Genomic DNA, 72,089 nt, shown 5'->3' on the forward strand with positions numbered 1-72,089 from the left:
CTCTCACGATCCAACGAAAAAACCATTCGACTCCCTCACGACACAGTCCTCTGCAGCACACTAGCACCCTCAACAAGAAGAAAAGTTCGCAAGCTGCTATATTTAGCTTTCTAAATTACAAGTCAGTTACAATATATCGAGGCTATTTGACATTACTTTTATAGTTTACCAGTTTCAAGTACACAAAAAAGCGCACACTCGCTCATACGATCCTCTAAAGCCTAATCTGAATCGTGAACAACGTCTTTCTTGCTGCATTCCTATCCTGTCCTAGGTCCTATTTCCTATCTCACATCTGAAGCATATTTCTTATTGAAAAGACTTTGCATTCTCGAACCTTATGCCTTCCTTCCGTCGACATCTTCCAACTCCAGTACTCGTAAAACGCTTTTTAACATCAACTTTTATATCTCTATGGGGAACATAGTTGAACATGAGGGTGCTATCTTTATCATCTTGTATTTACTTTTAATCTTCTCACGTAAACTAATCTGTTTGTGTGCTCTTCTCTACGGAATATGTTCTGCAGATCTGCCTTCCCCCCACCCCCAACACACTCTTCATATACAGACGGTTCTACTGTTTTACCAATAACTGAAGTACCGTATCTTCGCCGTCGTGTTTATAAATAGCATTCATTATGGCAGCAACCGAACTAAGTAGAGCGGTGTTAGCAGCCATAATAACATCTCTAACATGTCTACATAAATCAAGTTATTTTGAATGCGTTTAGGAAGTACGCAAGATATCGAAAGTCTCGAAACGGCAGTTAGTGGCTAAATTATGAGCAGATTTAAACGAGAAGCGGGGCCTGGCCAGTTTCAACAATTACAAAAATGTCATCGTATTGAATTGAGTATTTTATTTGATAGTTTATGCCTTTGATGCAGATGAAGTATTCGAAGCTCTGTTATAGACTACAATTCATCTTTTTATGGAGATGATAGCAAACGAGAACGAGAGTACGTACTACAAACGAACTCATAAACGAGGTAAAGCATTAATGGCCCACATATAGTACAGGGAAAGATTCATGTAATGATGTAAGAAGTGTACGTAAGGGGGTTGAACCCTCGGAGTCCACAAATATCATATATTTCAATGATTCCCACTCCGTGAATACCATATTTTTCTTTTTATTTGACAAAATTGAAGATTAACCTTTTCAATCTTAGACCGGACCGTGTGTTTCTGTGCTACACCAAATTGTGTTGATCTGGCCGACATTGTTTCCGTCTATTAGTGAGGTTCTGGGTAGTAATCTACTTGCATTATTCGAATGATAAGGTCATTATAATAGTTATAGAAATTATAACGCAAACAACAATAATTGAGCAGGAAAAACGATCCGTAGGTGAGTGACAAAGTATGGCGGATGGGGAGCGATGCCCTTTAAATATATTTTTTCACTCTAAATAATCCTTATCGGTTTCCAGCTATCATAGCGCGTCGTTTTATTGCGTAGCAAAAATAACCAAATAATTATCTGTTTTGTTTGGACGGGAACCTAGGAGTTCTCCTCGTCTTCTAGAAAGTTTGCGCGTAGTGCCGAAGGCGTTACGTTTTGAGGAAAGAAAAACAAATAGAAACGAAGTACCCTCTGGAAAGATGCCCTACAACACCGAGTTCCTTCCCAATAGAATAATAGCGCACAACGAGAAAACGCAAAATTCAAATTACAAATAGAATGACCGTTACGAAATAAAAATAAGCGAGCATTTAGGAATGATATATAACAGTTGCTTTGACAAGACCATATTTGAACATAAGATTTGAAAGGATGGTCATTATTTTCATTAGTTTCCTTCTATTATGTTTTACAAATAAAGGATAAAACTTAATATATCTTAATATATTATCTGATCTACATGGAGTTACAAGGGTCATCGAAAACTTACGATGAAAAACATCTTCAGACAGATATTTCTCATATAAGTTACTAATTGCTCGTTTTTCATCTATTACTATTGTGCACACTGCTAACTGATATCCTCGTTGGTTGGAAATATTTAAATAATGATTAACAGCACACGGAAATCTTCAATGAAGATGAATACGTTAGAGTTTTCTCCCCAGAATAATTTGAACCTGTCTTCTTTACTAATGTCAACATACTAAACGTGTTTCTAGTGTTGTGTCATATTTTTTTTTAACCTAAAGTCGCTGCCTCTTTGAATATAAGCTTTTAGGGGCTTTGCTCTGCTATTACCTATCAGTGACCTGCTTGGGTTGCCGTCATCATACCATATGGATGCCCATCCAAATAGCCTTTGCCTCTTCCAGATGATATGATTGCTTTTTTTTCTTTTCAGCGCTCACGGTCGGCGTACTATACTGTTTTAGCCATAACTAACTACAAAAACCAGGCATGTACTTCAATTTTGCGTCAACTATCCGCACTTGCAGCCTGTCTTCGCTGGTCCGTTTGTGAGCGGAAGACCTTTTATTTCGTAATCTTCATTGCTGCGTTTTTGCATTGCCGTTCAAGCACTTTGTTCGTCATTCCCTATTTTTTTTCTTCTGTTTTCCCCCAGAGAATGATATCGACTTTGTTACCAAACTATTGTTTCAATAGTCCTTTTTCCGGACGTAGGTTCATCTCATGGAGCATCTTCTTGCTCTCTGATATAAGGCTTCGTTGTCGAAGTCCTTGAACACGATAGTTTCTATTACGTGTCGATGTTTCAGCCAGTTGTTTCATTGTTTTACTATCTTGTCTTTTCCCGCTTCTATCCACCAATTCGTCCTAGATCTCGCTTGAACATAACGAAGATCAACAGCGCTATGTTGTTTTATGCCATCGCAAACCCGCGTTTCTCCTCGGATAAAGAAACGATTTTTCTTCACAATCGAATAAACTCAACCAAAGTTGCGATAGATAAAAGCAGAAAAAACCTCGTAATTCGTAACTTGAATCTTCTAGGCAAATGGGCAGTCTGCAGAGCGTGCTGATCTGGGTTCTACTAGGCGTAGACAAACTCTGATCAATTCCGAATAGCATTGAAAATAGGTATAATTATTTTTTTCTGTCCACTTCCTCCAGATCATTTGCACGGAGGTCCTTAAAAGAATACCAAAGTAGAAGACGCGGCCTGTCGTTAAAAGAACACTTGAGAATCTTGGCCATGGTAAAATTTCAATTCACCAAACACCAGAATAGTTCATTTCCATTATAGTCGGTTTCCATGCAATGGATTTGCGCTTGCTGACGCTTTGGTCCTAAAGATGCCGCAATTCAGCGATGAATGCTTTGTACAACAGTGTCTCTTCGAGACTGATGACAGACCTAGAACGTATCAGAAATTCAGTATTGAATGAGCGGTAGATAGCATCGCTTCGTGCTGATATCGATTAATATCAGCGACTTATCTCATATATCTGTAAGGCGGCCAGTAAAAACTGGAACTATCGTATGTGATCTACACTTAATGGTTCCCAAAGTGGATTTAATGAATGCAGTGTCATGAGACCGAGGAATCAGGAAGATAAAAGGCAATGAAGTTAACTAAGGCCCAGCTGCTCCAAGAAAAACTAAGAGTCTCTAAAGCAGCGATCCGAAAAAAATAACATGTTGGAAAAAATCCGAAAAAGCAACAAATCATATAGCACTCTAATGACAACGAAAATGTCCTAGCAATTACTGGCATTACGCTTGTTAGAAAAACCTGTACAGAGAATGACGAGAAACTATACAGTTTGTCTGTTGCGAACTAAGCGTAAATCAGCTACACAGATGTGCCCTAGATATGCCTAGGATAAGGGCGACGGTGACCTTTTCATTCTAAAACAATTATATCCCATGTTTTCTGGGAAATTCTCTCATTAAGCTATGACCTGACCTTGTACAAACAAATATATTTGTACATTACACATATGATTTATTCAATACAGGTAGGGTAAGGGTTCGCATACAGCCGGTCCCACAATCAAATAAACAATTGTATAGGATTCTCGGTGATCATTTATGGTGTAGTTTTCTATATATTCAAAGAATGAATGTTTTTACAGACAACTATCGATGGCAGCATAAGTTTGCCGAGAGACCCAATACGATTTGTGTATATTTCAGATGGTCATATGGCTAGATGCGTTCAATGCCGCATTACGAACAGATTCTATCGTATATCCTCCACTTTTCCCCTGCCGATTCAGAATCAAATACTGCTCTGACAGGACGAAAAAATAAAAACATTCTCACTAGTGTACTGTTGTTGAAGGCGAAGGGGCTGGAGGTCTATCGATGATACGAAGAATGGATTGTATATGTTCATGGAAAACACATCCTTTCATAGAAAACACGGGTGGAGAAACCGCATTGTGCTAGCATACTGCTACGGGTAGTGTATGGAATCCAATGGCCGCTCAGGGGTTTGCTGCATTGGATTTTCTGTGTGTGAGGTCAATAATATGCGCTCATCGTACAGAAGAGTGCCTAGTATCGGTGCAGTGCTAATATTGTATTCGTAAGGATGGAAGAACGGCACGTGTTGGCCGTTAGTTCACGCACCGGGAATGCCATCGGAGATGTTGAGTTTCGAAATCTCGGCGAAAAGCCTCCGCCGATGGGCGGGTTTCGTGACCCCGATAGCGGTCAGATCCTCCGGTGTCATTCTCGAAATGGTCGGCATATCATATCCGGCGGCCACGAACAGGCCTAAACACTCCTCGGACTGAATGCTGCGTAGCCATGCACTCAGGATCTCCTGGTCCTGCAACAGCAAACAGAACAGAATAAATACCACATATGTTGGCGGCAAACATAGAGGCCATCAATACGATTAGTCTTTTCCAAATAGTAGCAACAGGCACTCAAGACTACCTAGAACCTTACTCTATTTGGCCTTGTCCTTATATCGTATCAAAGGATATTTTGTTGTTTACGGTAAAAGATGCAATGTTCACAGCTGCGTCACAGTCTAACCCGGTAACCTCGTCGAATCTATGTAACACGACAATATGCCCGGCTATATTCTAGAAATTTACTTACACAGTTGCTGCTCTGCGTTGCGAAACGGGCAGCATAGCCTTCAAAATAAATATATTCCTAAAGTATCATATCCTCGAAGGTGGAAGCATCTTTTGCAATTAAATTAGTGCTCTGCAAATGAAAATGAACATGTGAAGTTGAGTCATATCCAGCACTGACTGATTTACATAGTCCCGTTGAATTTATGTCCCAGTATATATATTTCTCGCCTATAAGTAACGGGAAGGTGGGAAGTAGCAAAGTGTCTATAACGTCAATAAGACAGAGTCGTTCCACTATATTTAGTTACACGCACACACATGCACGCATGCATACGTTAATTTACTTTACCAGGGTATGAACCGCAATAGGCATATTTAATCTTGTTTACTTGGTAGAACTCTTCCACTTCTTGCGCATCCATTCCTCATTTACCTCAATTTCTTGCGACTTCTGCGCCTTTTCTTCTATTGTAACAACTATACGCGCTGACTTTATCTGGCTAAATGTATGGGCCGTGTTCCCTTCGATCCGTAACCTCACCGTGAAGTTGAAGTCCGTTTTTCCCTTCACGTGACTCTATGTCAGTTACGGAAATGGCTTTAAGCCGCTGCAAATACAACATGGAGAGGCCATCTGCCATTTATATCTGCCCGAATAATCGGAGTTGCTTTCCAAGAAAAGAAGAGTCCAGTTCACCGTTGTTATCTCTCCTACGACTATTTTGTATCAGTGCTTATTTATCACGCAATACATTCACACGTGTGCCAATTGTCGCAATGTTGTATTTTACCATTGCCGCTCTACATGTCTCTATTACAGTGATGGTTGTAAAATACGCCATCGGATCTTGGCTGTCCTCCTTGCAACGATCAGCCAACTATCGAGAACACTCGTTGGAGAAAACAAAATCTCAAAAATTTATGTAAAAAAAATAACTGAGACATTACATAGTAGGAATTGCAAATCAAATGTTCAGGATATCACTTCGATCTACATTCGTGGATGCGGCGATATCGCGAGGTTTCCTACCATGAAAGCTGTAAATTTTAAATTCTATATTCTTCCTAAATAGTGTACCCACAGGGCGTCGTGGGCAGCATCTCGTATGCCTGTATGAGATCGCAGTGTAATTGGAAATACTTTCAGTGATAATTTGTTTCATATTTTCGACAAAAAAAAATTGGCTCAGGAGACTGCGGTAATAAAGGTGGGCTATAATAACAAATGTTACAAAGGGCGAAACAACTAAAAATGGACGATAACGACAGCGACTCTGTTGACGCTAAGAAGAGTCCATACACGCCGTTAGTCACTCATCTTGGTGACTTCAATTCTTCTCCATCCGCATAGCAATTCTCCTTTCTTACTTATCACCGTATCGTCAGATAGGAGGCAATCTTGCGGAGGCGTACAATAGTTTGCCTTTAGCGGGTTCTCTTGCGTTTTCGTCGTGCTTGTCACGAACCGACTTGCCCATGTAGACCGAATAACGTACGCTGGCCTGATCTAGTCTGGCAGAAATGGTGAAAGCTTAGATTAGTAAGAAATGTGCACAGATTTGGATAGCAGTGGGTATAAACAGAGACCGTTCAAAGCAATATCTGAGTCTCTTAGCTATGGTTCACTACTGGTATTAACGGAACAAAACCTACAACGAAGCTGGTGCGAAACATTGGTAGAATGACGACCCTAAGGAAGATAATACACGTTTTTAGTGAATGTTTCGTAGACTAATGTCTAAAACATCAATTTGTCAATAGCGAAGTACAAAGGTCAACAAATTTTGTCGAAACGATCGTACTGCTGTGTGTCGGTGCCGTTACTAAAGAACGTCTCAGAATCAACCCATTTCGTAGAAGGTATGTGCCTGTTTACGTGCCGATAGGATAAATACACGAACTATTGCAATACAAATGTACGCGCCCCATTAACACGACCATTTCACACAAGAACAAATGCTACATTCACATGCTGTTTACCGATTATCTATTTTTCCGACGAGTTGATCCGCCCACATCACAACGCGAGGAGTTTCTGCAAGACAGGTCCAGTTTGGCCTTTAAAACCAGAACTGGGCTACGAGAACACGTCTCACAGGTGCATTTGGGCCTCTACCGAAGTGCCTCGCACAACCATTTGCCTTGCTTGGCCTTCTAGTAGACATTTATGAATCAATTGAGATAGTATTACTGCAGCAGTCGTATAACAAGCTGCGAACTGTTGTCCTGTACAAGCGTGCCGTTCCAATGCGATGCAAGACGAGCAAGCGGGTATTCCTTACTACCTTATAGCTATCGGCCGAATAACCTTTCAGTGAATCGTCGAGCGGGGACGACGTGCCGGGCATACGGTTATCTCAACATAGGACGGACAGACCAACCGACTGGCAGACAGAGAGCCTCCGGAAGATTAACATCGCATCATTCACAAAAGCACTGGAAGAAACCAGCACCAGCAGCAGCCAAAAAGTTAGTCGCTGCCATTTACTGTGGCGTCCTTCAACGGGTCGTGTTTTGGGCTTCGTACGGGGCGTACTCTTGACTTCTTCGAACCTCATGAATCCCATTTAGTAATCGCAGCAGGACAAACAGCTTTCCTCTTGCTTTTCGCCTTGTTGCCAGTGGGTACATAGTAGTTACGTCGGGAGCAGATCGCGGAAAAGCGTATCGCGACAAGCGCCCATACATCGAACCGCATCAAAGGTATTCCGTAGCAGCGGAGACTTTACCACAGCTATAAGCTACATGAACTATTATGCTATAGTATAATGATAACGGTGCTGCAGAGGAGAAAGCGTAATGGAAAGGTGACTGCAGCACGTCAACGTAAAAGAAGTATGTGTTACCCACACTGCGACATGTTAAATGTGTAAGTGGGTTACGTTTTGTACATGCAATATCTGTGCTTCTCAAGCCTCACAGTGATTATTTTTTTGTACACACACGTATTTGCGTGTGTTTTACCTGTATAATAAATACTCGAACTATGGCCTGATTGATAACGGCCGAACACAAAACCGACAACGTCTTTACGCCTTCTCTTGGCCTGTTTTCACTTATCTCGCAAAACGACAGGATTCGTGGTGCATTTTTATGTGCCAACACAACCAGCGCTCCTTAAGTGTAGGATGCAATTTGGGGGGAAAACGTAGTTTGGTTGGCTTCTTAACCAAAGTCTTCCCATCTTTATTCCTACATCATTACATCATACACGGATACCAAACGGTGAATGACAGCTAGAAGCAGATGATGTGATGCTGCAAGACCTGGAAAGCAGAAGAAAGCGCCTTTGAATCTTAGTGCGAAAAAAGTTTTGTGATGAAAGACTCTTTCCATCGTTGGTCCGTTTTAATTAGGCCTGACTATTGTATACTTAATGTTGTTTATTCGTAACCCGCGAATCCTGCTGCTAAAATGCTATTGCTTCTGCTATTGTTATTGTTTTTTGGCCTGAAAACGTTTTTAATTCGTCTGTCTAACTGATATTGCTCTCGAGGAGAAACGTTGTACCAGTCGATGCAGCTGCTACTAGCATTTTTGCTAATCTCGCTATTATCGGGCGTCGGAATCACAGATCGGAACTGTGTTCTGACTTCCTCAATGGTGCCCGACCTCCAGAATACAATACGATCCGCTAAAACACTTTCACACAGAGTCCTCCCCAGTCTTTGATATTACAGTAAGCAAAAGGACGAGAGTGAGTTCTACTTTTTTTGTTGATGGGAAAAGAAAATCAAACATCGTGAGAAAGACGGGAGCTTCAATCACCGTCACTCGTTGTTGCGATGCGCGCACTCTTCGCTCAAGCGGCAATAGCGTCAGCACCATGGTCAGTATCAGCGACGTTGTAGTCCTTCACAGAACCAAACAGAGTCGAACTCGTCTGACCCATTTGTCTACCATTGGTCGCGTTCTGTTTATGCTAGCGCCTTACGAGTCAAACACTATCGTCGGCTGTAGCATGAGGAATAGTCGTAACTGTATATTGGATGTGGGTTGCCGTTAGTCAAAGCCGTTTGTGGGAAATGGAAGTTCCCCGAGTACGGAACTGTTGCCTCTACTTAGAGTGACCCCCCGGCTGGACCTGTGGGCCCACAGAAAGCCTATGGGGCAAGGAAGCAACGTGATCGCTGGCCGCTTCATTTGTTGACGTGCGTGAGGCGTTAGATCAAAAAACGATGAAGGGGTAGACAATGCCGGAGTCAACGGAGCAATACACGACACAACAGATTGCGACTACAGAGTTACAGTAAACCGGGCCTAGCAATCAAAACGTTTATGGTTAAGAAGAAAAATATTAACAACAATAATAAGCGAAACGCAAGGAATTTCCTTGTCACGCTGAATTGATGCGCGAGTGTGATTGTGTAGTTTAAGAGATGTCGGCGTTCTTCAGATTCTTCAAATTTACATAGTTGCTTCTGGTCCCCAGTTGAAAGAATGAGAACGGGACAGCATCATCTTCTAAGAGCGGTGCCTAAATGCCCGTAGTGAAGATCGCATCGTCGTGGCAGAAAAACAGCATACATGATGCAACATGATGTGTAGGTAAAAATATATAAAATATGAAGATGTTTTTATGATGCGATATATTATTGTTTTATCTGAAATAAAGAGATGCGATTCCTTCCCCAAAAGACTAAGCGTATGAAGTGGCGTAATTTTCAAAAGACTATTTTTGGCTTGTCTCCGTACCATTTTGAGCTATAAATTCGATAGCCTATTGGCGAGAAAGGTAGTCAGCCATTATAGTAATGACTTCTTTTCATCTCGACGTTAATACATAGCATTCGATTTCACCCCAGCCAAATAACCCCAGCAGCTTCCGCAATACCTGAACGTTGATTCGTCCCGCTTCGTACCTCTATGACATGCTCTACTCACGGAAACATATTTGCTGTTGTCATATTTACTATATATCCACATGTCCAGCTTATAGCGGCAGACCAGAGTACCGTAATAAGCAAATGAGGCTGCTTGGCTAATTTACTTTTTTTATGATAACAATGCAGCGACAGAGAAACTTTGCTCTAATAGGCGACAGATAAAACAAGCCTTTTACATACCATCGGTCTGTTCCAGCCGAAAATAGGCATTCGATTATTTTTGCTTTCTTAATTTTATCTCTTGCCTTCGTTCCTCGATACCCCTTCAGATAACCGACATTTCTGCTGTGGACCATTACGGTTACCGTTGTCACCCTGCCCGTATTTCAACATCGTAGCACAGTCACTCTCGTCATGCTTAAACGACGACGCTCTGCAATAGCAATAGCATAACTGGTCCAACTGAGTTGTTCGTAGAAGCGAAATGATGAAATGTTGACTTCGACTTCTATTCTACACGAAAATATCCTAATGCTCAGCACCGGTCTGCTTTTCCTGCTTATCTATGGCTACTGAGATTTGTGGGCCGAGCGGTGTTGGCTTTTTCTTCATACGCTAATTTTATGGTCATTCCAGTTCTTTGTGGCTTCGGTATTTTTTGGCTTTGTTGTTGTTGATTGCAAGGACATCTACCGGGAACTGGGGCAACCGCTGCCCATAGAGCCACTTAACTATTTCCACGTACCTTCTTTTCGTCGTGAAACCGTATGGTTCAGCAGAGGGCCTTGCCTACCTTGTCCAACTTTACCATATCTAATCGAAGCAAGCAATTCTTGTCAATGCAAGATAGCTGGTTACTGCGTCGTCTTGACTAGGTGCTACCCTTCTCTATTCTGTTTGCGGTCTGGTTGTTCCGGAACCTAGTTTATGCCACTGCGTTAGCAGAGCTGACGGTGTCGACAATAGGGAGCATCTTCTCTGAGCAGCGTGCTCGTGGTTTTTCGCGGTTCGCCACATCCGTCCGTTTCCTTCAAGGGCACAGTTTCGCAGCTCTGGTCATGGACAAATGACACTGGCAGCATCCAACACTGTCGACTATTATATTGTCTGTATGTGTGACTGAGCAGAGCATACCCGCTGGTTCTTATGGTAGGAAAGCCCCGAATTCCCCTAGTTGACAATTGTGCATCGCTACCCAGGCCCACGAATCCTACCCCTAGTATGAGTTCTACCTAATACATTTAATTCCATCTAATCTATGTGTATGCTAAAAGCAGTAGCACCACCGCAACCGCGCCTACAAGTGATCGTCTCTGACTCCCATCCTGTCCTCCTTTTGATGTTACTACCTCACTCGGACTATTTCGTTCCACTGGGCTCGTTTTATTTAGGTTTGACATAGAGAAGATAACGCACGCTGAATCATGGTTCGGCCGCTAACTTAATGCTGAATTTTGTGTTTTTAGGATTTTGGAAAAGGATGGGATAAATATAACGGAAACACCGATTGGCGTTCAGCCAACTTCCGAATTAGGGGGGTGAATGAGAGACGATATCGTCTACTATTACGACAGTCATCTTCTCTCGAGGAAGAAATAGAAAAACAAGGTATGCAAGCTGGATTCGTTTTCTCGTTCATCATTCTGTTTGGCCGGCTTCAGGAGTACGCGGCTGAAAACACCGCCTTCGTACAAGATAAAGTGATAATCATATTCTCCGTACGATTAGAGGTGAACAGTGGCAGCGAGCAACTCAATCATAACGCGTGTGTGTTTTATTTATGGTCGTCATTATCGGCCATTTTTTATGCATACTATATGATAAAAGTAAAGTAAACCACTTGGTAGCTAGTATACAGAACGATCTTTAATTAAAATAGGCATTAGGGTACGAAGCCACTTGGTCAGTTTCAACGAAATTAGTGTTCTCGTGGTCGTGCGCAGTCAACGTGATACGCTTGCGAGCTAGCGAAGTATGCATGTATTTTTAAATTTAAGTTTAATGATAGTTTCATGGTTATCTTATCATAGTATAGTATATAGCTAGATAGGAAAAACAACGTCAAAGAAGACAATCATCTGCTGTAGAGATACAACGATATTTAGGTTTAAATGAACTAACACCGTGTTTTCCTGACGTTTGATTTTACTTTTATACTGTTGTTAATTTCAACGAAGAGATTGCCACCAACGAAATCATTTCATGCTATGGATACTCTGGCTTCCGATACACGTAACAGGCCTTGCATTGCGCATATTCGAGCAATCGAGGATCCGGAAGACTACTGACTTTGGCCTGTAATGCCGCCTTCAATGCAAGCAGGTGTCTAGCTTTTGATGGTTTTCTCACCGCCCCTCGGACCGCCGAACCCCCCACCCGCATTTGATCTCACGAGTTTTCTGCTTCTCTGAAATACACTTGCATCTAGTCTCGTGGACGAGTAGCGAAGTAGAAGCAGCATAAGCCGAAGCACGCGTATCGTCCTACCACATGTTTGCATTACTATATTTACTACGAGCAATAGTAATGGTAACGAGAGCAGTTGCCTATAGTCGATATGGCAGCGGTTAATGTACCAGCCACAACTAATAATTCTAATAAAGTCAGCAGCAAAGCACGCATGACTGGAGACCAATAGGTTAGGCCAAAGCTGCCTCCTTTTCCATTGCCCAGACTATTCCACTTCTAGCCTTAGCTTTGTTCAGCAGCCGCTGTCTGGCCAGCTCTAAGCCGTAAAAAGTCCAGGCCGAATAAACAGAGAAACAGGCCAGCAACCAGGAGTACGGATGAGAGTTCATTAAGCTTGTGGGAACGTCGGCCACTACTGAAAGCTTTTCCGCACCTAGGGAGAGTTTGTGGTAGAGGCGTACAAGAACATTGGGGAAGTGCATATAGTTCTGAGCTTCAGAGGGAGGCAGTTACCTCCAGGACCCAAATAGGTTTGAATCACTTGAAGCATAGAACGCGGTTAAGGTCTCCTAGTGGTTGGCAGTCGCCCTGGGGCAGGCGTCATTGGCTTATGTATGCCTCGTTGCCTGTAACTCGCTCGACCATCAGTCGGTCACCTGTTTCGGTTTGAGGTCGCTAATTCTGCTGAAAATCTAAAACTGCCAATACGCTGCTGATAAATTAGTAACTTAAACTATTCGAGTCGATCGAACGCTGGGCTATTACAGTTTCAACAACAAAAATCAAAGGGTGTTCATGCTAGATGTTGCAACCATCGCGTCGTAGAATCGCCGACATAGATTGAAGGCATAACGCGGGCCACATTACTCCGCTAAAACGTTTCGCTATTCAATATTCATCAACTTATCTCTTTTGTTTGATTTTTATTTTCGTGGCGTTATGACAATAGAAAAGGCAAATACAAATAGACGCAGGGTCCTTCCTTCTTTTACTCCACTTCAGGCCGCTATTAGGAATCACCGGAAATGCCTGTAACGCTAGCGGCAAGAGTGTTTCCTTCCGTTCGATGCCAACACTGCCGGGGCTGCTTTCCTCTCCATTCCACCCTCTGATCTGCCTCCCGTTCAAGAACAACCTATCCACACCCATGCATCATCCTTTAGCCACCTAATTCTCGACCACCAACAACCGTGGCAGCCTAACTTAAGTGTTCTAACCACTCACTGCGTAGTTATAGTGAATCGCTGAATGCAGTAAACAGAAGTTTTTTTTTTGGGGGGGGGGGTCGACCGGTGGCTTCCACCATTGCGCCCTTTTTAAATTTAGTTTTCATTGAACTTTTGTAGTGCCTACTCTCTCTAGTAAACAGGTCTTCGGCTCCTCTGCCATAATGACAAAAAAAGTAGGTTTTTAATGAACCGTTCGTATTAACATCGGGATATTGGTTCATCAAGCACGACACACAAAGCTTCGTAGTTAGTCATTTTTAGGGTCATTGTCTACTGACCTTTTAGCCGATCGCTAGAGGTCTTTCACTAGTCAATGCTAGCTTATACCCCCTAACTTATACCATTGAACTTCAGACATTGGTATGGAAAGGGAGAACGAATCACAATAACCCTTCTTCTGCTCGGCTGCGATTTGTATCGGCATACACGGCTTGAGTTACTCGTGCCGGCTACTCATCGAGAGTTCATTTAACTTTAGTGGGCGAAAAAGTACAGCAAGTTTTGTATTGTTTTATCGATGTGTATGTACTGCATCGTGCATACTTGCTCCGCGACGTACTGCGGACTCGTACCGCATGGTACATCATATTATCGTACCTCATATATAGATCAATTTAGCTTCTCTATCTCATATATTGAATAGATTCTCCATTCACGCAGAATTGTTTGTATACATATATTCTAATGCATTTCGTTTATAAGAATCGATGATCTATTTGTAATAGCTTGATAAATGCGCAGATATAACGATGGTGCGAAGGACGTAGCATCGCCGCCAAGGTTCCTTATGTATCTCCGTATTACATGTTGACTGTCGTGTTTTTTCTATCACATGGTAAGTAAGTTTTTCACACTTGATAACGGGCTATATTAAACCAGTTACTGACAGCTCACTGGTCGAACCGTGAAAACCCAAGTTTATCTCACTTCGGCATTGAAACGTAAAATACACTCCGAGATAGATACATATGTTGCAAAGCAAATAGGTAGATGACCAAATCCTTAAAGACAATACTACTATTTAAGGCCTTATCGTAACAATTAGGTTCAGCTCTGCCCTCGTTTTTCTTTGACTTTTCTGTCTCAAGTATTTTTCATTTCAGATTTTTCCTGAGCTTTACAATAACAAAAAAAGCGATATTATTTATAATTATAATAATCCTGTCAAATTGACAGTTTGGGTGCAGCTTTGTAGCAGATAGGCGAAAATTGTCAAGGTGGTCCGGGAGTTTTTATAACCCAGGTCGTTAAATTCACTATCTCTCGTGTAAATCTAAAAAAACATTACTGGGCAAATTATTGCTCATGGAGTTTATAGTTTCTGCTAATCCCATTCATGTTGTTAATTAATGTTTGCGTTGTATATAGCATACGCCATTTTATTCGCCTTATGGGTACTTACGCTTGTTTTCGTTCTACAATACCTTATGTTTAGATACGTTGTTATGACCTGTCAAAAACCCACAAGAGCTAACGATAACTTCTTTAACTATGCCCACGTAAAAAGATACAGTTCAGTTTGTGATGTTCTTGTTTAATATAGCCCCATTTTTTTTTATACAGTTCCGCAGTTACACACATGACCGGCAAGAACCCGTAATAACAACCCTCGTTAATTGATTTCTGGCTATTACAGCCTTCTGACTTGATCAGGTTGGGGCAAATTGTAGTAAATACGCTATCGCTTTGCCCTTCCGCTCGCGCAAAGAGGGTACAATAGCAGATAGACGGGAGGGCCCTTTTTCTCCTAACAATTACGCGAAACCGTTAATCATCTAAACCCTGGCAAACAGTTTCAGACGCCACGTGCTAATTTCAACTTTCACATTTACGACTGTCATGAACTGCATGAAGCGAGTTTTCACGGCAAGCATGGGAGCCTAAAATTAGTGGGTACCTTTTTTTCTCTGAAAGACTCAAATGAAACTTAGCACATTAGTAGTAACTACTAACTAGGCTAAGTGTACTCAAGTGAGATCCAACTTGGACCTGCTTTCTATAAGCTGTGCACCTTCTCATGAGTTTTCGCATTCGTTCTGTATTTGCCAGGAGAACCGATCGCCCAGACGCCTTCGGGTGATCGGTTCCTTCGATATTTTTTGTTCTTCGGAGGAAATTTCGAGCAATCTTTCAATTAGAGCACCACTAGCAGACGATGTCCACTCTTTCCCGTCTCTAACTCAAGATTAGCGCATAACAGGTACTTAAATAACGGTGACTGATATTTACGAAAAGACCAACGTTATCTCTAGCGTGCACAAGCGTAAGCTCGATCTTGAACAAGATCAAGTTTACATATATATAGAAACGCATATGGGGATCAAGCTCCTAGTTTGACATTGATTATTGAACAGAGGTTGTCGATAATTTGTCGAAAAGTGATCAAAACAACGGCAACACGTAACGGTACGTACCGTCCTGTAACCAGGCACTAGGCAGGAGGAAAACGGAAACGATAATTGGCCAAGGTTTTTGAGTATAGAAAAGGTAACCATATCATAATGTGTTGCCATAAACAATTATTTTTTAAATGTTTAAACCAATTATGTTTATTTATGCGACACGCAAGACTTTCGGTTGAGTTGAAGCAGTCCTAATAGTAGTGGGTACGCCAGTCGTACGACGTTACATGTGCGATTCTCCTAATTTTTCCTTGTCATTGCGCCTCACTGTGTGTGATTTAGTGCAGACGCTTTGTGGCGGTCATGCCACAATTTTATTATACCAATATGAAGGAAAAATATCGAACTAAGTCCTGACAGATGTACACCGTTGTTGTGGATGTAGGTTTGTTATGTAGGATTGTTATCTATAGAGTTGATTAGCCTGGGATTTTGATAGCTATCGAGTTACCGGCCTGAGGTCTCGTTTGTCAACCGGTGAATTACAAGCGCTTAGCCGGATCAGTCTCGAAATTTTCGAAACTATGAAGTAAGGTTGTGGACCTAGAGCTCTATAATATCACAATGCTGAACGAAGAAAGATTACACAAGCAGACATGACTTACGGACGAAGTTGCAAAGTTTATTCTACCCAGCTGCCTAACTTGTAACTCATAGAGCAAGCAGAATCTAGGTTTAAGTGATTTTACACCTGCTTGTTTCTGTCTTTGTTCAATGAGGTTTTCTTATCCTTCTCCGCCTTCGACATCTACAGGCTTCCGATATCGCCACGCATTTTGACAAACAACTGGAATCGACACCCACGCTAGCAGCGATCGAAGTAACTGTAAGATCTGTGTCGTATTTAGCTCTGCTAGCAGCAAACGTCGGAGCTATTTCCGATGCCAGAATGTAACGAACCTTTAATGATGTCGATGTATGAGAGAACCAACAGCTGCTTCGTGTTGCCGTGTGATCCAACCCCAAGTCGGTCTGATTTGATTCGACGACTTCAGATTCGCTTTCAAGGCCATCTGATCGAAAACAGAGAAGAATGAGCAGGCCTGGATTTTCCCCAGTCTGCCTTGTGAGAAACCGAGGTCCAGTGCCCATGCGTTACACATCAGTGCACTGCTAACTGTGACCGTAGCCACGAGGCTATGGATGAATAGCGCGTAAGGAGGAACTATGATTTGGCACGAAACCAATACCGAGAACTACGTAGAAGTTGCGTAAAAGTAGAGGCATAAACAACAGCAATTGTCCGCAGCCGATCAAACGGCAACAGTGTATATGAAAGAAGGAAAAGCCTAAAGAAACAAGTCGAATGCTGAGAAGTGATAGAAAAACATTTTTCGATTAGATTACATTTTCCAAGGTAACATTTTCCAGGTTCCAGTCATCCTATACTCCATAACAGTCTCAGGATGAAAACAAAAATGGCTGCGGCTGTCATCCGAAGATTCACCTGTCAGTGAGGTTAAGGTTGGAAGTTGTTTGACAAGAATCAAGATGCTTGCCAACTAATTTTGATGTTTATGTTAATGAATTAGAATAGGATACGCGATAGAATGGCCACACAGTCGGTCTGTGAATTAGAAGTTAACAATACTTTATTGATAAATGTCCCGGCGTTTTGTCTCTTGCCTTGCAGACATTTGTCCGATAAAATAATTATAATGAAAAGAGACTCCTTTCTCAGCTAGATTATAGATAACGGTCTTTTATAAGCTTAAATGTAGTAAAATAAAAAGCCTGGTATTTTTCGACAGGTACACATGTATACTTACTATCCTCTAGCTTTCACCATCCATTTAATAGATATAATGAGCGGGTTTCCATAGAAGTAGCTTACCCAATGTTAGGGAAATTTTCAATAGCGTGTAGCCTCATTCGGCTCTTTTCCAGACATATATTGAACTAGACACATCAATAACGGAAGAAGTACTTCGAGAATGACTGCCGCAGACGTATCGACCACCTTTCATGTAGTATTATTCCTTGGATTTGGAACGTTACATTCAAAAGGTGTCTTAGTGTTTTTTTAGCAAACATGTTTACTTTTAACTCGTTTACATTACTAATCAGTTATAATTGTAATCACCATAAGTGGCGTGCCTTGTGTCCTGAATTGGAAACCGGTTCAGACCGCAGGTGCATACGTGATCTAGTAATCTAATCAACTCAATTTCGTGAACCGTATCTTTCGTTTATATCATGAGTAAAGCAACGCAACGCTCTTGCTATTTTTTCCGCTCTGATTTGCCAACGGTTCAAATCGGCCGCCCCGTCTGCTGCAGCCGCAATAGCGAAGGGAGATTGCTGGAATATGGTCGACACACAGTTGTGCGCGTAAACCGTATCAGTTAGTGAACAGCAGAATGATCGATAGCCAGAAAGCCCTATACCCTTTAAAAATGCGTAGCCCTTACTAATACTTGTTCCCGCTCTAGATCCGATAAAACCCGTTCGGTCCTGGGCGCTATGAACGACCCCAGAAGCGCAAGACCGAGCAGAAAAGGTTTTGTCAGGGACGAGATTTGAAATAAAAGAGCACCTTCCGATATCTGGATGCCAAAAGAGTATAGCCTCGGATAGGCGGATGCGACGTTAGTACGCTGACAAGTACACAAGTGGAAAAGGCGCGCAAGGTCTCTCGTACAATGCGGCTTTTCCTGTGGTTACTGCGACGGTGACTGTTTTTATTGCCTCGAATCTCTCTTTCTGCCTCGATTGGGCGGTTCAAATACATTGTGCGCACCGCCGTTACTACGACAGTGAAAACGAGACCCGAAACGAACGGACCTGCGAAAACGGATTTCTTCGAATCCAGCTCCAGATGTCAAAATTTCTATTTTGTTACGATCATCTAAAGAAGCTGCCATAAATATGACAATAGGGCTCAAAACGATTAGGGGGCGTTCAGAAAGCGGAAAGTGTACGAGCGGAAGACAGTCGTTTAGGCTAAACCTTTGACAAATATCAAAATGAGCAGGTCGCACATCCGCCATAAACCACCTAATGTATGCGATATAGTATAAAGCATCGTGGAGACTTAATTCTGCAACAGTTTGTTAGGTAAATTGCTGACTTCCTTCCAACAGAACTGATATGAATAATATTTGGATGAATACTTAACGAAAGCAATAGTTTTACTTGACCGGGATCACTAGTAGGAGATGCTCACGGCGTACCGTCATGATACAGTCTTCTACCGCGTGCTATCATACCCCGCTTCCAACTTACTTCCCCTTTTCTGTTTAAACTCGATATAGTATCGAGCTACAATTTACGAAACATGATGGAACTGCAAAGATATATTTTATCATAATTTTCATTGTGATACATACAATCAAATGACGTATCTCATCTTCTAGAATGTGGCAATAGAAATCCGTCCGTTAGCTGCTATAGTCAAACGCAAATACGACCTATCATACCGAATTTCGTTCAGGTTTAGCTGCTGTGTCCGGTGGTGTTTTTTTTTCTATATTTTTCTTTTTCAATTCACGCCGTAATGTAGTAAAGTACGCGTACGTTCGAATTACGACTTCAGAAAACGACCAGATTTTTCAACGGGGAAAATTTCTTATTGCTCACTGTGTATTTGTAAAACTATCCAGATCTTTTTTTTGCCTCATTTTAGGTTTACAAAGCAGCCACAATCATGCGCGCTCTAATATAGTTCGTATGAGCTTTTTTTAGTCTTTCATTGCGTAGCCTTATTCGGACTCACATTTAACCGCCGATACCACTTTAGAAACTAACACGCAATATCTTTCTTCGCTGCAGCTTTCGCTCGTCATTATATAAAACCTCGCTTTTGTCGCTTTACGTAGTAAACGCTTTCCCTAGCGAAGATAAAGTAATCCCGCATCTCTATCTCGCAGTTCACACGCCATATCACCTTGAGTATAGTATCCAGAGACGGCCTTCGACTCGATCCCCTCTGCGTTTACCCCATTCTCATAGCCTGTCCTGACCATTCTAAGCGTTGCTGTAGTATCAGCAACGGAATTAGGCCAAACGGAAGGCCCCGTGCTTGATCAGCCATCAGCACAGTGGTAATCAGACTGGCGTTAGCTGTGACTCTCATTTTTTGTTTGCCTGGAAAGCTTTCGCCCCGGGGCACGTGGCTGAAGACAAGGCTTCAAACTAATGTTTGAGCTGACGTCTGCTTGTGAGATCTGCACGGTTCATGTCATCTAGCACGAAGTCAAATCAGCCGTTCGATTTGGATTTTTCGTGCAGTTACAACTGCTACGTCGGTGCGTTATACAGTTAAATGATAATACCATCATTCGGCTGGCTGAAATACTTCCGCTGTCTAACGTCCCCTCTTAATGCCTTCACCTTTAGGCCCCCACAACCGGACCGCCCCTTGCTTGCAACAACCTTTAATTTGGTCTCACTATCCTCTTTCAAGGATGCCAAAGAGTTATTCTGGCCAACTGCGCCTGTCTCTTATTGCCCACGTTATTCCATCTTCTTGGATTGGTTTGGAATGTTTTGCTAGGTCGGAGGACAGGAGAGGGAGAGTAAAGTAAGGAGTAGGATGAGCTAGATGTCGCGTCGACGGCAGTGAACAACGCCCCAAAGCAGACCCCCAAATGCAAAAAAAACTGTTGTCCTACGAGCGCCTGTCCTTTATACGCCGTTCCCGAACGTATATACTATCTACAACGTGAACGTACATTGCTGGTTTCGCATTCAACAAAGCAGGGGCGTTCAGTTGTTGTTTTTGTCGTTCCAGTTTCATAATATGGCTGCGGGTAATAATAACGTGTCCTTATCGATTATATTTATACACACGTACACTTTTACGGGGTACGAGCAATTCTACAGAATTTTACCGAATAACATTATTGACGGACGAATATATATGCGGGTCCGTTCCCGATTATACCGTGCGTATAGTGAGAACGCCCTATTATAGCCTTGCGTGGAACTCATACTGGCAAGAATTTACAGCACACTACTTCCCATAAATTCCCTCTTAAATGGTCCGTGTATTGTATTTTCGTATGCACACGAGAATACTTCACTCTTGGTATATGCATGCAAGCATTCTAGGTTTCTCGTAAAGAAACCTTTTTGAGGTCTGCTTCCTTAAAAGCGTTACTTGCCTACCTTTCTGGTTAAAACCAATAGATTATCTTTTTTTCTCCATTGTGTGTTTATGTCGAAATAATAAGTGCTTCGTTAATTTCAAAGACACAGCTGTTCACTTGCATGTTTACAGTCAACCATTCCTATTTAACTTTCTCAAAGTTGCGTTTACTGTTCAAGTTCTAATTACTACATAATTTGGCTTTCGGCCTCTCAGACGAAAGTTCACCACATGGCATCCTTCTTTCTGTAGCTATAGCGGTGATGCTGATACATCTGGCAGTCGTTTTAAATCGGGAGTAAGCTACTGCTCTGAAACTGATATCTTGAGAAAGGCAACAGGAAAAGAAAAGAGGAGTATAAAAAGGGATCCATTCTGGTAGTAGGTCTGCGTGCACCATTATTGCTCACTCGGTGTGAGAACCCTAGCCAATGTTTTCCTGTTACGAAAAAAGTACTTTACAATCCGTCTCGAGGCAGCAAAGCCTTTGGGGTAAGCAATCCCAACCACAGACTTCTAGGTCCAGGACAGGCATAATCACTGTCGGACTGCGGATATAGCCTCGACTGAGTGAAGGAACTGACCAACTGGACTGGATCAGATAACTACGCGGCTATAGGAAAAAGCAGCAGGCTCGACCTAAAACTAGACTCGAAATATACCCATCAAGCGGGAACCGCAGTAGCTAGTAAGCCAGATAGCTAGCATCAGGCATTACGACGGATAAAAGCGATCCCCGTTACATTACTGGTAACACTTGAACGAGCTATACATGGGCTAAACATCAAAGGGCTCGAGTTATTCAAAAGACAATATTACTGTGTAAACGACCCGGTAGCTAATACATGATCTTCTGAGCTAAGAAGTGAAAAAGAAAAAAAATCTACTGTGAACTCACAATCAGCTTGTTTAGCTCGATTCTTTCCTTGAGCAAGCCTTGTGATCAACAACTTTCTATAGTGGCACTGCCCTTTAAATGGTCCAGATCTACAGTAATATACAGATAATATGCAAACAACAGTTGCGGGGGAAGAAGTAAGTTAGCTCTCTACTCTTCCCTATGCACTACTAAACAAAATATCCCAAAAAAACAAACTGAATAAAGTGGACTGGTGGTGAACGCAGCTTATTTTCTATTTTTTTCATTGTGACTCTCTTTGGACTTCTTTTCTAGTCTGAGCTTTTTGATCTATTTCGAGTCTCGATTGTCGCTTTTTGGCTTTTTCTATTCAAGCACTTTTCTGCTATTCGACGCCTGCGCCATGGCATTAAAAAACGGAGGGTTCAATTGTACCCCGCTATTGGTAATGCGACTATCAGCGAATGGCTACTGCTTACTTCAAAATATAGCCAACGAAGATGAAAAATGAAAAAAAACGAGCTGCAGGTATGAACGGAGCAGTTTTTTTTTGCTATATTTTGGTCCTTAGAGAAGGACCATGTTAAAGAAAGGGTAGCGGTCATTGACTACTCTGCATGTCCATTCTGCCTTTATGTGGGTCAGATCTGTTTGTCTGCATCTGAATGAGTATACAGTGGGCTGCACGACCGATTCTGACACATAACGCTTTCGCATAGATTCACGCCCCCAGAAAACGAATGTCCTAGAGGGTCCCGCAAAGGAAGTCTCCTCCCTATTTCGATATGGGAACATGGTGCTGTCTGGCTCACTCAGTCGACGACCATTTGTCTGATCAATACCGTCTGGGACTCGGACGAAATCGGGGTCGGTTTTGCTGTTCCTATTGTCGTTCTCTGTTGCCATTTCCTCCATCGCTGCTATAGTGGCTTCCATATAGCAATGGGTATGAGAAACATAGTGCCAACGAAAGTCACGGAATCTCTAGTTGATGACAATGATACCAGGCTGGCGGTACTGCAATGGCGGTGGTGATGGCAACCATCTAGACACAGTTAAGGAAGATGCGTACTAATTTTTCTAAAGAACCTGAAAAGTCATGTCGTTCATCGTTTCCTCATGATGAATAAGTGAACAGTACGATTTGAACCAAGAATCGGTCACAGTAGCATAAATTAAAGGCGTGCCCCGATAGCCACAGCGGCAGGAGAAGGTCTATGAGCGTGTGGAAATGGTACGACCGCATAGCCGCCGTATCGCCGAAATCGCCAATGCTATAGGCGTCCGATTGGAGCGCATCGAAAAGAATGGCCGCGGCATCAGCGGAGGCTGCCATATACTGAGGGAAAGACTGCCTGCGAACGCTGGTCGGCATAGCAGAGTAAGTGAGGCACGTGCGTTTAAGGCCAGGTTGTTTGCCTGTTTTAGTCTAGGTATTACAGAGCTGTCCGTTTAGAGTGGTATTACGGAAATGAGATATAACAAACTAAAACAGAGAATGGTTGGCCTGGTGAGTAATACAGTGGAAGGAGAACGTTGGAGCTTCGCAAGAGATACAAGTTGCCTGAAAACGTGATACTGTTGAGAGGGTAAAGCATTATGGATTTCCAATCGACAATAACAACGATGGACACTTTGTGAGTTAGTATCAGACGAAAGTCTATAAAATGAGATCATCTTTTCAAGTTGCATATTTAACAACTACGTTGATTCACAGCGATAGAAGTAAATTTCTTAATACAGGATTAATAATATTTTTTAGGAATATGACGAGTAACCAGGTGAAACAACGAAATCTTATTATAAACTTTTATATTTCGCGTGTTTTTCAAAAATATACAGAATAATCAACAGTAGTTTTTATGCGTTTTTTGAAATTACAGAAGCGTAATTTAGTTTAAACGTCATCATAATAACGTGTAATTTTTGTACGTAATACGTAAGGACAAACCTCAGCGTGTCCTAACAGTTCGAAGGAGTGTCAAACGGAATATCACCTACGGTTATGTATTTTCCGCTGTCTTGATTAGAGAGATTCAACCCGATATTGGCTGTTCCAGCAAAGTGTCATTTACATACAGTTTCAAAATTAAATATCTTGGAAAGAAGATTTCCGTGAGACCGTTATTTATGACACCAGTTTCCCCGCTTCCCCCCGCCCCCCCACCGGACATAATCTTCTTATATAGAACTATAATATAATGCCTTGAGCAGCTGGTTCACTAAGCTTGTTCACTAGCCTATAGGGCATTCGGTGCAGCAGTAGTCGGTATCGTTCAGCCGAAACGACAGACTGCGAAAGATTTTTCACTAGGCCAACGAGGCCGAGGACACAGTCATCGTCTAATATCTTCATACATTGTGTACACAAATTATATTTAGACAGTGTTCTTCTTTGTGAAGCGGAGCGATGTTCTCGCCCACTTTGACCCCAATGACGATGACATCTTACGTCTCTACACAAACGCATGTTTCACTGAAATAAACATTGCCCTCATCTCCTTACTGTTATGCTTGTCCCGATTCCAGCCATAGGCCCGTAGCATACGCATATTTTCGCCTCGGCTTATTTACCAAGTTATCCAGTGTCTCCTGTTCTGTTCAAGGCTGTTGAATCGGCATGAGTTACGCGCGTTTTGTGCACAGCTATACAGTGTGTACAACGCAGAATCGCTTTGAGGCCATTACTGAGCCAAATTTACCGATACCCGAACAACTACTCCCTACTGCTTGGCCTAATCTGGCCTATTTGAACCGTATCAATTCTACAAGCGACGATACGCAAAGTCGACACACAGCCGCTGCGGCTAACAGTTCACCTACTGTTTTCCCTGTCCGCTTGGGCGGCAAGATTACTTCGAAAATTCGGCGGCGACGTCCTCGTCCTCGTCGTGCACGCCCAGTTTGGAAAGAGAAAACGAGCGGCAAACCGACATTGTCGGCAGTGTACGTTCCTGGTCAACGAATGCACAGACAGGAAGATGATGGCGGCTACTGCAGCGGCGGTGGCGATAGCATTGATTTCTCCAGGGACCCCCAGTCTCGGCGGGGTGTCCCCCTCAAACATATTATATGTACAAGGCTCGCCGTCGTCACCAGCGCCACAAGTTAGATAAACGGCACAACAAGCACAGTTGCCTGTCTAGATCCACCCAGTAGGCTACAGCTTATAAAGGTAGTGGTTAAACGGGATTGCTGATAGCAATTGGCGCCCAAACCCCGATATTATATGAACACTAAGAAAGACCCTTCGGAGACTGGGTAAAACGCGATGCGGATTGAAGCGCACAAACTCCATTTGTTACAGAGTTATAGCCCTTTCCTGTACAAGAATGCTAGCGAAACCCTAGCGGTGGCTGTCATAGATATCTTTGTTTTGTTATCTATCGTCGTTGCCTAGAAGTGCGGTGTGATGATAGCTTGAAACGAAATTTCCAAGAATGATTTATTGCGGCGATTAACATAGTTTATAGACCAGGTCTATTGTTTTCCATATACAATACACCGGCACCGATCGAAGGTGTAAGTATAAACGTTTTTTTCATATTCAACAGATTTGCAATACGCTCTATTAGTGACGAGCACCGTCAGGTGACAAAATAACCGTATACTTTTTACCCAATCGACGTCGTAATTACCAAACTCTCGAATTTTATTCTACTAAAAGATTTATTTTGATTCTTGTGAACGGGAGAAAGAACTGGCTACAATTTCGTCTTAATTTTGCCGTTCTAGTCGCCGTTATGCTACAAGATTCGCATTTACGAACGATATAGCCCCATACGATATGCCCTGCACTACGATACACTGCTATCTAAGCAGAATACTTACGGCTTGCAGCTTAGTAATAGCTGAAGGCTGCTGTGAATTTTTTACGCATTTTCTGCTTCTTCATTCCCGTTCTCTGTGCAAGCTATAGCCTCGCGTACAATATCAAAGCATATGTGGATAGCTAGAATGTTAGACGCAAGATGGCGCTGAGACCTGGTCCGCGCGCAGCGGCGACGCGGGGCACAGCTTTGCCGTTGAGGACCGTGTTCTGCTACCCTTGCCTAAGGAACAGACGCTGCATGTGTTATACCACATTGGTGCCCTTCGGCTGTGTGCGTAGGAACTAGATATAATAGAGTGAGTTGGATGGGGTTCTTGCCTGTGTAAGGTTGCCAGCAAAGTGCAGTTTTTCGTTGCTTTTCCCGACATGGCGACTGCGGCAATACCACTCGCTGTACTGGTAAAAGCATATCCGTTAGAGACGACAGAAGGAGGCAGACGAAATAAAACCCTATAATAGTCGACTGTGATAGAGCAAAGCGAGTGCAGTTGAGAGAAGTAGGATTTTTTTGCCTTATTCACCCCTATGCCATCACCACGGCTACAGTTACCTTGGAGCTAAAACCAAGAACAGGATCGCGGAAAAATCGGGAAAGGGCAAAGGTTTTTCCTTGGCCTTTCTTGCCTTAATCCAAATAAAAGTCTTTCTCTATATCCCTTTTCTTATTTTTGTGTTTTTATATTAACTCTTCTTTAAAAATGCCGACCCAGGCATTTGTTTGTTAGTAGAACCTACCTTCCATTCAACCTACGAAAAAAGTACACATAAAATACATGCGGATATTTATTAGACGCAGTTCTCTTTAGTAGATAATTTTACGTTTGCATGATTATACACTTGCACACTTCTAATGGCTGGTGAGTTACATGTATGTCGAGACACAGGTACATCGTATTTGAACGTGTTCACTATGCTACATTTGCTACAAATTCATTTTGGCCCCGTGCACTCGCCAAACGTTTTCGATCCCAGTTTAAATAGAGAGTTGAGGTCTTCGTAGCGTTACTACGCTCAGTAACCCAACTAAATACGTGCAAAGCCCATTTATACGACTATGTCTCATTCAGGGAAGTGAGGTGTTTCAAAACTGAGTGTCCTTAGAGATCGTTTGTCCGCTCATTAACCTTCTCAATCGCACAAGTCCCATAAATGGGCAAGTTCCGTTTGAAGAGGCATTAGTTATAAGCGATCGTCCGGCAAATTGCAAGCAACTTTATCTTCATCCAACCAGTTGCGCCAAATTTTCGAAAACTGCTTATTTATATATTTATATTATAAAAGCATAGAGTTTATGGGTCGGTCCCCCCCTCCCCCAGAAATGAAGCTGGCTGAAGAAACGAGCCTAAACGCAATGAATAGTTTGTGGATCGACACAGGTTTTTTCGCAGTCGATTTGCTGCCTTCCTCCATAGGACATTGCCCAACAGAATGAAAGGACTGCCTGTACAAATTCCACAAAGGAAGCCACCACAAGTGCGCAGTTATCACAGACAAGACCTTGCCATTTGTACGAACGGCCATGAGGCAACACCTGTAGCACAGACATGTGTATGTACGTACAAGCAGTATTCATAAAATAATAATATAGATCAACGCGAACATATTTTCGAGTACGAATGAGGGTAAATTAGGCCTGCTCCTGTCATACGATGGCCTTCGCTATCGTCGGAGGAATCTTGGCATTGATGATTGGATTGATCTTAAATCCAATGCTTTTGCAACAAATGAATGTCGTCCAGTATCGGGTGTCGCCTCAGCAGTCGATGAGATTCGCATTAGCTAATAGCGGCCACACATCCCCTACGTCTGCCTGGCTACCCTTTCCGAACGCAAAGCCGCAGGCGAACCATAGGGTGAGCCGGTCAGGGCTTAGGCATAGCTTCGAAAAACACGTACAGTACTGCCTTTTTTCCTGTCGTCATAACCACCGCCCAATGTGGACAATGGCGCTGGTACTCATAAGTGGTGTGGTATGTTAACAGTAAACACGTTGAGGGTTGCGCTGTGGGGCGTTGAGAGAACGGAAGAAGGGGAGCTAAGATGAAGGGGTAGAGACATTGGGAGCAATGCCGAACAAGGAACTCGCATTGTTATGCTTGTCGAGATGGTCAGATAGATGACTAGACAAAACGTGCAGCTTCATTGAGACCCACAGATCCAACATGAGCCGCGAAAAGTTTTCTGTTTTGCTGTATGCCAGTGTTGAGAAAGCTGCTCGTTTTATGCAGTATACGTTCGTTTCTGATAGCATTTTCATCAGATATCTGCTCTTTATCTTTCGAAACTCTGCTGAAGTAATGGCAAGTAGGAGATAAGTAGCAACAGTAATATTGGCCAATACGCTGCACCAGCATCTTTTGGAACCGCTACCTCCATTACCTCCATGCCGCTAATCTGTGCGTCTGCCCCTGTAGCTTTTAAGAGATGCCGAGGCAAGGCACGCTTAAATTTTTCTCTTGATTGTCCTTTTACTCTGCTCTTCGCTTACTCTATACTTTAATACCGTACATTCTGTACCAGAATGACGTTTCGGTGAAAGACACATTAAAATTGCCCATCATACGCGTTCGCCCCGTCAACGGGGAGACTTCAGGTGGTAAACTTCCGCTGTATTTCTCTTGTCTTCAACAAACATATGCTTCTTTGCAAAGTGGTTAAAAGGAATAAAAGTGACTTTGTCTGCCGTAAAGAGGTGACGGCAAATTTCAAATAACAACAAGTGCTATGCAGGAAATCTGTAGTGTTACGTAGTGCTTCTGCACATAGCTCCATATTTTGTCGTCAGTAAATATACAGATGATATTACATCCACGGGTATTAATTGAACATAGAGGAAATGGTGAATGCGGAAGTGGAATTTACCGAATGACAAAAGCTTGTGGGAAGTACCAATAGTATTTCTACTGGCCACTAAATCGCCCATAAACCAAATAACCAACCATAGCAATTGGGTTATACAGGCACTTCCGGGTTGACTCAGTTTAACACACGAATCGGTTCGGATTGCGTACGATTGTCCTATAGTAACAAGCCTTAACCGCCACATATAGATATATATACATATATATGTTGGGAGACGCTAGGACACATATATTGTTTCCCTCACATTGTAAATACTACAAATAGGTATAATCGTATTGTAGTGTTACATAAATTGCATAAACAGTAACATAATTGGCTTAAAATATGCGATAAATTGTGGTCGTTCATTTTAAACATTGAGTACTTATAGTATACTCCGGAGGTAATATATTATGTTCCGCATAATCTATTTATGTTTTTATATCCTCTTCAGACGAGTAACAATAAATTAATTATTACTTAATTCAATTCTTGGTAATGCCCTCTCCATATTCCTGTTGAATTAGTCGTTACAATGGTGGGAAGTTCGATATCAAGGCTTGGGCAAGCGAAGCTTTGTAGAATTACCCCAGAAGAGAAGGAGGTAGATTCCGGTGTACTGTTTCGTGTATATAAATGCGATGTGATTTCAATGTCAACGAAAGGATTCTACCGAGAAGAAGTATTTGTCAACAAAGACATTTTTCAACCACTGTGGGTCAGCCCGGAGACGCTTCGCTGCGTTACGCAGGCCATCAAAAAAGGACACGTCTGAAATACATGGGGCTTGATCCTTTGTCTGATTCTTGCTGACTTCGCAACCTAGCCCTCAGCGAGCATTGTAACCCTCTTAAGGGCCTCATTGTGAGAAGAGATTCCTCTTCGGCAGCAAATGGACATATCAGTCCAGTGCGAATCCGGTTGGCAGTGGGGAAACTGACCCTTTTAGAAGAATTCTTTTACTCCTTTGAGTTGAGTCGTGCTACGATATTGCTCCCTTCCGATGTATGTGTGTGTATGCGTGCGTGTGTGTGTGTGTATGTGTATGCGTGTGTGTGTGTGTGTGTGTGTGTGTGTATGAGAGTGCGTGTGTATGTATGTGTGTGCGTGTGTATGTATGTGTGTGCGTGTGTGTGTGTGTGTGTGTATGTGTATGCGTGTGTGTGTGTGTGTGTGTGTATGAGAGTGCGTGTGTATGTATGTGTGTGGTGTGTTGTTGTGTGTGTGTGTGTGTGTGTGTGTGTGTGTGTGTGTGTGTGTGTGTGTGTGTGTGTGTGTGTGTGTGTGTGTGTGTGTGTGTGTGTGTGTGTGTGTGTGTGTGTGTGTGTGGTGTGTGTGTGTGTGTGTGTGTTTGCGTGTGTGTGTGTGTGTGTGTGTTTGTGTGTGTGAAAAATGATCAGTTACTCGTTGTCGAATAAACTGATGGTACATCAATATGATCGCTGCGATCTACCGACGGCTGTGGTGTCCTTCAGGAGAGCGCTGTTTGTTTACGGCCGGTCCACATGTCGACACCGTACTTAATTATTTCTAAGGGTTAGGTTTAATAGGTAGTTTGCTACCATTATATAGAAGGTAACAGTGGATAAAGTAGCTATGCACAGCTTTACGGCTGACATATGAAAGTCGTCGCAGATCAAACAAATTCGCCTTGCTATACTCGAAAAGCTAATACGTTTGCGTATTGATTATTGACACTGGCTACTGAGAGTTGGATATGGTTGAAGGTCGAGGCAGGTTGGTGACCTATACGGCCTTTGAGGACAACTAGCTAGTTTTGCTAAACTGCATTTCACAGATGGGCAGAAATTGTTAACGGGAACAAGAGATAAGTTTTCAACTTACGCTTTCGAAAGCTCAACTTTCAGTATTTCCTTTTTTTCTCTAATAATGAATTTATGCATTGGTCTATTAGAGTTTTTCAGTTAGTCCAATTCTACCGAAACAAGTAGATATTGTCAATGATGTTTACGATTTTGGCTAAAACATATTTATTATACGGTGCATTTCTACCTTAGAACATCGTTCCGAATATTCCTGTATTAAAACTTGAACAAATATTAAATAAACCGGTAGGGCTTGTTGTCAAATATAAATAATTACATCGATGTAAAACGTGACAGCGACATAATTAACTTGGCGTGCGTACTTTTTGGAGAATTTATCTTCGAGCTCAACCTCATTATTGATTCGTTTATATAGCGCCAGCAGTCATCACCGTCATGATCGGCACATCGTCGCATCAAGTTGGCCATTACCCTGTAAACGTTAACGGGACCCCACACAACACCCTCGTTTCTATTACAAAAAAGTCGTTTAACTGTCTGGCTATCGTATAGCACTTGTTGACCCATTTACTATCGATACACACACGCCTGAAGCAAAAGAGACGAGATATCCACTGCTAATACAACATCGTCATGTCGACATGATTGTTTACGGAAAAATAACAACAGTGTTTTTTGTTGTCTCGACCAGCCTGCTTCTGTTCCTCGCTTCACATAAAATTTTCTTCCATCCTATTCAGTATTAAGTACCTATCAATTGAGTCGACAACGGCAACGCTGCTGCACTTGTTTCCTCGTTTCCCCAAGCGGTGCTAGAGGGGTGCGTAAAAAGGGCACTGCCCTCTGCCGACAGTTTCAGTCTAACTACCCTGACTAGCTGCTTGTTAGTTTGGCCCACTCCTTTGTATCAGACAGTATAAATCGCCCTGGTCTTGCATCGAAATCCAGGGACCAACAGTGACAGTGAGTCGATTAGCTGGACTAACAGACAGGCGTTAGGAGATTCCTCTGGCTCCTATATGGCACCGACCGATAAATAACGCGGTCAGCTACTTGCCGCAGAGGACGGAACGGCACAATCGATGTGTCCGATCGATGTTCGTTGCAGCCTTCAGTATTACGATAGACGGTTTTACGCCGCAGTGCGTAACGTCTCGGCCGTTACACTGTCACTATACGTTATAGATTGTATTAGTTCCCTTGTTGGCCACTCGTCAGAACTCGAGTTCTGTCCAAAAAGCACCGTCTGCATCCTGAGCCATGTAGCACGTTGGCATAACCAAAGGGGTAGGGTGGTCCCGCATAGCTAAACAACGCACACTCAAAGGGAGTACGCACCATGTGTTGAATCTTAGTGCAACGAGAGAAGTTAGTAGACTAGGCTGGAGTGCCCTTTAAGGTAACGACCCGACGGTTCTGTCCGACCTTTAGGAGTAACATTGACAACCTACATAGCAGACGATACGGGATTGCATAGTTGCGCTAAGTAGTAGTTTTGACCAGCGTGAAAGTAATTAATCCTGATTAACGTAACATCACAACGTCGACGACTTTGGTAAGTGGAAGTAACTCTAGGACCAATTAGTTAGAATGGATACACACTCAAATATACAAATAGGGAGAGAAAGGGACGGAGAGAGACATTTCGGAGGTTAAATGAAAGCTCTTCAGTTAATGTTTTTGTCATTATTACACATACTAAGTATCTAAATACGAAAGTAAAAACCCTATACATTCCCATTAACTATTTTGTGCCACGAAATTGCTAATAGACAGACTTTTCACTAATCTATAATGATTACCTGATAATTTCCTCCTGCGTTCCTAAGTGATTTCTATTGCCTTTGCTTGATTATTGCCACCAACTTTTAACGAAATCTACAAAATTTCACATAGACATTTCAACCGATATCGTAGGCCATCTGTGCATTGAAAAGTAACAACAACACATCTATAATCAACTAGAGCGCATTTTGGTGATCCTCATATCAATATAAGGCCATGACCAAATATCGACAAAAAAATTAACCTCCTACACGCTTAGTCATGTTGCATTAACGCTTACCACCCAGTCGAATTGTATTTGTGACCGACCATTATGGCCTAAGTACCGTTTGTCAACTGTTCCGTGTAAATTTGAAGCGTTTTCTTATAAAACAGCGTATTTCCCGTGCAAACACAACGGACTTGACCCTTTCATACGGGAACCCTTCATAATGTTGATCCTCTATGTCCGGTATCGCCGTTAGGCAGTCCATCAGACAGATGGCCGGCTCCCGTCACGAAAGGGAAAGCCCGGCTTCGAACCTAGATCATAACGTCCTCACGGATTTGCAGGAAAACACGCTGTCCACTAAGGTGTCACGGAGATGCTACCTCCCGTGCAGTACCCCGCTCGTTATACATACAATCAGAAAAACAAAAAAAAGTCATAGAGGTGAAGGGACGAGTGGATGTTAGACGCCAGTATAATTATTGCTGCTGATCTCGTATCGCCCAGGTCGGGGAAACGTAATCCGATTCAGTCACAAAACAGCAATAAGATTGTAGAAACGCGATGACGCCAGCTGCTACTGAGATGTCGCATATCATACGACGTCCTTTTGCTGTTAGGGGGCGATAGTCGTTGGCCAGGCCGTAAAATCAGATGAAGGTCGTCGAGCGACTAGATGGCGGTAATAGGGTAGTGGTAATGGTTGAGAGTCACATTTTGCCATTGACGTTGTATGGCAATTGTGTAATGGGGGTATTGTTTCACACTGGCCCCTCTCGTTATTCGACTTTTGGCACGTCTGCATCGCTAAAGCTAAGAAAGATACAAGAAAATATTTCTGCTTAATTCACTGTCCTAGCAGTGTTCCAATATGTTACTGCCCCTCCTTACATTGAGAAATCGAGCTAAGGAAGGACAGGGGACAACTCATGATGATTCCGGTGGAATGCGGTTATAATTGTGGAGACGGTCTTCTTATTAATTTCTGTTGAAAAGGCCAAACAGATGCAAGCCCTCTGGTTGAATTTGGAAACATTTAAGGAAAACGAATCAAGCCTGTAACCTAAAAAATATTTAATAGTAATTTAGTAATTAATCGGTTGCTAGCCTGACATTGAGCTACCTTTAAAACTTGAGCACATATTTGTAATGGATTGATACACACCTTTTTTGCAACGAGCGGCGAGCTCATAGCTTTTGCAAGCATTTTGCTCAGTTCAGTGTTCGTGTTGAGATGTCGTCGTCGCTGTCCTCAAAAAACCTTTGAAATGTACATCTTCTATACGACGTAACAATTATTATATACTTGTCTCATATATATATATATATATATGTGTGTGGCTTATGATATATGGCACGATCGTGTTTCTTCGTAAGAATAGATTGTGCGGGCAAGTTTTCCTTGCTTGGCGCTTCTCTCAGATTAATCAGAAACCGCTGACGAAAGCAAGCTTCATTAGGTAACAGTGCTTAATGAGAATATGACAAGCACTCGAATCGTTGCTCTTTAGCTTCGAGGAAAATGTTGAAGATCAAGCTGGCTGAGGTGGTTATTTTGATGTCCAAATGATTAGAAGTTCGTTGCTGGCGGCAGCGGCAGCGGCAGCATCGGCAATAACAACTGTAACGGTAATCCATTTTTAAACGAGCGAATTGGCTCCCCTTTTAAGAATGTTCTTCGTGGTCAAGGCATTCAGGTACGCCCCCTCGTACTTCGTGTATGGCTGGGGGTAACTGATTCTAGAAGCGGGGAAAACGACGCTTATTTTTTTACGTTTCCGATCCATCTGATGGTCGATATAAGAAAGAATTTGCGAGAGCGCTCACGTAATTACGTAGCGCTGGCCTATATGAATAATTCTGCTGTTTTTGTTAGGGCATATGTTGTAGATCCAGTTTAAAGAAAGACACTGGCATGTTTACACGGACAAAGGCTTGAGCTAGCTAGGTCTGAGGTTATGGAGACCTCGTCGAGAATATTCACATGGTGAAATCGTCATATTTGTTGCAAAAACAACAGGAAACGTAGCTCGTTGAAATAAAGGACGCGCCGATTTTAAGAGATAAGCGTAAAAGTGCAAGCATCCCTATAATATGGGCGGGTGATCTCATGCAAGAGCGTTTGTTTAAACGTCATACCTCGTTGCCATTTTTTGCACTCGAGATAAGCTCACCGTAGCGTTTTATCCGAAAACTCATGTCTTTTATTTCGATAACTATCTTATTTGGAACACATACGCAGCCTTTTGCGTAACATTCGTTCATTTGATCGTGTTCACTTTCTCATATAAACTCAGAGAATGTAGCGCACACCGGATAAAATTCCGCCGTTCGATTATACTGTTAAGTTTTGATTAAGATCTCCTCATACGACTGTCTTTGGCAATGATTTTATTTTGTTTTTATTCTGTACGCCCCGCTGACGTTATAGATGAGCGCCTTCAGGCGGATAAACGTCGCGTCAATTAGGCACGCGGCAACGCCTATAATTTAGGTACAAATTCACGTAGACATCAATTGATATGTGGGAGCGCAAGTACTGTAGTGACCGGCTGAACTGAACTTCGGCATTTAACAATGATAAGCCAATTGTGATCTGGAAGCAACTGTTAACGAGCGAGAGAGAACGGAATCGAGGCCGTAATGATTTTTGGGTATAAGCGTGTGATTATTGTTTCCTTTGAGACGATCAAATGTCGCACATATTGTCTAACTATGGTCGACGGCTAGATAGTCACGGTGGATATAAGAACTTGTCAGGCCTTGAAACCATCGCTACTGAATCATCTTCCTGGACGGGGCAGTTCTTCCGTCATTCGATTGCCAGCTAACCACTCTCCATGAGATAGCCTAGTGAACTTATCTGTACCTTCCACTCCTTGGGGATCGGCGAGCACGTACAATGAACAGCCGTAGCAACGTACTCAGCAGAAATTGCCGTCGTCTAGGCGGTGGGGCAGGCAAGCGCGATTTGGCGATACTCGTCATCCATCATCTGCGGTAACCAGTCTACGACCGAAACGAGAGAGATCTAGAAGAAGTTCCGCATGCACGTATGCGCGCACATGGACTCGCTCAGGACAATAGCAGGCGGTATGCCGTGATGAATGGGACGATAGCGTCGGCCTACTTACTCATTCCGAAGTTAGACAAGAAGCTCATGATGCGAGTAGAAATCAAGGGTGATTGTGAACAGCGAATATATAGATCCAGTGTGACATCCCCGAAACGCGCAGGCATTCGCAAGGAAAACAGTGAAGTTATTTTCAACTATTTATTCATTCGTGCTTAACGATAGTGCTTTATGCGGGTACCTGATGCCTTCACAGCGACAATGATGACGACGTGGATGCCCGAAAAAGTCGTAGAATGGATGAATTTTGTGTGTACTCCGATAATGGCGACCAAGCCAAACTGATACAACAAAGTTGGCAGGCTAATTCAAGCGCAATCGACGGCGGATGATTTTAACGAGCTACACTGAAATTTCTGTTTGTTAACTTTTCTAATAAATAAAACCCGAGTATATACGCTATGGTAGATCACGGTTTACGAATTGCTATATCCAGTGCGCAGACGCTGATCGATGTATGATCTCAGCGGTTATTTCCTTCATTCTAAGTACACATGATAAATGACAAGCACTCTTCGATACTAGCACTTCACAAGACACACGTAAACACAACACGGCAAATGAACGCTGTGACAAAATCTGCGGTGGAGTTGATACCTCAAACCTCAGTCATTTTTTAATCATCATTTCGACTAGAAGCTTGAATCTTTTCGTTTAGATGAATGCCTTTCAGCGACGCTATTGATAAAGGTGCTACAGATATTTCGAACAATGTGACGTTATTGGCTGAACCAGAGTGAAGTTCGTCGTATCCGTTAGAAGCAGGATGGTGGCGAACGGCCACTGATTTGTCGTATTTGACACCTCAACACTGAGGGCGTTCTTCACAAGGTTTTGCAATTTGTATTGCTACTATTGCTAATGATAAAGAAGGCAGAAACGTGCAGGTGTGATATCAGTATCGTTGCTCTCTGCTCGAACCCCGATAGCTTCGTTTGTTCGAGGAACGACACAGACGACTGGCGGTAATCAGTCCTTGAACGTGGAAAGATATTTTAACGTATCGATATGTCTGGTCGAGTTGGTTTTAGTCCTTACCTTTTTCTTCATGCAGACCACCTGAACGCCAGGCGGTCTACGTTCTCAGCCGCATTCGAAGGGTCTCCATACATCATATCCGTGAAGATTCTAGGTGGAGAGTCTGTTAGGGGAGAGGAGGAGGTCGGTGTTCCTGGAATAGTTCGGACAACAAAACCGCGCACACACAGAAAACATAACAGGCCTGGTGGCAAAAGGCCTGGCCGCAGCTACGCTGATGATGATTATGCTAGTGATACGCCTTGTATAAGTCCTATTGTCTTTTAAATTTTACTGTTGTAGGACACAACGATAAGGTATTGGGGATTGAGTCTCTGTTAGATATTTAACTATAATAGATGTGCGTTTAAGCTTATTCGAGAAATAATATAGTAAAAGAGCAAAGAAGATTTTTGTCTTTGGTATAGTGCTCGTATCTGTTATGCACCAAGTCAGGTGAAACAGACCTGAACAGCCAAGTCTGTTTATCCATAAATATACACTTTTGTATAGCGTAATGTAGTTCGTGTTCTTCTAGTCTTTTTCGCCCGGTTCATATGTATGCAGGTGGTTTCATTAAAATCCGCTTCTTTATGTCGGCACTAGCTCACCGTGCTGAGGGCCTTAGCCAGCATGGCGGCAGAGCGCGAGGGTCCTCCCTCTGTGTACCCAGCCGAAACAGCGCCCTCTTACGGCGCCTTTGGCGATAAGTGTAAGGCTATTTGGATCTCGAATATCGTGGGCGGCGGAGATGGATCGGTGTTGGGAGAAACGATTACGGCGATGGCGGGACCAAGGCCACTGATGATTCGGGTCTGCAAGGTGTCGTAGCAAGCGGGTTTCACCCCGACGACGACCCTATTGTTCTAAGGAACGAAATCGTCCCTTGCATCAGTAGCTCTATGAAATGAGCTGTTAGTGCGCCAAAAAGCGTAAGTGAAGTGAGCAGGGCGTGCCGGCGGCGGCGACGGCTGCGGTTGAAATGGAATGAGAACTCGCTCGCGCAAAGTGATGGATGATTGTATCCTGAAGCCGTCTCTAGCGCATTCAGTTTCGTGCCTCATATTAGTTCTTGGCTGGGTTTGTAGGTAAGGACGGTTAGGCTTATGCAGTTACGACGTACGCCAATATTTTCGAGTACCGGCGGTATTTCTATTGGTCCGATCGAACCTGTCTTTCGGGGCTAGCGCACAGACGACGCAGCGGGCTTTATCACTATCGTTAAATGACAAAAACGCCGCGAACCTGCCGCCGTTATAACCTGGTGTCCGCGAACTAATTGACGGTCATCATATGGGCTTTTTCAGTATTAATTTGTCGAAGCGAAGAGAAAGAGGCAGAGGGAAGGGTCGGGACCTTGTTAAAGAAAGAGAGGCTGATATAGTGACGGGCTTCTGCCACATAGAGAGAACAAGGACGAACCGGATAGAGGAGAACGGTAAATTCTGAATAGCCTACAGGCTACAGGAGCTTGTGCAAGAGCGCGGCAATCGACTTTAAGCAGGGACAGGGTGACATTCCGCGAACAGCGAGGCCAGACCCGATGACCCCATTGGTAGATATATCTGGTGGTCCTGCCGATATCGCCTTTGCGTTTATATTAACATAGGGTGTTCTACTATTGCAGAGACATGTCTTAATCCACGAGGTAAGAATGTCATAATTGGATAGGATCTTGGTCGGCTTAAGTTACAGAGATGCGCTGACAATGGGGTGAAACGTCTATTGTAAATTAGCGTGTAAGGGCATTAATATTGGAATAACAATAACTTGTTGATAACCTTGAAACAATAACATCCTTATTTAGTTGTGCTATATACAAATATATATATGTGCGATGATTAGTTGCGGTACTTTGTTTATTCTCCCGACAGTAAGTGACCATCTAAAAACCGAATAATAACTATATTTTTAGCAAAATTCTTTGTAATCTGGCTTTACGTGAGGAGTACGCATTTCTAGCTCTTACAAAGTAAACATATTTACCAAATCTGTTTCAGCAAGTTTTATATTAGCCTATCGGACATTAAGTTACCTTTAGGGCATTTTTTTTTTATTAAATAATTAAACATTACAATTTTAGTCGTTGCTGCATTCTTCAACTTTAGAAATTAAAAAAATGAATTTTAAACTCGTCTCACATGTATACACAGTACGCTGCTATCTATAACACAGAGCACATCCTCATAACATTTAGGGTTTGACCGATGTCCAAAGTGAATATGTTTACACTGATTGAAGGACGTACAATAGTCACTGTCAAACAATAGATGTTTTGCATGTACGACTATATGTTCAATAAAATTAAATCCAGACCGATAGTTTCCTAGTTGTTCTCATTTCAGGGCCCAGATCATACCTGTTTCTTTATTCATACTGTGTGCGCCGAAGTGCTCGCTCCTGTCGAGTCTTCGGCCTGTACCAGACCCCCATGCTTACTACATGCCGCACACATTGTGCATGTCATTTGCAATGTTGCACACGTCCAACAGTTAATAGCTGCATACATGGTAAAAATACATTTCTATTTCTGCATTGCTAAATGGGCAACAATGGTACGCAGTATCTGAAACAGCCGTTGGAGATCATTGGATCTGGAAAGTTTCACAGAGGGATGATTAACAATCATCGAATTCCCTCAAACACTATGCATTATTCAAAGTCTCTTTGTCCATATCCAGAATTTTCAAATCTACAGCCGTTGATTATTGATGGCCAACAGAACAAAGAAAAACAGGTAACGCACAACACACATATACACAGCTGAACTAGAGTCTATAAGCTATTTCGAACCATGTCCTAGTCCGACAGCGCCAGTGTGCCATCGACCTGTGAAAACCATTAGCCATTGCTCCAGCTATTGAGTTACAATCCAGCATCCCAAGCAAAGCTATATGACTCTGCACTTTCTAACTAGAATCACCGTTATTTAATACTGTGTTTCGTAAGACAACTTTCTCTATTACCACTGAATACATAAATAGGTATCTATCTCTAAGAGTCAGTTAGGATCGGCTCTCTTTCCCATTGTCTGACCTTTCTCTCATTGTAGAGTGCAACGTGCAAATGCTGTCCAAACGTCGTGTGGACAAATCGTCTTTTTAATCCCGACTTCAAGCTAGATACAAGCTGATTCAACGTATATCGTTACAGTATCGCTCCTGTCAGAGACGTTTAAAAAATTGGCGCGCAGAAGAAAACTCATCGTGTTAAAGTTGTTGTTTTCCCCATGCGCGGTATACTCGTATGCCCCCTAGCGGCTGCACACGTCAGCAAAAATATCGTGAGAAACAGGCGAAACAATCAATCTGCAATACCGTACAGTATCTTAGGTGTTGATAGCTATTTCGCTAGCGGATGTCGTTCGACACGGAATCGCTAAGGGTTTATGGGTGGCGTAATCATAGAAATGCATCGATCTTCATTTGCACCTACCTTTCGGTCTCCAATATCTTTTTTTTTTTTTTTTTTTTTTTTTTTCGAAAAATAAATTGAACGCGGCTTCAAAAAAATTGAAGCTGAATAGATAGTGACGTCGTTAGGACGAAAGCAATTTTACGAGTTCTGCTCGTCGAGCTCACAAGTGATGCGAAATGATGGTTGCGGTCTTGGTGACGCGAGCGTCGCCCTGCAAACAAAATAATAATGATGATGGTCGAAAGGCAATGGTTGGAAGCATATAATATACGATAGACAAAAACCTTATATATCTTGTTATAATAGAATAGATGGGCTTCAAAGTTTCCTTGTAGTAGTTGTAGCTTTAACTGTTTAGCTCCAATTAACTCCGATTCTAAACGAACCGTCTTTGCCGAACGGACAACGAATTTGTAATTTCAGTCTTTTCATTTCGCTAATGTTCGTAATACTACATTATCTAAGCTTCCTGCGGTAGGCGACTTTTTTTTTTAATACAATGAACCTCAGTAATATATATATATCTAGATTTGTCGCGAAGTAGGATAGTCGTTTCGTCACTGGCAATCCTTCTTAGCGCTATGGCGCCTTATCAGTGGGTCGTATACAACTGCATAGGTAGCAAAGTAATAAGTGCAGCAGCAGGCGAAACATTAGATCCGTTAGAAAACCATCGACACTACCTCATTATCAATGTTGCCCTCCTGGGAGCTTCCTGGACATGCAGAACCCCTAAGCTTTCTTAGTAAATATTTCTTCTGGATATCCAGAGCCAGCATAGATTGGATGCTTCGCTGCTTTCCTTTATTTCTCTATCGTGTCTCTTTATTTAAACGTCGTGGACGTTGTGGACGCTGATTCTTCAGCATCTGCAGAATCAGCGGAGTCAGAGTCCCTTGTCCCTTTCCAATTTATCCATACGGGTTGTGCTGCTACAGGGCGACATTACTTTTTTGGGGATGGCGGCAGTAGCAGAAACAGCCAGGTTGCGAGGTGCATAGCCCCTTCAATGTATCGAGGAGTGCGAACTGTAATAGGTCACTGAGAATTGTCACTTGCAAGGATGGTTCTATTTAACCTGCCGGTTAACGGTGCCGGAAAACCCATGACAAATCCGGCTCATAAAATTACCGCGTCCACATAACCTAAAAGCTTCTACGAGGGTAGAAATGCATCCGAGGTTATACAGTCAGTAGTGTCAGAACTTAGCATCCCGTCTACACTTTTTAACTTTCATAAGCAGAACGTGACAGTAATGAATGAATGCGGTGCCTTCGAAGAAGAGATGAAGGTGATTTCCAAGAAAATATCTGTTGTCATATGGAGGATGTAAAAAACCGACGTAAAAAAGTCCTTTACATTTTTTTCCACGATGAGGTTTCTTTTTCTGTACCCCTTATCTACTTACTACTAGAATTTCTATTTGAGGCCAGTTCGGGCTTTTCCGGATCTGCAGAACTTTTCCAAGTTTTGTTTCCTGCTTTTCAGATAAACTTTTCCATAAACCTTTATGTAATGATGACCTAAAAGATAGCCCATAGGAGCAAATACAATCATCAGGTTTTTGTAGGAAGGTTTTAATAACAATTAGACTTTACCTATTTCATATATGTATAAACGAAGTACGTTTATAACGTCTGTGAGCATTTTTCCACGTTACTTCCACTTGCTTTCCGTATTGTCACGAGAGTCGGAGAAACAGTTAATTGTGGGACCGGCAACTGTATCCTACATGTCACCTTTGATCGTATGCTGCTCAGCGACAAACTGCTACATGCCAAGCGATTACACTATTCCTTTAAAGAACGTGCGATTCCAGATGGCTCCCAACAAATGGTCCTTCAACTTATCGCAAGCACCGCCTTTTCTCCTAATGCATGTATATCCAAAAGGGCATACGACAACCCAATTCAAAGTGGTTTCCACCTTGCAGGAGCCTCTCTGGGACAGAATTCTTCGTGAATACGTTCTATGAGTATGTTCTAATAGCAGTTAGTAGCAGATCATTCAGAATTAGTTTTAACCATAAATCAACCATTTTTTTAAAATTTTCACGATCTCGTTCGCTGTTTGGTAAACGGAAACCCAACTACACCATAAAAACAACTCAACCTTTGCGGAATTTTTTCAGTTATTTAAATTCTATTTAAAAGTAAAGTAACGATTTTTTAGTTATTGATTCAAACTGTCATATTAAACAATCAGAACTTCTACTATTCCATATACATTTTTTTGTCTTTTTTAATCTGGTCGCTCTTCTTCTGAAACTGTCCTCGGATCACCATGAACTTTAGCTTAAGGCTTAGTTAGGACAAACCTAAGACACATCCTTTGCAGAAAGCCAAGATAATATAATATTTTAACAAGGGGCATAAAACGATGGCGTACCAGACCAAAAAATGATCCGGAAAAACTTGCTCTTTCTATATTTAAGCCCCTTTGGACTACATGCCATTTTAAAAAATTAGTCCAAATAACAAGCGGGAACAGTGTGTAAGCAGGACGATTCAGTGAAAGATCCGGATATAGGTGTTTTTGCTTACGCTAGCATTTTTGGTCTGCTATAGAATTTACATGCGGGAGAGTCTTCGTTTGAGCGGGTATTAATTTGATCGTAAGTGCTCTCGAGCAGTATTAACCCGGGTGGTCTTCATGTCAGCTTACACAAAGGTACGCCTATGCACGTGCTACTGTTTATGAGACGTCCTTCATGCTTTACAAAGCTGATGGCTCATAATCGCCTAAATTATTCGAGCATTGTAATGTTACGCTAGCATTTTCTTGAAACACCGGCCGCAACATTACTACCAGCCAATTCGCAATTTATTTACACGCATATATATACCTATATATTGCATTACATTTGGCCTTAAAATTAACTGGGTTTATTTAGATTTTTTCAAAATCTTTGACAAACTGGACTATAAATTAGAGTTCAAATATCTAAAAATGGACAATCAATTATATTATAAATTATCTCGCTCAATAAAGATTTCTACATTCGTAGAAAGGCGTAGAACTAGAGGGCTTCAATATCACTTACAGGGCTCTATAGAAAGTTTTGCCAAGTTTCTCCAAACTAGAGGCTTAGTAGGTTTAGTACATGCCGTTGAGAGGATAAATAAACGTAGTGAGATACGAAAAAAGTAGTTGATCACATTGACGAGATACCGGGCCTTGTAAAATGTATGGGTGCATATTTATAAAAAACCTACTTTCAGAATATATCTCAATGTCCTTATCGATGGTAAGACTAATCTTCAACCCTCCTACGTATTCGTAGCAATGCTTCTGTTTCATATGTACGCCATTTTGACGTTAGCGTTGCAAAGACGCCCAATCGCGCTGCCCAAAAAGGTTAGCGTCAATGCGTAATAGCAGATATATATCAGGATGTATCACACTTACACAGCATGTGAAAGGCAGGCTCGAGCGTCGTCGTTAAGCTGGCTTGTGCATTATATACGAATAACGCTTTCTTGCGCTTCTGCAATGCCACGACCTACTCGTAAGAATACGAAATGACGCCGTGGGGCGTCTAAGTACTCCCTGAACAGACGCCAGACGTCCCCTTGACGACATTCTAAAAGAAGTCTCGTTATCGTTGTTACTTTCTCCTATCGTTTGGTAGTGGTAATAGTATCCTGGCGTTTAAAGCTAAGGTGCTGCCCGAACCCTAAAGTGAGAAAGCTCAACGTATACTTCGAGACGCGCTGTATATGAGCATAAGCAAAAGGTCATCGACGAAGAGCCAGGGCAGATCCAGATGAATGTGAGGCTGGCTTTTAGGTTGCGATCGTGAGATAAGTAGCAAGTCGAGTTTTGACTGAAACACCACAGAAGGCGGAGAAAAAAGGCTTCTGTTTGCAGAGCGATTCACGGCGTGTCCACGTCTACCTGTATGGCCGAACGCGTTCGGCGCACGCTCTCCGAAAAGAGAGACTTCACTTGAAGGCGTGTGCCGGCAAGAGACAATCACGCGCAGAATGGAAGTTGCAAAATGCCTGCAGCTTGATGCTGTTCTCAAGGGTACAATATGTAATGCTTGTTGTTCGTATATTTGAATGAATAGACAAAAATAAAGTCAGGTAAAATATAAAACGCTATCTATAGTGGCGTTGGATTCGTTTAAAAATAGCTGCTAATTCGTTCGGTCTCTGCGCTTGGACAAATGGAAAAGGTTGTGCCCCTTTTAACGTAAAAACCTATTCGCATATCTTAACTTCGAGGTAACCTTATTGAGTTCAGGCCAGCATGTTTTTGCGTCCTTCGTGTAGACGAAAAGGGGCTAGTTATTTTTGTTTTTCCTGATAGTGGACAGATATTAGTACAAAAGAAATTATTTAAAATCTCAGGCATCGGAGCAACCTAGTATATTTGCCATATCGACATAAAAACAAGGCTATTGACTGGATACTGTATGCAAGCATCTATAGGGATTGGTTGAACAAGCTAAAACGTTATATTTCAATCAAAAAAATCTCTTAGTCTTAATTCGCTGCTGCTTACCTTGTCCAGTAAAAGGTCAGAGCTGATACTGGGGCCTGAACTTGAGACGCTCGGATCGTAAGAAGGCCGTTGAACCGAGGACGCGTCAGCATAATCCTGAGCATCTTGCTCATTTTCACTATTGGTCAAAACCGTATTGCCGGATGAGTGAGGGTCTTCTATGGGCACAATGCAATGGAGACCCTGCTGGTGTTTGATGGAGGCAGACGCCACTGTCTTCCCGCGACTCCTCTGTTCTTGAATCGATGGTGGTGGACTAATGCATTGGCATTGACGCTGTTTCGATGTTTGCCTCAGCAAATTCTTTTCGTTAGCATTAATATTAAGATTTTTCAGAAGATCCATAATAAGCACGTCGTCTATGTCATGTCTAATATCGACTGGCCTATTTCGATCGTCATTGCTTGTCAACGCCGACAATAGCGGCTGCTGATCAGAAGCACCTCTTTCGGTGTATAAAGATGAGGTCGTCGATGCTGACAATGAGGATAATGCTGCGCATTGTGAATCGCTCGAATTTGAGCTGCGCGAGGTAAGCCTCTGTGGGGCATCCGAGATAACTGTACTAGTCACCGAATTCGGTTTGCTAGTTGGCCGTACATCCGCACCTTCCGCAGAATTGTTTTGATTAAGCTTCCCATTATAAATGGTAGGCTTGTGTCGAATCAAAGGTTTGAAGTTGCTATTGGGTCGGTCGTGCAATTTGAGCGAATGGTTACGATGCAATAAAGGCATGGTCTGAATTACTGGAACAGATATTACTTTGTGTTTCTGGTCGGGCGAGATTGTGTCAGAATTAGTGACAAAGCTGCCGGACAGTTTCGCTAGCAGATTCGAAGTTGACGATGCAGCTCCTACACGTTTGGCTAACGACAGGTCAGCAGTACCCTCCTGAGATGAAGAGGGACGTGAGGGCATCGGTATTGCGCGGACGGTATCTGACAAATTGCGGGCCTCCTCAAGGAGTAAGGCTTTCACTTGGTCAAGGCTTGGCATATGGTTTTCAAGTTTTGGAAGTTCGATCTTTCTCAAGGAGGGTTTTTTTCGAATTAATGCTAATGCGCTGCCGCTTTTGTCGTCATCGCCGTCATTGCCCTCGGACGATGCGAGGTAGGAACCTAGCAGTGATGGACAATTCGTTCGCCTCAACGAAAGACTTCGGGTGTTACTAATCGTCGATGAGCCACTGGTACTTATTGTCGATTCCACGGATAAACTTCGAGTTGGTTTGGGTGATCGCATTAACGAGCTAACGGGGTCGTCGGATAGGATTTGCCGTGAGTCCGGAACATCGGGCGGAGATTCCTTCCCTTTCCAAGAGTACATTAAGCTTTGGCTAGAAACTGGGACTACAGGATTATCCTCAGAGCTTATATTAGCATTAACTGCCTTCCATAGGGGTATTTTTTTACCAGGTTCGGTATCGTCCCCATCATGTGTCTGCGGCTCAAACACGTTTACGGGTCGTTTAGAACTCTCACGCGTCGTCCAACGCCGCCGTAAGCATAATCTATCGGTGATATCTTCCGGCTCTGGAGTGAGCCGCAGGGGTGATGGAGGCGGACACTTTCCATTCCCGCTGACGCCATTTACCCCATTCCTGTGCTCGTGTGACTTATTTCCTTTTTTTCGGGAAGTCATTTTATCATTTCCGTTGTGAGAAGACGAGTCCCGCTTACTGTTGCCACTGCCTCCATAGAAGGACCATCGCTTCGAATTTTTTCTTTCAGTGAAAGCGCCGGCCTTCGACGAAGGTGACGACGTGGTAAAACAAACAACTCCTTGAGGACTCCCGGTCCATATCGGCGTCTCGAAACCCTGTGCCAGATGGACGCGAGCCATGCTGCGACGGCCAATTGTTGCATATACGGGCAGTTTCGGAAAGGTATGAGAGTTTAACTGCTCAGAATCTGGTTGCCCTTGAACAATATTACCTGAAAATTCAAACCGAACAAAATTAATCAAATTCTCGCCATCATTCATTTTTGGTATTGTTGGTAATTGGTACTTGGTATTGTTTGGTAATTGTTTCTACCTCTACAGGTACAACAAACATCACAACATATGCGGTGAGAAGGACCCCAATCTTGCCCTAGTCTTTTGAACTCTCATTCACGTAGGAGGGTAAATCGTGCCGGCTGTAAGCCACTGCTTTTACCCGCAGAGAACTTTTTCTTCTAGCTCGACGGTTATCTTTTCCACGCCGGAGTCGAATTCAGGAATTGAAACGAAGTTCACTTGTTTATTCACTTTAGATCTTCTTCTGTATTTCGTTCACCGTCAATTGTATCTGAACTTCTTCTTACTTTCACTTTTCCTCTAACTCTTCTAAGAACGTGTACGGCATGCGGCACAAAAAGGACAGAAGGTCCCATATATACATACGACATATATGTACAACAAGAATGGTGACTGCAGCAAAACCGTAACTAGCTGAAGAAAACTATGAAGCAACAATCATCGTGGAATACTCCTATGAGTCATTTTGCTTTTTCGAGTGAAGGCGGTAGGGACGACGTTGACCGTTTTTTCTAGCAAGTTTTGCTGAATTTTCCTTGGTTCCGTCGGCTTTCTTTGACTGCCTGTTGTCATCGACACGTGAGACCAGCGGAAGCCACACCTCATCCTCGCTATGGATCCTTTAAGAATATTCGTACTAAACTTCAGCTGGTTTGGCATGCTTGCCTGTCGCCTTGAGGCGTTGACGGTACTGCCGAAACCGTCATGGAGCTGGGGATGAAGAGGTGGCCTCGGCTCCTAGGTCGAGGATAAATCACAAACTAGCTTACTGCATTTTTCAACTAGATGCTGCTATTGTAGATGCAGTAGGCCGTATAAAAACGGCAGCTACAATGTAAACACCCTCGAATCTCACAACGGATCCCATTTAACGTCAAATAGTAAAGCTCACAAAGATAGCTAAACGTATTAGACCGTTTACTTGAAAAAAGAAAAATATTCGTCCAACAGCAGGAACATAACGACAGCGACGGAAAAAGTGTCCGATTTTCGGATTCAGATTAATATGTATATCGAACTTGTAAACAAGGGTAGCTCAACAGTGCATAGCAATATTCTAGGGCCCCCAAGGACGTTAGGACAGCTGATGGACGGTTGGATCTATAGTCAGCTTCGTAGAATCGTTTCATTACGTTGTGTTGGTACATAGTCCTGTTGCAATGGGGCCACTAATGTGGCTCACACAGTACAGCTAAACCGCCTGGTCTCCCAGGGACCCTTTTGTGGCCGCTGTACAAGACAAGCCTGAATCGATTAGTAGGCCAGGTACATGGTCACAGAGGCGCACAGAGACGCAGGGCTACGGCAATACAAAGCGGGCTAGGGCAAGTAAGGTGTGGCGCATAAGCGGCCGGAGTTATAGGTAGCCACAGCTGAGATATTCCAAGCAAAAGCGAGATAAAGAGTAACGGTAAAACTGCTTTAGATGACTACAGACGTCCACGTAATTTCTCGGAACCTGGCACCGACACTCTAGTTCCCATCGACCAACTATATAATTAACGAGAAACTCTTTTATTACCTATTGGCGACGAACAGCGTTCATCCGACCGTCGTAAGCGAGATAGATATAGCATAGCTAGTATAAGCTGCTATTTACCACTAGTTCCGGTGGTTCTAGCACAACTGCTAGAAGCCAGCTACCTCTTGAGTTTCTCTTAATTCTGCCAGCAATTCGAGTATTCTTTCCTGCCAGACATTTATTATTAATATTTTGAGTCATCTGTACCATTCGTCTTCCCACAGATGCTAGGTTCGCATCGAGACCTATCGCTAGCAGCATCGCTAGTATTCACTGTCGTAGTGAACCGCGTCCATTCAGTTAGATCTGCTTAGCTAGACGGAACATAGTCAATCCAACTCAGCTCAACCAAGCTTGACCTAATGGTAGCAGGTGTTCAATGGTAATGGTAAAGTATAGACCGGTTTTCGGATAGGAATAGGGGAGAAGGACCGAACAGATGAGCGTGGCTACCTAAGCGGTGTTTCGAGAAAGAAGTGTGATGATTTTCGCTCACTAAGCGATAAGAGTTCATATTTATGGCCATCGGCCTCACAGTTAGGAAATGCAACCGACTGGCCTTACGACAGACTGATTCACTTAAGGCACTTCATTTACGCAGTTCAGAGCACCGTTCTTATTGATATAAAGTTCCCAACGCGAGGTACATAAACGCGGAGATAAACGAACCAAACCGATTTAATCCTAATCCTTGTTCAACATACAAGGGAAAAAACTGCGCAAAGTTGTACACTGGAAACCCTCAGGGAACAACGTAATTTCAATTTTCTTCTTTTAAAATGTTTTCTATTCATACCAGAAGCTAATGCGATGATATAAATAATTACGCAGATTACATGATTTCTGAAAGTTCTTTTCGTACAAAATTACTAACAGTGCTGAAGTTACGTTAACATATTTACACATAATTGCACAGTGTTAGACAATTCGTGTTCGAACGTATTATCAATACAGGAACCATAAACGTGTAGGCCCTCCATTGAGGCCTCAAGCTTTCTAACGAGATTAATTTTGAAATGATCGGACCGACTGTGAATACTGGAAGCGGACAGAAAAATTTGAAAATAAGATTATTATAAAAAAGATCTGGTCACTGGGAAGAAGTAGGGAACAATTAGATCCCCTACTAAGGAAAGGTGGAAAGACCTTAGTGGTGACAGAAATCATCTCTGTTTAGAGGAGTGTGGCCTCGATAGCCGTAAACATAATATTAACATAAATAAATTATCCTTTCTTATGAAATCGGCTTTAACGAACGCATATTGTTATACTATTAACAAGCTTGGTGCATTGTAACTATATATCTATGTCTACCTGTATCTAGCATCTCGTATTAGAAGATACTACCGCGATCGAAAAGTTAGTTAATGTTGAAAAGAAGCCTATTTCGATGAACTGTGTCGTTCAAAACCCAGTTTTATTATTTAGACCTGCGTCTCTGAAATGTTACCCAAATGAGTTCCGTTGAATAGCAAGACCTATCATACTCTTACTTTGTTCGCTTTATTTCACACGCGCTGTTCAGTATGAATCATCTGCTACAGTTTAGTCGTCCAAGCCATCATTTCCAGTATATTATAGACACGCGTATACCTAATACAGACCTAATTCTTGCACTATTATACCTGTACTACTGCACGCCTAGGGCAATCGAGACCTCCGATCGAGCACAACAATATACGAGCTGTCTATGCCCACAAACATGCCGATAGATGCACATAATTACTGAGGGGTAGTAAGGTCGGAAATCCTTTGGGGACAGATGCGTTAGGTTGTCGCCTTGCAAGTTTACCACGCGCCTCATTAATGGATGCAATCAATGTTAAGTGACGCTGGCCGTAATTTCGTCTAAGCTCAGGCCTTTCAGAGGTAAAAGGAAACTAAGGATGTCTGACAGGTAGTAACCTATAATGATATGTGACACTGTTTCACTGCACGACTGAAAGGTGAGCAAAGTATCGAATTCTATGTAGAGGCTTACTTTAAATTCGTATTATATAGGAATATAGGTAAAGTGTTTGTTCATTCATAACATTATAGGATTCTGTTCTCATCTGACAACTCAAAATTCTATAATCTTGGTATATGGACACACTTTTCCTTACCCGTAGTCTGCTAAGGAAAAAAGGTAAACTTTTGCTAACAGACAGCGGGGCATCCAACAAACGAGCAAACCTAAACATAATATGAAAGATGGCCGTCTTCTATTCCTTGTAGTTTCTCATGGATTTAAAGTACTCAAGATGAAGATCACCCCACAGCTGGTAGTAGTGAGCGGTGTGCTATATATTTGGCTAAGGCTTACGAAATTTCGGTTCTGTGTGATCACTCACCGCCTTTTATATCCATTGCCACGGAGTTACGAAACGCTATTACTAAACAATGACAGCACAGACTACATTCCGCTAACTGTACCTAGAAGATCCAACGTTATGGCACAACCACGTCACGCTGACCTTTTTTGGGGGTAGTCACTTGATTAATTTGGGGAATCACACGAGTATCTAGGTTCGAATCGATCTTTCGATTATTCTGTCTTATTTTTTCGTTCGTGATTTCTGGTCTATTCTAAATCCAGTGGAAAAGCTTTTCCAGAATCCATCACCCACATAAGATACGTCCGTCTATGCGTTTGTGCGTCTTTGATTGAGAGAAACCTTTTCCAGCAGTCAAGAACGAACAAATCCTTGTCGGTCGTGAACTAACTTTCAAAAAGCCGACCGGACAAATGCCACGAGATAGGCAATATGCTAGTTTATCCTGGGACTAGTTGGCACCTGCGAAAGCGTTACGTTAATAGCTACATCACGATTTTACAACTCCGTAACGATCAGTGGCTTTTTTTTTGCATAGTATTACATACAGTATCAGATCTCAAACTATAAAAAGCGCAGAATGCTCGCTCTCCACATACATAGCAACGATCCACGTAACTGTTCCAATGCGGCGAATTTAGACTGAATCAATGGATATTTCCGTAAGAATACGCAAGTATAAGCACTCCTTTTAATTAACAAAGCTCTTTTCCCAGGTATTCACTAATTGTGAAGTCTTCTGTTAATTATATCTATAATCGACCGCCATTCATACTGGCATCTACTACGCGCTGCTGGTAGCTTCTGAGATTTGAATGACAACGGCGTATCTTCGTAAATCAGCTTCGAATTTACATTACAACACCGCTTTCCAGACGTCTACGACACTTAATACTGCAATCTTCGCTGCCGCTTCCGCTGATGATACCTTTGCGTCGACTGCTCATTTGCCCGCTGGCATTTGCATGCGTCCGATTTTTTTCAGCCCGCTTTTTGCGGTCGGCGATTAGCGGATACACATCTTGTATGCGACAATGACAAGCGTAAAGCGCGTTGGCGAATACTCAGTAGGGCTTTTGGACAGTAACGACCAAACTCATTACCACTCAGCTTGGCGACGAAAGCTGTCGTAAAAAACCTAGCTTATGTCGCTTGGGGACTCCTGGGCAAACGTCGCGGCAACAATAGTCGTAGCTATACTGGTGGCCACTGCCCGCTAAGACTCTTCCCAGCGACAAGCGTTGGGGCTGTGGGCAATACTTGCTGGTCAAGAACGAGACAAACAGCTACTCTCGTCGAGTTGGGAGAGTCGGTACGAGAATTGGTAGCGGCAAACGATGAGCTAGTGCTCTCACGGCCGCCGCTAATACGACTGTTAGCGATAATAGTACGACCACTTTACTGCTAATGCCATAATTTACGATAACGTGGAAATATTGTCACGTACAGCATGGGCTACATAAAAACTGCGCCACTACTCGTTGTTGTCAGCATGACCATAACCTTCATGCGCATAAAGCTCATTGGTAAGCTTGCCAGATTGTTATCAATGTAGTAATAACAGCTTCAACAATCATACCGACGTGTTTTAGTCGACGAAAAAACCTTTTCTAAGCAAAACTAATGGAGATTTCCCACGCAAAGTTCCATCAAATTTAACCGCCGTTGTCTTAATGGCAACTGATGCGGGACTAAATGATCAAATTCAAGGGTCAACGGTTGGCGTTTTCCGCCGCGTTTGTCAATATCTAAGTTTGTGTTGCCCGATACTCCCAATGCAAGAGCCTCATATGGTGATCACTGTTGAAACGTTCTATAGCTATGACGCTAAGACCTCATTGTCGTCGTTATTTTTTACGACACATGGATACAACATTCTATATACATGCATATGTTTTCTCAAATTGTTTCCCGATTTATGGCCGACTGTGACCTCGCTCTGTTACGCGTTGCTCGATCTTCACGTTTGTCATCAGTGCGTGTGCCACGCTAGCCGATATAGTGTTTCGCTTGAGGGAAACGTAAGCTTTATTTGATAGGTCACCGCGCAATTAATATAGCTTCCTCGAATTCTTAAGGAAGCAGACACAATTATTACTGTTGTTGATTCAGAAGCGTCGAAGCGACACTGTTCACGGTCAGTGAACGAAGCCGCTCTTGGTCGAAAGTGGCACGGAACGAGCAAGCACGGTTATCGATGGGCCGGCTGCACACATCCTCAATCATGACAAAAGCTACAATAATAATAGAAAAAAATGCGGTAAGATTTATGAGTGAAGACAGAATCCGTCAAGAGGTTGGCGGTGGTGTATTCAAGCCCTGTCTTCGAAGAAGACGGCGCAACTAAGCCAAAAAGCAGCCTTTTTTTTAAAGTGCTTGAATGAGCTTAGCCATTTTAATTTGCTGCTGTGGCGTGAGGTGGCGCTACCTGCCGGTTAGTTTGTTTACCTCGTAACGATTGCATCACTTCAAAATCGAGCCAATTCAAGAGCTCTGACAAGGTGAAGATCGATTCGAAGCCGAGGATGAATCAATTAGAAAAAGATCTTGCTAGCAAAAGAGCCTACAAATGATGGGAAACGTATCCATCCAGAGATGCGGTAATGCGAACATGGGCGTTCTACGAGCGCAACCTTATCGCTTCATCAGTTTATCAGTCATTTAATATTTGCTAAATAGTTCGGTGAATATCCAGTAGCCTATAGGGACACCGTAACTCCATATCCTTGAGGATATCCTTTTTTTTTTCGAACATCAACTCTCACCGATCCGCCGGCTTGATTCATGTAGCATAACAAGCAGCACTACAACGACCTTAGCACATAATACGAAGAAGTAAGCAGTGTCCGATCGTAATCTAGACAACTGTCTATATAACATCGGCCATTTGAAAGGAAAGAGCTAAGAAACAAATGGAAAAGTCTCATGTTAACTGTTACCGTATTATTTTACAGATATATAGCTTAATTTTGCATTCGTGTGTTCGATCCTAGAATTCATTTAACCATCGTCCCCCTGCAACGTAACTGAATCTCAAGGGCCGCCAGTTTATTTATTCATAAAAAAAAAAGTAGTAGGTAGTATATATTACGAGAGATAATTTGTAGTGGCTCCCTGCGCAAACAACGACAGCACAGCAGTATTAGTCAGGATATTGTGGCGCGTTCAAATGAAAAGTCGCCGAAGTTCCTGCTCCTGGTCATAGGCTAAGTTATACATCGATATTGTAAACAAAGATAGTAGTGTCTGCACTGTGCACTACCACTTGGTCTGGTTAGCGCTATTTTATGGTGCTAAGTTTAAAAGGTCTGTACGAATCCTAGCAAAACACTTCATTACCGTAAAAAACTTCACGGTTTAAGCATCGTACAATGCGGCTTATTTGTGAGGCCTCGTAAATCATAAACAGCACCCAAGATCTTGAAGCTGACGACTTTTCGAGTAGGTCTCCCCTTAGCGGCACGCAGCCATATACACAGCGGACGGTACCGACGCGTCAGCCTGTCAGCACGCATGAGTGAATTGCGCGACATTGCAGCCATATGATCATTACTATTTTTGTTTTTTTCCCTTGTCAATTATTGGATGGAATAACTAAAATAAATATCTGTTTCATTAGATTCTCAAGGCATTCTGAGTTTACGTTACACCACAAACGACGTGTCCAGACGTTCGATATAGGCATACTCGTTAGCTGCTCCTTCCTGCTAATAGAGAGAGATACATGACGGCACGGTGTATATATATGGTACATGAATTGCCTATTCTATTTCTTCATTTAAGCTTAGCTAGTCGTCCTATGTTAACAACAAGATGATTATCTTGAATTCGATGCCCGCCATCCTTTAAAAATAACGCGTGCTCATAAATTCGTATTGTTCTACCCGTGCATTCGCAGCGCTGGGCGGAAGGCCCGAATCTAGTCCTAATTTTTATATCACTGACCCGACGCTCTGTTTTGTTGCAGTTTTGTCCTTGCTGTTTTATGTGCTCTGGGAAATAGCTAACTGTTGGTTAAAAAGCAAATCTATATGTAAGCACCTAACAAAAAAATCGTATCAAACATATATGCTGATCACACCTCGGTTATCGCTGCGAGTACGATTTCATAGCTGGGCTTGTTTAGAGCCCCTTCCCTTTAGCAGGCCATGCTCGAACCGGACACAGAAATTATCATCTACTATTACACGAGGCTATTTCGAGTGAATAGTTTGAAGAACTTTCAATCGGTGCAGTTTCAAGTTCATGGTACAGATATGAATAATCCCCTCACCAAGTTATCGAATTGCCATTGACATTGGATGTTCTCTGGCGTAGCAAGGCGTGCCATCGATAATCTTCTATAGTTTAGTAATAATGACAAATGATTTACAGGACTGTCTGGCCTGGATTTTGTGTATTACTATTACTATACTATTACTACTATATTATTATTATTATTTGTGAATGAAAACGCTTGATTTGCCAACCTGACCGTTTCGACCAGTCACAGTGGCCTGTGGCAACCTGTCGCTATGTCTGACACACTCGTAATATCTGATTGCAAGGCACTTTTCCGCCGTCCTTCTAATCCTGCGGCGCAAGGCCGTCGTTGTTAGGTCACATAGCTAGTATAGTCAGTCAGTTGTCGGTAGCAACCGTAGACACAATGTAAATTGTGAGTGATTTATTCATTCTTGCTAACTCTTATGTCAATATTAAGGAAAATGCTCAATCTCGACTTACAGCAGACAAATAACAAACAATTATAATTGATCAATTGCTATTCATTATACGTGCTCGATTTTTTTCCATATTTCCTATACACTTTAGGACATATCACTGTCAAGTTTGAAAGGTTGACAAAACGAATATTATACCGTGATATATATAGGTAGTAGTATTCTATAGGATATTGTACCGTGATTGTTGTAGATGATGTAGCTTTCGGCCACAGCGCATCCTCTGCGAGAATCGCTCGATATGGCTAGCTGTTTATCAGCGATGGCTTTTTCCTGCCTATCTTAATAGGTTGCTAATCTTGTTTGATGCGCTGTCTAGCCAAGCAGGCCATGGCAACCGACCTGTGAAGTGCCAGGACAGTTTTGATATTGCGTCAACGAACATCGGCGAATAGCGGCAGAGTCGTTTTTTTCTATAGGATGTAGGTGACATACGTTCCTGGCCGATCTCGGGACGCGTGGATACTCGTAGAAACACGATTTCTTTCTTCGCGCACATCGAACTCCCTATGTATCCCTATAGTACTAGAATTGCTCGTGTTCATCTAGTATTTCTATATATTGCAGTTTTAGTCAATGAGCGCGTTTCTACGATGCTGTCTAGCTATAATGCGTCTTCCTTATGTCCAAAACACGCAATTAATGCATTTGTGAGTGTCCCACGTCTTTTGTGAAACAGATCAATGTATGCTTAACCCAGAGGCCAGTTTCTGGTATACAGACCCGTTTTTGTCTTGTTTGATCAAAAAAGCTTTGCAGTGGGCCAATAGCTGTGCACTTAATGCGATTGCCTATTCCGCGCAACTTTTTCTTTAAGACACGATCATACTGTAGATACTGAACTGAATCTTGTTGGAAAGCTATACTTGTTTTGGCAGAGGAATAGAGATGATATAATCAAGTGCCCTTCGCACGCCAACGTTACCCACCAAAAAAAAAAAAGAAAAAAAAAACGTTTTGAAAACGGTCCAAGACTGAACGTAATCGCTCTATGAAGGAAGCTCAATTTCCTCACGCGAATTCCAAGTTTGAAACGAGCAGAAGCTTAGTACGGCAATGAAGATCGTTGTATACGTAGTTCGGTTCCTCTTAGATCCCGTTTCTACCACTGCCATTCGCACCACAAGACTGCGCAATTATTATTTCGTTCCCCAGCATCGGCTCACACTTTCATTACTTTACGTATTTCGACCAAATACAAAATGACGTGAACAGAACGCTGCCAGTAAAACGTCTCCAAGTGCCTATATAATACGAATCGAGCCGATATATTTCGGTAACAGTTGATGTAGCTTCACTCGCGTTGGCAAAAATTCTATTAGTATAGGTGGCACATCGCGGCGGCAGCCGTCTGGCCACGGAAGTCCATTATACTTTAGGTAAATAGATCCACTGAAGGGACACGTTCTTCGCGCACAAATTCTCTGCCGACGGAGCTGTCGTGCCGGTCGTCCATTGTTTTCGATCGGCCTCTCTGAGCGGTGTTTTTTTAGTTATGTCGTTATCCATTCTCATGCCATACAAATTGCAATACATCTCCAATCACCAATGTGAGAGGCTATTATGTTGTTTTACTAAAATAGCGATAGTCTGCATTGAGAGCTTTATAATTGTGACGAGACGAGCGAATCGTGTTGTTTCTCGTCGCATCCTTTTCTCAAATGTACAAGAACCACAGTTGTACTGGGTCGGGGCTTTCCAGTGAACAAGCTTGACGCTCGTTTGGTGATTAATCGACGATTTTTCATATGCAACACATAATAGAATAGCTTATGTATAGTATTAGACTCCTTTACCAGACGTCTCCTATTGCATCGTAGGCCATTGGCTTGCACGCAATGATGGCTATACGCTCCGGTAACAATAGAAATAGTCAGAAACACACGTACGCCAGTCCAATCGAATCGGTCATGGAGCATCAACGAACGGGAAAATTAACGCGGATGACGTTCGCCAGGGCCACGACTAACCCTACGCACAGTAGCATCAATATGGTTGCAAGTCCTGCGGACAGATAGATAGATGCCAGGCCGAAATGTGGCGGTTCAATATAATTACGCGATTACGGCTATAAAAAACCTGGTGCGCAAAGATTTTTAGTTCGTCGGCCGGAACGGTTCAGATGAAATTCTACACGAAAATCAATACGACAATCGAAGCAGAATGGTCATACTGGTTATCATCATTGGTTAGGCTACACTTACCGCCTGCAGCCCCCAAAGACAAATCAGATACCCAAAACGTCGACCTAATGATCGTTTTCTCAGATTTTAGGGATATAAAATATTGATATTGCTACAACAAGATTAGGCTAGGCAAGGGCCTAACCTCAAATCCAGCCGCACTGAATTTAGCAGTCTAATCAAAGCGCCCTTGGCAACATGGCAATTTTCTACTGCTTTATAATAAATTTTCACGGCCAGCATACACGTGGTAACATAGAAGGGATATCGTATGACTGACTCACTTGTTAATATTTCAGCTAGTAGACAGGGTATACTTCACAGGACGCCTCGTATTCCATAAATTAACACTTCTTCAGAAAACAAGAGAAAGATGCTGATACCGATCACAGATTCTCTAGTCCCAATGACAGCGTTTAATTCTACCAGAAATGTCTGCTGCTGCTGCTGCTGCTGCTGCTGTTGAAAATCACTAGAAATATTCTCTGAAAACTTGTTCAAAACATTACAAGAAAATAATGTAATATAACAGGTATGGATGTCATACATTGCAAATTACATTTTGATTTAGATCGACTGAAACACATATCGGAGCAATTCTCTACGGACGGCTTAGAGACTTATTTTTCAGATTGTCCCGAAAAGGCTCAACTACAGATTGACAATAAAAAACCATCATTAAGCTTAGAACACGTGATAGCCACTTCATAGAAACTCGGATCTACTTCACTGATGAACAGACCGTCTGATTAGTGAAATCTATAATCATTTCAATTATAACTACGACTCACTCGCAACGCTGGCTTGGCAATGATACAGTTAATTAATAGTAGGCTATATATACAAGTCGTCTGGTGCAACGACCAGTCACTATCAATAGGTAGAACCAGCGATTCAATGTATAAAAGCGATACGCAGCGTCATTTCGCTGGTGCTTAAAAACTACGAAGTTGTCCTAACCGCTGTAGTTCCACGTTTTACGAAGTTAATACCGCTATGCAATACTGAGGATAAGTTTATGACGTTTCAGAATACTCGTGGCCCAAACTGTTTAGGATAAATAGATTTTATAATACACTAGTCCTCATTGAGACAGTACGGCACTAGCTTTTTAAATTGGCAAAAAATAGTTTTATTTTTATTAAGCTATATGTTGTTTTTAACAACCTTTCTACGTATCTGAATGAAACGAGTTATCTCGTCTATCATATTGGAATAGTTTTAACTTCCAGGTGACAAGCTCGGACAGGTTGGCCCTATTATTTATCTGATTCTGTTTTTAACATTTTTTTATTTTCCCATTAGATATTCATTATCTTTAGTTTCCTTTATTTAGCATTTATTCGTCATATGTGAACAGACTCTTGGAATCGGCCTTTTAGGCGAAGCATCAAGGACTAGGAGTGCTTCCACTAGGAATCTAGCCTAGTAGGAAAAGAGAACTACTTAAGCTTATTAGGACCTGCTAAAGGAACGAACCCATGATGGCCCCAGGCAAGAGAGTTCTATCTGCATAGCTACAGATATACTAAGGCTAACGCTATTAGTTAAGGACGGCTTTTTGGACGTAGTTGATTGTTATCATACCACTAATATGACAACAACTCACTCTTTTCCATACAATTAAGCTGCCGCGCTGGATAGATTATTGATGTCTCCACTTTCCCTACAACCGAAGCTGTTTTGGGATGACACTAACGATATTTCTACTGAAAAGTCATAGACAACCTTAAGTAAGAAGAGGAAATTTTAAATTGACTTTTGTCCTTAATCGTTATATGATTTCAGAAACGATTTGCTCGTGTTGCCCGCCGGCCCCGCACGCAAGAAAAATCCTTACCATATGGGCTATTACTCTATGTCCAAATCACCATCTGTTATTATTGGCTTGTAGATTTCTATTTCTGCGCTTCGTTTGTCCATTATAGTTAGTTGCTAATTCTCTAAACGAGCTGGTTCGTTGAAGAGTTCTTCCATGGCAAGTATACAGATCTTCGCTAAAGGTCAAGTCGTATCGCATAACGAATGATGCTAAGTGTTTCAGATCCATCTTTAATAAGCAACAAATTGGAAAGCAGCGTGGGATCGGCCGTATGCTTAAGAATTGGATATGATGGGACTCTATGTATAAGTGTAAATACAATGACACTGCGTATCGCCTACTATCGTAGGCGATCATCAAGTACAATTCATGCGTACGTGAACGCGCTTATGTGTCATAGCATGCTTAAATGGCAGTACAATTTACGGGCGTAAACATTTGGACAAAACATGTTTATTCATCCGGGGCGTATCTGGGAATTTTTCACTGGTTGAAAATAGATAAATTATCAGTATAGATGAGCGTTACGTTGCCGACACACGAACGACTTTCGGCAGTATTGCCTTATTTACTAGATGAGGGCATAGAGAAGAAAACGGATTTGGAAGCTGTATTGCATATATTGATTTTATAACATGTATATGGAACAGGGCAGTACAAACTCTCGGGGTCTGGTGAGGTTGTCCGGTAGACGGGTTTTTACGGTGGAAACAGGTTCTACAAGTTGCTCTAACAGTGTTACCATGATTATTTCGAACAAAAATCAATGTTTAATTTAGATAGCCACGGCGAGTAGCTGCGAAGGAAGCAGCGGTTATTTAGCTACGTCACTTGGATACAAGAGAAGTTTTTGGTACATTATTGCCTGGCATTTTTATGAAGATCGATGAAGAACGTAGTCAGCTTGTAGATATGCTTTGCAAATTGTTAAAGTCCTATTTTTCCGATAGGTGGATAAGGGTTTGTGTCAAAGGTTGGTTCGTATACCGAGGCGCTCCTTATATATAAACACAATACTACCAGTAGTTTCTGAGTATATAACACTATCAACAAAATTACAGTCGATCTGTCCCACAACCAACCTGGCACTATTTCACAAGATAAGCTAAGATTGATGTTAATAAAACAATGTCTGTCCTATTAAGGTTACCGTAATCAAGCCACATTCAATAGGCCGTAAGAGTAGGAATGAAATGATACCGATATCTGAAGGCTCAAAGAGCTGGGTACAAGATTCAGGAAAATGTTATGGGCTTGATACTTTGTTGCCATGACACCGATACGCTGGCCATAACTGCTGAAGCGTTAATAAGGCTGCGAAATTAGAATACCTATAGGGTAATACGGGGCTCACGTAATATACATTCTGGCGTCTGGCATAATAATCCGAGGCAGAACTTACGTCACACATTTACATCATATAGAACTCATACCGAGAAATGCTCTAAAAACCCTGTTTAGGCCCCGTATTCACTCTAAAATATTAATACATATATAGCAGATAGCCTATTTTCTATTCAAAACAGGACAACGTATGGACATGGCGCTATCACCTGCTCGACGGAACGTTTCGGGTCACCCCATCGCGAATTAGCATTACTTTGATTTAGCAACAACGAAAAGCACGAGCAGTACGAACCCCCCTAAGCTGATATAAAATGATTTAGAATATAACCTGTGTGTTATCCTATTAAAGGCTATATATATGGAAATTTCATTTACTTTTTCGACTTCACCTGTTATAGACATATATTTGAGTCTATGAAGTATGAAACTTCATTTACTTCTTCGACTTCACCTGTTATAGACATATATTTGAGTCTATGAAATATGAAACTTCATTTACCTGTTACGTTTTGTATATTTTTTAGTAAAGATATGAAATTATGTATATTAATCAATGATGACCATAATATTTTAGGCGCTTTAACCACAATGATTTACTTACTTAACGGAATCAACATATATGTCTAACGTAGATTTAAGCACAACATAAGATTAGATTATAATTCACAGTTTAACAAAGTCTGTGGTCTTCTCATGGGCCTGCATATTGATATACCTGGACAAATACTTGTCAGTTTACGTAGATCCGTGAACTATGTCATAGACAAACCCAGTTTTACATCAGCTTAGACCCAATACACTTGAGATAAATACTTAATGAATATATACTTCAATATCACTTCATTCAATCATGTGCTGTGCAACTGATTATATTATGAATGCTATGTTACATTAAATAGAATTCTCATAGGCTGCATGCCGTGCGATAGAATAACAACATTTGCAAGGGCGTTGTTTGTCGCCAGCTGACGAAGAAGCCTTTGTGGCCTTATACACCCTTTAGTCCGGCATAGATCTGCAGTGATGCACTACGCTATCATCTGCAGCGCGGCATAGTAAGCGGTATGGTAACAAATATGGACCTCCTTCATCGCAGCTCCTTGTCTATCGCGACAGATACCGTAAAGACGTAGAGGCCCTGTAACATAGCTGAGGATCTGCGCTGATGCTACCCTAAGGCCTGGCCTGCGCTAGCTTTCCCCACGCGATTCGCACCTTATACAGACGGAATACGCCTCGCTGAATATGGTGAGCGCTAATTTGCTATAGCTTTTTATTAAGCTTGCTACTTGCGCCACCGCGATTACGATCGCTAAACATACGCGCTTGCTTGACCATTGGATTCTACCTGTGCTTGTGTTAGGCTTACATAGTTATTAAGCCAATGTTGTGACGAGGTTGACGCGAAATAAATGTGGCGTCAAAATCGCTGACACCGCCTGAGGAAGTACGCAAGCGAGAAGAACCAAAATGTCTTCTTAAGCTTGGTTTTTTTTTTTTCGCTTTAGGAATCCATATTAATGAGGTGATCTGATATCTTCGTTCGATGCGACAGCTCTACTTAAACGTACATACAGTGATATTGGCCACTAGCAAACTAGCAGTTTGGTATTTCGTTGAGGTATAATCACTACATAGGTACCAGCAACTTTCCAGCGATTCCACACAAATTCGCAAAGGAAAAAAAGTCGCAGAGGAGAGCCTAGCTTGCTCTTAGAACTAACGAAGCAGCTGGCCTTTTGCTTGCCATCCAAAACTCTAGATACATTTAAGAGTGGTTGCACTTGCCAAGTTACAAGAAATATCTTAATCAACTCTAGACAACTTAGTTTTACTCATTCGATGACAATTAACTGCTACTGTTTGGCAGTCGTTTGCAACAGCAGATTTAAAATGGTCATGGATTCTTCCTATTAGACTCTTTTGGTCACGAGGTTTAGCCTCAATTGAAATAGATAGGCCATCGGTCCTGCTGACGTACAATACAACTAAATCCCCTAAATACAAAAAGAGGTTCTAAATTTGTTCTGACCTTTTAAATTGTTCTTAACTTATTCTTCGCCGGAAAGAGATCCAAAGCTTCCCATACCTTTCCCATACAAGCTTTTACCATAAGTGTAGCCTGCTTTATGGACAAACGTTTTATGTATATATGTGTAATTTCTACTCGCAACTTTTTGTCTTAGTTTTACCTTTTTGTGTTCCGTTAAACAGCGAAATAATTGTTGCTATATATACAGATATATATAGCAATTTGCACAGCTAACAGGTAAACAAAAAGGTGGAAGAATATTTCCTGTGTGGGAAGTATAGCTGCTTCTTCTGGTTGCCCTGAGATAAGGCAAATGCTACACTGTAGACTTCCCCGATCGCTTTACGGTGGGTATAAATAGGGCGATAGAAAGGAACCGAATCGAATTTTTATGTGTTCAATGATCGGGTAAGCGGATTTCTATACGTACATCAGTATAATAAACACACGCAACGATACGCAATAATAGAGTAAATTGATTAGATGATGAATGAAGTAAGATGTTTTTAATTTAAGCCGATTTTTGAGGAAAATGAGTCCTGATGCTTGTCGTAATGTGTCCTTGTTGAAAAAGTATACCTTTAGACAACCAAATCCAGACTCACCTCTCAGAGTCTCTCCAAAAATCACGTATAACTTTAAAGCTCTCGACAAGTATATACACTGATGCGGCCACATCCGATAGGCACGCAGATACTCACTTAGTATATATAGTTCATTATAATTTGAAAATAACGTCGACACTGGTAGTCACTGAATCGGCACTTTTTGTACAATTAAACCAGCTCCACAAGCTTCAACAATTTGAATACTTATGTCCTTCCTATAGCATTTTGGTATAGCCAACTATTCCAAACCATACCCGCACATTAGACACTTTCTATCGATCTCAAGGCATGTAGCCAATAGCTGATAAAATCGTATTAATTTTTAAGCGAAATCAATCATATCATGGACGACACCTATAACAAGGGCCACAAGATTTATCGTTCCGTCACCGAATGAAACCTAGGCATTCACGGTAGGACGAACAATCGGTCCAGAGCTTCTCCCCCGTACGCACGATATGGTCCTGTTTGGTTGAGGCGTTCAGCTGTATTTGCGTGTTCCAGCAAAAGAAGAAGAAAAATCAAGTACGTGTCTAATGGTATATAATTTCATAACATCTATTTTTCTCGTTATTGTGCTTCTCCACAACGGCCAAATACGACCCTGATCCATCGCTGAGAATTAAGCCGCGCGAACTCGCTGCCGCTCGACCCTCTCCTTGCTAGCTGCTGCCGATTATTAAGTCTCGCCTCCTTCTACTCCTCCTCCTCGTCCTGGCGGCAAAGCCGGGAGCTACTAACGTCGAACAATGCTAAACGTTCGATCTGGTTTCGCGCTCCGTTAAGAGACGGAGTGGAAAGCGCGTTGATGGGCGGCTTGACAACAAGGGCGGCTATGAAGCAGAGGCCTAACCGAAAACAAAAGGATTCATATTTTTTTGGGTTGCGGCGGTTTTCTGCCGGCCCGATATCTTCACTCTGACCAGAGTGGCACAAACAAAGAAGACCTAGTTTACTTACTAAAGTTGCTATAATGGCAATTTGTGACAGGAACACTACCACACACAGGGAATCAAAACTTCTACGTTTCGATATGTTTCACGCTAGGTATCGCCGTTAGGCAGGTATTTCGTCAGACAGACAGATAACTAACTGGTTGGTCTCTGTCAGCACGAAGGGAACCGCCTGTCCGTCTCAGCCTGGGTTCTAACGTAGACCATAACATGTCTCTAAGATTAGTAGGCAAATACGCTAGTTACTAAACTATCACGAGAAATGAAAACCTAGATGGACGTATGTGTTCGATTATACTAGTGATATATATGAGTGTACCTTTATAAAACAGTGGAGATAATGATTCCTATTCTTATTTAGTGCCAAAGCGAATAAATTTATTTGCGAAATAGTGTGTTGCCAAATGTAACATTTAAACTTACGTGGTCCATTCAATTTATTGTCGTCAATTTGACTAGAACAGAAATAATAAGTTACTACCGGAGAACTTTACGAAAGCATATTGGACTAAAAATACAGATAAATAATATTGATATTCTTTAAACTGCCATTTTTGGCGAAACTACGATCTACCATCTCATCGATACCCTTACAAGCAAATGCTTACGCACATTTCAGAGTCCCCTAATTATGGCTGACTCATCCCGTAAATATGTTGCTCAATTTAGCAAAATCTGCGGTATAATCGCTCTTTTGACATGAACATGACCTCTTTTTTCATAGTGTTTCACTCTTACTACCAATGCCGATTTGCGTAACTATCTACTCAAGCTTGTAGCATAATATATTGAACAGCCTATACAAAAGCCTTAGAAACAACATTCTCTAATAATAGTAGTAGGGTAACTGCAATAACAGTAGGATCAACGCTCTGCACTCAAACTGATCGAATTGATAGAAAGACGCAGAATGTCACAAACATATTCCAGCATGTTTAACATGATGTGGATGTGTACGTAGATTTGGATCGCTTATTTTAATTCTTGGCACAAGCGATTCCCTAGTCAGCAAAAAATACTGACGTCCGAAGGGGCAGTCATAAACGCCAACAATGACTCACGATTGGCGTTTAGTTTATCGTCCAAGCTCAAATACAACCAACATCGCTACTAACGACTGCAATGCGGCGTACGATCGATGGCGCAGTTCGATCTAACTAGTTTTCCGCTTTCGGCATCATACAGGACGCAGGCCTAGTCCTGAATGAGGCTGTTATTCCCTTCTTCGGTATTCATAACGAGTACCACCATTAAGGTGCTGGTATCGCAAGGCCTTCGAAAATCATCGCTAGCAGTAAAAGCTAGATGAGAGCATTGCCCAATCTGGATGGTTATTATTCTATAATGCTTCTACTGCTGTTACTATTATCACAGCTACCGCATCTACACGTGGAAAGTTTCTGAATTCTGCAAAGACAGGCTTGCTTATTGCCCTAGCGCTGATTCCCTTTTCCAATAGTGCTACACGGCTAGTCGCTTACGGCGGCGTTCTTGTTTCCATGGAAAGCAAGGACTTGCAACAATTTCCGGCGAAAAACACCTTACAGTAATAATATCTGCTACGTAAGGCTTAATCATCTGCTCTTTCCCACTTCTTATGATACGAGCACTTCTCGAAAAGATCGAAATAATTCTGCCTACATGTGCACAAGATATAATTGTCGCTTATCGAAGCATTTTATTTTAAAAAGTAGCATGTGTCTTTCGACTAGTGGAGAGCAGGACAGCGTCACTGTCGTTGATGTGCTGCTTAACCTGAGCCTCTTTACCTCCATGTCCTGTTGCTAGGACAACGACAACGAAGAAGGTAAGATAGGAGCAATTGAAGTAGAACGTTACGTCTTTAGGTAACCCCTGTTCGCCGAACAGTAATCCAGCCTAGGGATTCGCGTATTTTGAAACCTCGAGGTATTCACAACTAACCCTAATGTAGAGAAAAGCTCATTTAAGCTGGAACAGGGAGAACAGTGGCCGAGATTAAGCTAAAAATTGATTTAACGCATAGACGTTATACACATATGGTTGTTGTCCAATACGCCGATTGGCAGAGACAAATCATACGGCTAAAACGGCAAGAGTTCAGTCAATCTCACCAGACGAGGCACTGGCGGAACGACGGCGTCAGGAAGCAGTACGAAAAGAAAACGAAAATTGACGCGACTTAAGCCTGAGAGGGGCTTACCTGCTAGAATTATATGGAAATCGACATTGATTATGCTACATGTTAAGTACTTTTGATTGTAAAAGATGAGTATTCACATGCAAAGTATCAGCCGACGATAAAGTGAATAGGTCGGGCTTCGTAGGGGCTGTATTTAATTTTTTCTTCAGGATTATAGCGTTGTGTTATTAGAACGAGGAAAGTGAAATCTTTTATCAAGATGCCTATGATAGGTGATGACGAAAACAGGTGTGTCTGCTTAAAACAGGAAAAAAAATATGTATATCCAGAAGAGTATTAACTGGAACGAGACTTCAACGACGACAAACCGTTGGAAACTAAATAACGCACGGCCTTCGATAGATACTTTAGGCCAACGATGCCCTATAGAGAGACAATCTGGTTATCCAGAAACGTATTGTGTTTCCGAAGGCAGCGAGCATCTAGTTGACCATACGCTGTACGAAAATGGTCTAGTTTGGGAAAAAAAAATCAATTTACTTAGAATGAAATGCAAAAGATTTTTCCTTGTGTTTTGTGTAGTTCTTCTTTCGCTAGGCATAACAGTGACAAAATGATGATGTAGCGTTTTGTATTGTCCGATACTCTCGTCGCTTTCTATACACAAGAAGCATATACGAGATTAGACACGTGCACCTTATGCGCAAGTTAATCTACACCTCAAATCCGTCAAACTTAAACCTGATTCAAAATACAAAGTTACAGTTGTTGCATTATAATAGTTAGAATTAATGCAATTATGTTAAAGTTATAATTTTGAAATCGTAAGTATCTACACTTTCAAGCGTGTTCTTAGAAACTGGTGTGCTCAAAGCAACGTAGCGTAACATCAGATTACGGCCTTACAGTCAAAAAAGTTATCGTTATTGGCTCAGATGCCGTTCCACGTTAATCGAACACGCAATATGTCAGACAGCAATCAATCTTGGTAAGCAGCTATAGTATTCTCCTAGCAATAAGCTTTCTTCTCTAATTATCAGTTGTTGAGAGCGAACTACGTTTAATCGCCTAAGTTAGAATGAGGACAAAAAAAGGCACTTAGATAAAACGCCACGTTAACGAGCAAATCCGTTTTCCCTATTGTGTACATATAGCTTCTGTACCACCCTTTTAATATTTTTCGTGCTGTTTTGTCCATACGGTCTCATCATTACTTTCAGTCCTTTGCCCCGAGTGTCTTCCCGTCCCGTAGGAGTATGCTCCCACTGGCGCTTGCCCATAGTTACCGCTTTCTGTAACATCAATGAATAAACAATATATGTTATCTATGAAAACTCACAGGACCCCACACCTCGCGGAATATCTTCATCGTTTGAATATATTCGGTATTACTCTGATTAAACTATTCTTTACCGCTCCGTATCACACTAACAGTTTTATACTATTACTAGCCACGTGCCGTTGTACTTCAGCTGTATCCGTTCAGTTAACTTATTCCGAGGCAAGTCGATCTGCAGCCGTCCGTATTCACACCCACGCGACCAATTCCTTTTAAATCGACTTTTTTTTTTCTCTCCGATCGGCTTCGGGATCGTTGGAGTCACAAGCACAAAACGATACGCCGATGACGACGACTCTGGTGATGCAATCGTACTCACCCGATGCTCGTGCGCACGGTCACTGCTGCCAGCCAATCCAGTCAGTCTAATGACTAAGAAAACATTTTGTAGCAATGTTCGTCTTCTCTCTTTCTCTCCATATATATATATATATATATTCGGTGCGCCCGAAGCGGCAATAGTCTGTCTAAGTAAAAAAAAAACTACGAAACGGAGGCTTTTTTACAATGTTCGTTTGTTACCGTCGGCTCAACGATCAGCTGCTGCAAGAACGTTGAAGAGTTATATAGGTAGTAATGTCTGTATGCAATGGCAGGGAAAGCGCTCACTAAATATTCAGTTTGCAGGACTGAACGAACTATGCCAATTATTCCCGTTTTAATAATAGTAATTTTATGACATTATGATGATAATAATGAGGAGAATATAGTGAAGCGAAATACGTAAAGAAGGCGATGACAACCATGCGATTTGCCAACGCATAGACATCGTGAAGAAAAGCAGATTTCTTTTTCGTCTACCTGGCGAGTCAGAGGAGTAAAGGCGACAGGGTAAGGTATGGGTTATGCGTTGCGGCGAACGGTCTCGGATCGACGAAAATTTCAATGAGGTAGCTGTGGCAGTTGAAGTGATTTTTGTAGTTGGCTTTATTGCTTATAATCTGTGAGACAGGAGGGAAACGTTGTGAACGAGAACGCGTTTCGATGTCTAGGAGGAATAGACGCTAGGACAGGACACAGAGAGAAGTTTGACGATTTCGAAATAAGCTTCGTGTGTTTAGGATCGATGGCATGCTGAACATGATTCGTGATCCTTCTTCCAAAAACGGGCGTATTATCTTTAAAAATATCGATATTTATCTGGATTCGAATGAAATGCCCAAACTTCTCGAGGTCATAGAGTACGTTCGTGACCTCGGTCACACGGAACGAAACCGCTTCAATGTCACTGAACCGAACATTGCGAACGAGGGAAACAACGGTCTTGCTTCGTTCCCCGGCCGAAACTCTGCATAACCATAACGTATATGCTGAAAGAAGAGGACTTACTTTCAGACGACTGCACAAAAAAGGAATCATTGGATTCAAGTAGGATGAAGCGGACAATTTCTATAAATTTAACGTGATTTCTTGTCGGATGTACTATAACTTTAATTAGAATATCTCGTGCCAGCGATCTCAAACAGTGCTTACATGTACACATGTGAGAAATTAAATTCCTGATATATAGGCCGCACACATAGCACTGCGGTATGGCCCTCGCCCAGGCTCTACATTATTTATCATAACAGGATAAGTGAATTTCTTCACGGAGCTTCGCGCATCTAAAGGCATGTTTGTCTAGCTATTGTTTTCAAATCATCACAAGTGATAAACGTACGACTGTACCACTATTACTTAGACCCTTGGCCCACGCACTCCATTTTCTATGTATACGACAATACGTAACCTTTTTTTTTCAAAATATACACAACCAGTCAACTAGATAATTCAGCGTTACCTTTTAAAGGTTCATTCGTTACGCAAATAGCTAGCTTCAGCTGTTCAAGTGATAGATAAATCTATAGGTAGGTACACATGGATAGGGTTATGGCGACAGGTGTGACTGAATAGGATAACGTATGCACGTCGATCATACGAAAATTTCGTTAGTCTTCATGAAGTTTAATTGCCAAGCGGGTATTCTATTCCGCACAAGCTCGCCCAGTGCCGTAACTGATATAGCCGTGCTTTTATTAGTGTTCCCTTCGATTCGTCCACAGAACGTTCGCGCATGAATACTATTATTCAGTACGTGACCCGTTCGTGTCCATTTCGGTTTCACCGATTTTCATCGGATGGCCGTTTCTGTCGTTGCAGTAATAACGTACCGAACAAAAATCTTGTCAACTTGTACATACCATATGAAATTTGTCGTGACTCCAAAAAGGACGGCTATATAGCTACAGACAGAAGTTAGTATTTCGAATAGTTGTCTAAAAACGGCAGCTACAAGTGGCCCGTTTATTGTCCGCTTCCTTTCCTCAATCCTGTTTCATATCATTAGTTAATCATTTCACCACTGATGCTATAAACTCCACCCGACACCGGGGTCGTGTCTCGGCCCAGTTTGGAGCAATTCTTACGTTTAAACAGTTTTTTGCTGTTTTCGATCTTCATTTTTGTCACCTACGGCCATTTTTTTTTGCCAATGTCAAAGGATCAGCTACGTTGTTGTTACATATGCTCGTGTCAGCGATTGAGTGTGATTGTTTCAATCTTTGAGCTTTCCTGATCTGGTAAGCTCGGCATTGACGCCAACCATGCACACACAGGAGTTGCTATATTTCGACAAGCGTTACGTGGTTAGTGCGCTCGACATTTGTTCGTCTAACAGCTTACTATACGTTGGCGTCGGTAATCGTGATGGTGATTGTTTAGCGTAAGGCGGGTGGAAACGGCCTGAATCGGTGGCCGGATACATCGACTGTTCATTATAATGGCTCACTCGTCCCAGACAGCTGAGGAGTAGAGGCAGAAATACAGTCGCGTTGGCCAACACCTATAATTACGAAATGCTATCGATGTACAGTGAAGCCTAAAAATCGAAGGTTAATAACTTCGAAAGAGAGAAACAGGGATGAAAAGAGCTAGGCGGGGGGCACAAGACGACCAGGTCAAATAAAACACGTGTATTCTATAGCGCTCGTACGTTTTGTCTCTATCTGTAAGGGCTGGTTAGCCAACATATTTTAAATGACTTTCAAATCAGTGCTCCGACGTGGCATTCATGGAAATTTCGAAAGGCTAACATAGTTGTATAGTATTTAAAAAATCGATCGTTAGCATAGCGTAGGTATGTAAGTGATTGTCTAGGAAGTAAAAACTGGAAGCATCTTTTATTCAGTTTATCTGTTTGGTTGATGACACGATGAGCTCTAAACTTCTACGCTAGCACCTTGGCTTAGATGAATAAGTTAGTTCTATCTATAAAGAATATGACACTACGCTATTTGTAAACGTATTGTTAGCGCAATGACGGATGTAAAACCTAAAACCCTAGTATGGACCCAGGGCCTACATATTGTAGATAACATCTACAGAAACCTGCACAAGGATCGATTGCAAACGCACAACATTTCGCAGATCACCTTTTAGTCGTTAACCCACGGCAAGCACAATATTTTATGGGCATCACTTCGGATCACCTCTTGAGTCTTGAGAATGCCTAATTGTTGAATTTAACGGCCCACTTGTATCTGTGGCGGTATCTATTTATCGCTAAGCTATAGCCCATGCTTATCCACTATTGATTGTTCCGCGTCATTAATACAGACATTTTTTCTTTCAAAGAAGTAAGATCATTACGAGCTAGATATCGTCGCACGAAGAGAAATATTCTAGCCCATTTCCGTAAGAGTACTTCAATAACGTGAGGACGCATTACAGCCATGGCCCATTAAGAAGCAGATATTAGCAACGTGTGACGAAACAGAGGAAGTGCTGCTTGCTCGATCAGTTTTGTATCTGTGTGCAGGCGAAGGGAAAAGTTAGTTCGTATTGTGTACAGCGTACCATACAAATAGATCTGAGTTGCCTTTAAGGTTTTTTTTGTATTGGATTCAGCTTAGCTCTGGAACAGCAATAGACCTAGTCCTTGAATTCGTTAATGGTTCTTGTGTTAACTTGTTGTATACGTAGCATCACAGTTTTCAATGTTTGTCTTAAAATCAATATGAGAGTTGTTCTTCAAATTGAATAAGGCGTCTGAAAATGTGACGTTTTTAAGGGCACATTTGTCGCTCCTGCTAAAGTCCTGTCGGCGAGGTTACCCCTAGACCTATGCAACGCGTTAACAATCTGTAGCAATACTTTTTTGCGATATACTCATCGATCCTAGAACCCTTCGGTCCAGCTTTTCAATTATTACGAAATAAGCTTAGCTTTGCCGCCCTGCCTAGCCAATATAGTCTCTTTGATGGTATCAAATGGGTCTGGCTGACACTCTTTGGTTATGATATGAATACACGTCAATGTTGACGTGAGACACCCATTAGACCAGAAGACAAAAGGTAGATTGTAAAATGTTTTTTTTTTTCTTTTTGGCTACTCAAGGCTACCACATACAGAGCGCTGCGAATGAATGCTCCAATCGAACTTTGTCTCTATTTGCCTTGTATAAGAGCTCGTTTTTGAAGTTAAATCACATTGAATTATATATACTATTGTTGCATATTGAGAGGTGATACTACAGGCGCGATTTCATCGTCACACTTTCATCACGACCCGCGTCGAGTACAACAGGGTGATTTCCGATTGTCCTAGTTGAGGTCCGTACGATTTCGATCGATTCCATGCTTAGATGACGGCGTTAAATGATATAGGTCATTCTTCGGTTTTCTTCAATACGTCTACAAAAGCTGTCAGGTACCGTTGAACCAATAATACGTTACTTTTTGCATTAGAACTGCAAGAGCAGTTGAGATTGATAAAATTTTTACGCAAGAAGTACATTAAATATAAGACGTAATTATTA

At 42.1% G+C, this 72,089-nt stretch overlaps 1 protein-coding gene across 1 annotated transcript; it reads right to left on the reverse strand.

Moving 5' to 3' along the window:
* Positions 1-4,507: 4,507 nt before the first annotated feature.
* On the reverse strand, positions 4,508-51,435 carry LOC111271961 (uncharacterized; the record flags this gene model as incomplete). Its single annotated transcript, XM_086973113.1, is given in 3 exon segments — positions 4,508-4,709; positions 44,312-46,245; positions 50,186-51,435. Coding segments are annotated over 3 exon segments (2,152 nt in total), but the record flags the coding sequence as incomplete, so codon positions are not given.
* Positions 51,436-72,089: the final 20,654 nt, after the last annotated feature.

The sequence above is a fragment of the Varroa jacobsoni genome, unplaced genomic scaffold (genome assembly GCF_002532875.2).
Source record: "Varroa jacobsoni isolate VJ856 unplaced genomic scaffold, vjacob_1.0 contig01319, whole genome shotgun sequence".
Classification (NCBI taxonomy): domain Eukaryota; kingdom Metazoa; phylum Arthropoda; class Arachnida; order Mesostigmata; family Varroidae; genus Varroa; species Varroa jacobsoni.